At 40.2% G+C, this 61,782-nt stretch overlaps 1 protein-coding gene across 3 annotated transcripts; it reads right to left on the bottom strand.

Annotated features, from left to right (window-relative positions):
- Window positions 1-4,943: 4,943 nt before the first annotated feature.
- LOC139450149 (uncharacterized) lies at window positions 4,944-45,456 on the bottom strand. Of its 3 annotated transcripts, XM_071231815.1 has the most exons (13): window positions 45,157-45,456; window positions 20,101-20,244; window positions 19,230-19,318; window positions 18,021-18,132; window positions 17,239-17,361; window positions 15,883-16,332; window positions 14,981-15,010; window positions 13,524-13,659; window positions 12,420-12,556; window positions 11,321-11,464; window positions 10,418-10,435; window positions 7,855-7,980; window positions 4,944-6,850 (listed from the first exon to the last, which is right to left on the bottom strand). In XM_071231815.1, the coding sequence occupies exons 1-13, from the start codon at window positions 45,170-45,172 to the stop codon at window positions 6,126-6,128; spliced, it is 2,250 nt and encodes a 749-aa protein (XP_071087916.1). In that variant the 5' UTR covers window positions 45,173-45,456; the 3' UTR covers window positions 4,944-6,125. The 3 variants fall into 3 exon arrangements, with proteins under 3 accessions (XP_071087916.1, XP_071087917.1, XP_071087918.1); XM_071231816.1 differs by lacking the exon at window positions 10,418-10,435; XM_071231817.1 differs by lacking the exon at window positions 14,981-15,010.
- Between the last annotated feature and the right edge of the window lie 16,326 nt (window positions 45,457-61,782).

Here is a 61,782-nt window from a genome sequence, read left to right as displayed (position 1 = left end):
TTCGTGTTTAATGTCACACTCAGCAATATTTCAGCTATATGACGAATAATCAAGTCTGGACCAGACAATTCAGTGATGGCATCATGAACATAGATCTAAGCAAATGGAATGCGATGACATGCATCAACGTTCACGACCCTGACCACCTGATCCCATTAGTCGGTTATATATCATGTGGCCGTGCCTGTACACGTTCCTATTTCACATTAAAAAACCCATCATATTTTACAATGTTGTTGAAGAATCGACTTCACCAATGTTCATTAACAACTATCCGTGTGATTATCATCTTAAGGGCTAATAAGAATTCACGCCGCAAATCGACCATTAACAGAGAAAATATATAAACGAAATTTTACACCCAGTTTGATGGTGGCTAAAAATGAAAGAAGAAAAAAATAGTTTTTCGATGGGGATATATTTGATACAGGCACAATAAACAGGGGAGCACAAGAAACTATACCTCTCAGTTGATTTTATCATAGGTTTGATTTTCTTAAACCAAGCGATATTATATCTAAAAAATGAACTGGACTCGTGTTTATTCAGGACTCAAAGAATCCTTCTACATGGTTATATTAAAAAAATATATAATAAGATTTAACAAAATTTAAAAGAATAAAACATTTCGCACTATACACAACTGTTGATGGGTAACTTAGACATCTTAGCTTTGAAAATCAATAAATTTGCTATTTCGGCCCAAATTGACAGCATTTCAATGGTTAGGGTCATGTGGTTGCAGATTCATTTTTTTACCCTCTTATTGAACCAATTTATTTTTACACAAAGTTACCCAGCCACACATTACTTTTTATAAACTGTTCCAGGAACGAGAGATGGTAATAGATATAATCAAATGTAACAACTGTTCTTTTTCAATTTTCAAGTACATTACAAATCAAATACTATATTTTGCTAGGCAGCTAATGATCATATGTAGACCATGGCAGTCGACGGTTTCACATACAACAGAAAAATTGTAACTCATTCTTAACCTCGAAATAATACAATGTTTCGATATATTATATAACAGCACACATTATGTGTTGATTGGGGACTTTGACTCACAGAGATACAATTAACTCTTGTTTATTTAATGAACGTGTGCGTGTGTATAAAGTCGCACTCCAATGATTGATATTTTGATCAATATCCCACGCTGTTGGGACGCGATATGGTGCAATACCACCCACTTCATTGCTGAAAGTCGCCTCTCATGGCAAACAATGGTTACTGGGGACCTGCTCTAACCCGGAATCCGTTCGGGTAGATCCGGAAGTAATGTTACTGCAGAAAATATCTTTCCCGGCGAAGTTAAATGTCAAGACACAGACGTACATTGTATTTAAAGACCCTGTGCTGAAACACCCAATAAGGATACTTGTATGCGCGATGGAAGCTTTACACGTGTGCGCGTACATGTATCCTTCCAATCAGTCTCTCCTACAGACCCTGAACAAATGTATCCGAAGTCTCTAAGCAAGTCTACAATACTTTGGCAAGTCTAGATTTTGTAAGTATCAGGATAATGAATAGATTCTATGGACTCCTTTCTATTACATACTAGTATATGTAAAGACAATTTAACAGTACAAAATCTTAACATATTTTCATTGCAGAGACTAAGCGCAAGTCTACCTCCCCATAATCAGGAGAAGGCCTCCGGGTTGTCCGGCTGCGCCAGTCATGGTTTATACTCCCTCCCTGCAGTGTTTTATTGCATGATGGACAACTCCAACTCGTCGTTTATTTCTTAAATATGAAAAGCATATAAATGGAAAATCGAATTTAAATAGTGGATTTTCTGAAGACATTAGTCTTACAGGACAATTCCTATCGTAAGCGTGCAAGAAATTAACAGTCGTTATTATTGCTCGAATCATTATAGGGTTCACACACAAGTAGGATATGAAAATAATCTCCCAACAGTCACTCGTCTTACGCCCGTGGGGATTACGCGTGAAAATAGGCACCCAGCAATCTAAGCTGGTCGTAATAGGCGACCAAATGGACTTGATTGTTTGTTATTGTACCCTGACAGCGTGGGTCGTTGCTCGTAATATCGATAACTGGCTTGTCTGGTCCAGACTCGATTATATTTACAAGCCGCCGTCGTATATACCCCGAAAATTGTTAAATGTGGCGTTTAACAAGCAAACAAACCAACACTCATCTTATCAACACATAAGCCATGGTGCGCTATTGTACATTATCACATTATCACATACGGGTCAATACAATAATAGGTTTCTCCACGGCGATTGCCTCGAAAAACAAACATGATATTGACATGAATGTGATACAGTTTGTATTCATTGAACCGTATTGTACACAAATAGAAAAATAGAGTTCGATACAAACGCAGGTGCGGTAACAGCTGTTTGGAAAATCAGGGGCGCATTCAACACACAACAGGCTAGATGAATGTAAAGAAATCGAGAAACAACCCTGTTGAAAACATATCACCAATTAAAACCTTTAGATATTCTTTAAAATTTTATAATACCTTTAATATTAATAATGGCAAAAAATATGCGGTAATGTATGCTTACAAAAGCGGATGGGGATGAGAGCGGAATGTGTATATAACCATGGTAACGTGGATGTAGAAAAGAAAGTCGGGATGAAGTGATACCATGTGACTTCGCCAGCACGTCACATTGAATGAGTCCTTCGTTAGATTGGCTCTTGTTTGTAGTCAAGACTTCTTTGGTCCACAGCCAGTTGAACAACATTTCAATCGTTGAATCTAACGTAGCCTAGTGGTTAAAGGCCCGGGTTCGATTCCCCACATGGCTTAAATATGTGAAGCCCATTTCTGGTGTGATATTGCTTAAAGCGGCGTGAAACAATACCAACTCACTGATTCTAACCAGAAATAGTTATTGCTCGAACTATTCCAGTGATGTTCTAACACTGCGCGGCTCACACTGCTTTGACCTAGCTTTCACAGACCTGACTTGAAAACCTGTGCCTATTTGTTGGATAATCCTGTTATCATTGAGCTTAAACCTTGGCGTTGGCCAAACTATTAACTTGGTTTTGATATATGATGTATGTTATATGGGACACAGACCTTGTTTGTTTTGATATTCGACACGACATCAAGCGCAGCAAGTAACAATCAGCCTACTAACGTATAGAAATATGATTTACGAGAGCCGGCGACAAGAACGTTTAAAGCACTTGATGTATGAGCCACCGTGTGTCAGTGCTTGCTGCAATGCGGTGGAATGTTCAAAGTGTGTGTGCATGCTCGGATATAAGCTGATCAAGTATGTGCATGATCGCTCTGGTGTTTCGCTATACCTCGCTGGCTAACATATATTTATCGATAACAAATACAGCGGTTCCGCTTTTTGTTGAGCTCATTCATCATCAATATGAAGCATGTATCGAACAGTTCATATCAGAGGTCATTCATATAATCCCGACATATTACGTTCTAAACCGCCCATGAACACGGTGAAGTAAACTGCCGGGTAAACGAAATGCATCCATGTTTGACGGTGGCTAAAATGGAGCAAACAATGAATGTTTTTTCGATGGTGACGTATTTGATACGGGTATCAAAGTTGTATTTTGGATCTTAAGTTTGCAGTGTTTTCAACCAAGTGACGTTTTGATAACGTTTTGGATTATTTTGTCGGACACAATTTTCAAGTGTATACTTTCTTTTTATAGAACTCAACTTGCCTCTATGTTATGTATTTTACAAGCAAATGATAGGGTGGGGTGAGGTTAAATGTTTTGGTAAGATTGACGCCTCTTCCGCGTCAACTTGAGAGTCCAACGCCGTAGATTTTGAATGTATGACAAAGGCGATTCAAAGTCGATTTGTATTCCGAGTCGAATGTGACAAGAACATGTGTTTATATCTTATATAGTGGGGTCTCATGAATTGGATTAGCCGTGTATGGCAACTGGTTGTTGATAGTGTAAGTTCAATTTGGACAGGACAAAGCTGTACCGTAGATTTGTCATCAGCTGATCTTTCACTATTACAAATAATATGACAGTGTCGCCCCAAAATACCTAGCTCATTGCAGAGGATACGGGGTATGTATAATATATATATTACGTGCGCTTCAACGACTTCATCGTCTTGATTATATCATATGAGCTGGGTAAAAAGCGGTCCGTAACGGCGTGTCAGTTATACCACGGAGTGTTAATGAAAGGAAATCCTAAAGTGACGTAGATCGTAGACATATAATACTTTAATGAAACCCACGAAGACACAAAGTTCTTACAAACATTCAATCATTACGATTTGAAAAAAAATCTATAGTGAAATTTTAGTTTATGTATAAACGTAAAGTAAGAGATTTCTACATTTCGACGAATTAAGTTTAGTATAAATCGACAACCTGGTACTAACCTCGACATCTTATTCACGGTATCGACCAATACTTTGTGGGCACTGGAAGCCAGTGGAATTGCCTGAATCCCTGTACCCTCTACCCTTTACACACAAACATTTCCAGCTTGCAGTCTCTGGCATGGGCCAGTATCCGTTCAACGGGGCGGTCGGGTAGCCTAGTGGTTAAAGCGTTCGCTCGTCACGCCGAAGACCCGGGTTCGATTCCCGACATGGGTAAAATGTGTGAAGCCCATTTCTGGCGTCCCCCGCCATGATATTGCTGGAATATTGCTAAAAGCGGCGTAAAACATACTCACTCACCCAGTATCCGTTCAACATAAAATCATTGTTGACTTCTCATCATGGAAATGAAAAAACAATCCAAACCTACTCTGCCGTGTGAGATGCTTATTGCGAGTATTGTCCTGTGATCAGCTTTGGATTGGCTCACAAATCACCCGGTTTTCTTTGATTGGACTGTTGCTCATCAACTCCCGGCAGGTGCGTGAAACAGCTCCATAACTGATCTCTCTGCTGGCATCACAGATAACTGACACATCATCTTAAAGTGTGAATATATTTTATTATAGAACAACTCAACTGACTCGTTGAGTTTGTTAAAAGCACCAAGAAATTCAAGTGAAAGGCCATTTGAGCCCAGATAGCGACCCTTGACCTTACATTGTGGGGGGAATGCACATGTAGTAAGTATAATAAGTAATATGCATGCACAATCAAAGGAAGATAATAATCACTTAAAGTATAAAGTCGATGTTAGACAATGCCAACCTCACAATGAAGAATGTGGTGTAAGCAAGTGGTAGTAAAGCATTGTCTTAGTTTAGGTCGATTTAGAAAAGTTTTAAGATCACGAGGAGGAGAATATGTTACTGCCTTATGTACTCCTATCAAACAGAGCATTTAATACATGGCAAGAGATTCACCATGACAATATTACCAGAATAGAATATATATATTTACATCATTTCGTATTGGAAAATATATACCATATACATTTTAATAATACGGACAACAGATTGATTTATAATGTTCATTATTGCACAAGCTGAAAGATGTTCTAAATTCAATGCACGGAGAAGAAATTTGTAAATATAATGTATTGTTTCATAAGTAGCAAGTAGAAATTCTAGCAAAACTAACAAAAGTATGATGATGAAACGTTATATATAGCCTACCTATTTAAGGCTAACATAAACACAATAGACATGACGACCAGGAGGTCCTTATAATCCGTCGTCGATAACCCCTAAAGGCATTACATATAAATTATGAAAACATATTTTCACACGCTGTAAAACGATTGAATAGCCCTAAACTTTGAAGCATTCTTATATGAAACCATGAACTTTCTAACACCTTTGTACGGATGGTATAAGCTTAATCATCTCAACATGTATAGAAGACATCCTGACACCAAATGCGGAAAAGAAAGAACATTGTCGAAAGACATTTACCATAAAATGTACGAAAATATGCTGATGTAATTTGATTGTACTCATGTCAATAACATCATTTTAGCATCAACTCTGTAAAATAAACTATACGAATATGTAAATATGCGAAAAAAACATCGTGACATGGAACCCAAGTGTATCTTTCTGGCAACTGTAAATTATTAACAATTCGTCAACCTGCAACTGTATAATTATTTTTATTATTCCCCATTTTGGACAGAGTGGACTGATTTGGAAATGGAACGACTTCGCATGTAGAGTTCACTGGTTCACTATTAGCATGTTTACAAGTTCATAATCACCGCTTTCATGTATGCCGCCGCCGTCAATGACGCGTATGGCTGCCATTCCTTCTTTTGACCGTCGACGTAGTCGCACATACCTCTGATGATGAGAAAGCTGTCACAACGGTTACCTTCAAGGGACTCCAACACGGAGTCATACTCTGCATCAAATGCCTTAACATTGTTCATTTGGGAGAAATCCTGCCTCAGGTCTTCAGCCCTTGCCACAATCCTGCCTGACCCGATGACGCCATACCGGACGTTCATCTGCCCTTCCCGATACCCACTTCCGTACATGCTCCGTGGGCGTGGATGGTCGTACCGAAGAACAGTGCCGTCCCGGTTGGTTGCGTACAGCTTATCGGTCGTTATGTTTGGCCTATGGAAGTTGGATTCCTCTCCTTTGAGTTTATCTTTCCCCTCTTCCACATACAGCTCCCACGGTTTTGGCTCGTGGGATCTTATTTCAGAAGTTCTACGTAAGTCTTTGACAGCTGTTTGAAGAGTTTGGTCCCGCGCGTCCCATGCACGTGTCATATAGCTGTACCCATGTGACCCCTGCAGTCTCTCCACCTTCTGACAGTATACGTACATAGCTCCACTGCTGTCGACTGGCATCGACACGACGACATCACCGAGACGGACGTGTTTGGTGTAGTCGGTATAGTGGGGAACGGCACCGCCACAGCCCACAATGAACACGTGGTCAATTCTGCTGAAAGTTCCTGAAACACATTCGATAATCATGTAGTACTGTGATGCAGTTGGGTTTACCGATGCTATGAGCAGTATTTCAGTTAAAATGATGTGTGACAAAGGCACCAAAATGATGCAAGTCATGGACATTTACCACTTTGGTGAAACACAGGAGCACGGGTATGGTGCTGACATATCAAAGATTGAGTGAGTATGGCTTTACGCCACTTTTAGCAATATTCCATCAATATCACGGCGGGGACACCAGAAGTGGGCTTCACACATTTTACCCATGTGGGGAATGGAACCCTGGCGTGACTAGCGAACGCTGTAACCACTAGACTACCCCACCGCCTCCCATACCAACGATCATAATCGGGGGGAATCTTGGAATCGAACCCGCTCTGCCCCCAAAATATAGTGTTGAATAGTTTTGTTTGTTTGTTTGTTTGTTTGTTTGTTTGTTGTTTAACGCCCGCACTCAGCAATATTCCAGCTATATGACGGCGGTCTGTAAATAATCGAGTCTAGACCAGACAATCCAGTGATTAATATCATGAGCATCGATCCACGCAATTCGGATTGATGAGATGCATCAACCAAGTCAGCGAGCCTGACCACCCGATCCCGTTAGTCGCCTTTTACGACAAGCATAGTCACCTTGCATGGGTTGCTGAAGACCTATTCTACCCCAGAATCTTCACGGGTCGTGTGGACCAGTAGTTACTTCAAAGACTAGACAAATTTCATGTATAATATCTATAGCTCCGACTCTTAGTTCTTATATATGACATGTCCATAACGATAATACATCTCGTGGGGTACAAAAGATGAATATCGTCATCCCCAAACAATGATAATCGTTTCAAATTTTCATCTTTTGAGAGTACTGTTCGCAAATATGTTTTGCATAAAGAGTAAACCGCATGTGTCCCTTTCTTTGAACTGATCGCTGTATATGACATCACGAATTCAACCATAAATTTGGCTTAAATAGTTTTGGGTTTTATCACTGTACAGAAGTCACACTTACCCAGCAGCCTCGTGACGGTGTTCTCTGCGGCGATCATAGCGCCTTGTCCACCCTGTAACCTCGACAGCTTGGTGGACACGACGATGTTCTTGCCGATACGCCCACACGTGTACACCTGGGACTCACCTGCAACACACACGACAGCGGATCAGAACGGTGGTTTTAATGCTAGTTAGAACCATCATTAACATACAACCTGTGTTAACTGCTCATAATGCCATTTGCTCTTTGCGCCAAATTTAATCTGTTTCCGTGGATAATCAAGACTGTTTTTCTCTTGCGTTGACGTTTTAAAATTATTAACATTTGCATGCCTAATTTGGACTATTTGGACGTGTCTGTCACCGTCATTTCAATGTCCAGCTCCGATATATTAAATCCGGTCTATATACAGATATGCGTATGGCTTCGCTGACTTGTCTGAAGCATGTCATCGATCCCAATTGCGTGGATCGATGCTCATGGCATCAATCACTGGATTGTCTGGTCCAGACACGCCGTCATATAGCTGGAATATTGCTGAGTGCGGCGTTAAACAACAAATGCTATCAATCATGTTTCGCGCCGCATTATGGGGATATTCAAGACGTATCACGGCGGGTGTACCAGATATAGGGTTCTTATATACCCTGGAATAGGAATGCAACCAGGGCCCCGTCCCTCAAAGTGATCTTAGCGCTAAGGTGATCGTAAGTCCCATATTTAAACATAGGCTTACGATCATCGTAGCGCTAAGAGCGTTTTGAGGAACGGGGCCCTGGGCCTTAAGCGTGGTGAGCGAACGCTTCATAACCACTTGGCTTCCCACACTGACCTGCAGGTGCTATGATCGTCCACTACACATATGTACATGGGCGGTCGGGTAGCCTAGTGGTTAAAGCGTTAGCTCGTCACGCCGAAGACCCGGGTTCGATTCCCGACATGGGTACAATGTGTGAAGCCCATTTCTGGTGTCCCCCGCCGTGATATTGCTGGAATATTGCTAAAAGCGGCGTAAAACCATACTCACTCACTCACATATGTACACTCAAGCATGTATTTTGTTTTTTGTTGTGATTTTGGTTGTTTAACGAGAGCTCAACAATATTCCAGCTATATGACGGCGAGTCTGGACCAGACAATCCACCGATTGACATCATGAGTATCGGTCCACACAATTTGGATACGATGACATGCCTCAACCAAGTCAGCGAGCCGGACCACCCGATCCCGCCAGTCGCCTCTTACAACAAGCATAGTCGCCTTTGCGGCTATCAAGGATTGCTGAAGACCTTTACAAACTCGGATCTTCACGGGTAGTCAAGCATGTATGGCATGGGGAGTTAACAAGTGCATGATAGGTAGTGAGCGTATATAAGTCTGCATGACACCCCTTGACAGAATTTTCAAAACAAGATGTACAAAAAGCCTCATTGTTGACGTTAAATGAACCTTTCCTTTCTGTGGTGACATTGGAGAACACGAATAAAGCACAAAGACATTAATCTGTTACATTTCAGGTCTATAACTACCATATTTCCTCTATTTGACGCCAGCTATCCAATACACGCCACCTGTAATTGACGCCGGGTCATACACACTGTCCAAAAATAGAAGACGAGCCAAGACCCCGGATAAATTATAATGCCGTGTCCTGCAAATGTACCCTTTGTATGAGTGGAGAATTTTGGATTCGGTTAGGTAGTGTGCTGCCACTGAGCTAGCATTTAACAGAACAGACACCGGGCCTCATAACAGACGCCCGGTCGAAGGCTTGCGCGAAATTAAGTGACGTCCGGGCGTCTAATAGAGGAAATAAAGTAGATGGCTTCAATGCATTAGTGGTATGATTTAAGTGGAAAAACATGGATGTTTTATAAACATGCAGATAAGCTTTTCTGTGTGTCCTCAGAGACGATACACAGATATATGTGTATAAGTCTTCTGTTGTTGTGGGCTTGTGTTTTTATCACATGCACGTTCTACAATAAAACCCTTCATGTGTCAAAATATGCTCTCAACGATCGCATTACTTTTTTCTAGTTAGGAGAAGCTTGCCAGCAGGGAGAAGTGAATTTCGAGATAATCGAAATGTGTGTTTTGCAGGTCAGTACACAACATGCCCCCATTCTCGCCGACATCCGGGACGCTTCGCTGCGTCCAAATTCACTGACAGGCTGAATATAATCTCAATATTGAAATTGAAACAGGTGCATAACAGATGCTCCTGGCGTATAAACACGGCAGAAACGTGGACTAGAAGGAAAGTTGATTCAGATAAGAAAAGACAATATTTAGATAAAAACATGCAAAACATTATTAGAATATCAGGAACAGGAACAATGATTGACTGATCTATGAACGGGCGTACATAAAATAGGAACTCAAAACACGGCGATTCTAAGGTAAAACTACAAGAAAACTACAGCGACATTCGCAACCAAAACTTTCCAGTTGGTAAATGATGTCTGCCTAAAAAATACAAAAAAAATCAAAATATCAGCGTGAACGAAAAACGATTACTGACAAAATTTAATCAATTTACAAAAATAAACCAAGTCTTTAAAAAACACGACTAACTCACCAATGGTGGTCCCAGACCCTAGATGCATATACATACAGATATAGGTACATGTGCATTTGTCAAACATTGTGTGCATTAATTAGTGCTTGTAGGTAGATACGACAAATTTATTGTTGCATTATTTTGGTTAGAAGAGCACAATTAAGCAGTTAATATCTTATATGAAATTCTATCTAGGTGGTTAGAAGTAATGCAGTTCATATCTATCCGAGTGTGTATTTCGCGATGTGTATCACCGGTGCCCCTGTAATGACATTGGCAGTCCTTTTTAATTATGTATGAGTGAGTGAGTATGGTTTTACGCCGCTTTTAGCAATATTCCAGCAATATCACGGCGGGGGACACCAGAAATGGGCTTCACACATTGTACCCATGTCGGGAATCGAACCCGGGTCTTCGGCGTGACGAGCGAACGCTTTAACCACTAGGCTACCCGACCTAATTATGTATGAGCCAGATGTCTAATAATCTTAAGTATAAGTATGTAATTTTACCTTCAGTAATGTTTGTTAGTAAGTTAGTTTGTTTGTTGTTTAACGCCGCACTCAGAATATTCCGTCTGTATAACGGCGGACGGTAAATAATCGAGTCTGGTCCAGATAATCCGGCGCTTGACACCATGAACGTCAATGACATGCATCAACCAAGTCAGCAAGCCTGACCACCCGATCCCGTTAGTCGCCTCTTACGACTAGCATAGTCGCCTCTTACTAAAAGCATGGGCTGCTGAAAAACCTATTCTAACCCGGATATAAACCGGTAACCTTCAGTAATTACCTCAAATGGGAGTTCCCATAATAAAGGTTAGTACTGTGACGCTAATAAATAATAATAACTTTCGTGGACCCGTCTAGACTGACGCTGTCGGAGTGGATGTAATCGCGGCCATGTTTTTGTACCCACCTTCAGTCTTGAACTTGACGTATGTGGTTTTTTCCTCCATCATGGCGTCCACGGCCAGCTTCTCACAGAACAGACCCGTGATGACGCCGATTGTCGGCTGCTCCTTCCCAGTCAGCGTCGGCATCTCCTTCACCAACTTGATTTCTGGCCGGAAACAGAATTCACGTGATCATCTGTTGTTCATATACATGTATAAGATACTTCTCGACTTGAAAGGGATATTTATATTATCGCACGACATATCAACTTTCTGTAGGGAAACACAGTTAATGTCAATGTCTGTTGTTAAGCCAAAGGGACACTATTCATATGACCCAGAATCGATCCCCCACATGAGTAAAATACAATGTATGCGACGCCCATTTCTGGTGTTCCCCCATTGTGATATTGTTGGAATATTGCTAAAGGGAGCAAAACCATACTCACTCACTCACTGTTAACATAACCATACTCACTCACTCACTCACTCACTCAACAAAGTATTAATCTTCCAACTTCCCCATCAAACTGGTTCGATGCTTTGGGATTGCCTCAAGTTCAGAGACCGGTTTTAGTGGTAGTTTATACCAAGGTATGGGAATTGCAGTAGTTGGCGGTAAGATCGATCTGTGGAAAGGCGCCCTAAATAACTGATATACCCGACAAAGGCAGGCTATACTTAACACTGATGCAGTACTGGGGTTAACGTGACTTAAGATCCACGTTCTATGTATACTACTCAAAAGAAGATAAAGAACACCCGATTTTTTTCATGAATTTTAACTAAAGTCATACGAAAAAACAGTTTACTTCTTTTGAGAGATATTTATGAACAGTTCAACAAGGTTCATGTTACCTTCTTATGAAAACTATACTACTCAACTTCTTACGGGGTTAATCGGATATGTCATTTTATTTAAATATACACTTGTCATATTATGAGAATTAGTGTTGTGTATCATGGAAAGACGAAGAACTATCCCTATCAAAAGTGTTGAAGTATATATACCTCTCCCAAACGCGTGTTCTTAACCTTCGCGAGTGATATCAGTGTTTAACTATCGACAGTGTCCGTCTTTCACAGAACGTCGTGATTAACAGGAAGATAAACAAGACGTACCATGTTTGGCGTTCTGCTCCCCGGACTGTACCCGCATCCAGATCTCCTTCTCCACCTCCTGTATCAACCCCTTCCTCTGCATCTCATTCAACATCACAACGGCGGCGATGCAGTCCGTGGACTTGATTTTACACTTCCTGAGAACAACAACCTCAACATGAAGACGTGTACTTGATCTTACACTTCCTGAGAACAACAACCTCAACATGAAGACGTGGACTTGATCTTACACTTCCTGAGAACAACAACCTCATCATGAAGACGTGGACTTGATCTTACACTGCCTGAGAACAACAACCTCAACATGAAGACGTGGACTTGATCGTACACTGCATGAGAACAATAACCTCAACATGAAGACGTGGACTTGACCTTACACTGCCTGTGAACAACAACTTCAACACGAAGACGTGAACATGATCTTACACTGCGTGAGAACAACAACTTCAACATGGACATGTTTGTATATTGAGAGGACGGGGCTGCCATACTGCCCAATGCACGAATATATACCATTCCACCATTTATCTTTCCATGATATACAAAAGGAATTCCCATAATACATTGCCGGGCAAAAGACACACTGGAAAATTGGATTTGACCCAGAAATTACAAACGGTACTAAGCTGAAAAGCGTTGCCTGTTGTAAAAGAAATAATTGATATTTGATGCTTGTGATTAAGCATATAATACTCGTACTGATAAAATATATCACCATCGAATAACAATTGAGTAGTATATTCCTTTCGGAATAAAAGTCAGACAGAACATTCAACAAGTTTTATGGAAGACATGTGAAGGATATTTGACGCAACAGTGACAAAAATGATGTCCGATGAAATTTCCTATTTTTACTCGTACCACATGTAACGTGTTTCTTTAGGTGAACACCTGACATGCCTTTGCATGTGTTTGTGACGGTTCCACCGGTGATGCAGGTTACGCTCACCTTTTCGCGAACACCTGGTGTCATCACTATTTGATAGTGATTAATAAATACACGATCATGATTAAGTAGGAATCGTACAATCGACTTTGTTAGTGGCAGATATTTCTTATGAATATGGAAAGGGTTGTGTCGCATTTATTTCCCAGGCAACGTACTGTAGTAGCTCAGCCACAGGGACTGGGTTTGGGTAGGCATCTTCCAGACAACTGAGCATGCGCTGTTTCTTTGCCAACCACAGCAGGCACATCCGGATCTTTTCCCTCTTGTCGGCGCGTTCCTTGTCGTAGTTTCCTGTGAAAATATAGTAGAACTGTTTATGTCCCTTGCAAAATACCAGCAGTCCAATCGGCTCCAGTGTTGCGGTGAACACGTGTGGGTGTATTGATGTAAACCTGCGATTAATCCATATGACCCAGCAGATTCGAGGACATACATATTTGATAGATCGACAGTGAAACAATCTTGACAACTTAATCATTACTTGTCATATGATGTTACATATTTGAACATATAATCAAGGCACACGACGACGATAAACATGTAACAATGTAATTCAATAGCTTTTGTCTTACCATATTAAAATGTAATACAACATATTATAAAAATCACACACGAACACCACTGTGAATATAATGATAGCACAAGTTACCAACGACGCAAACACTTCTAATGTTTGAATGGCACAAGGTATGTACGATCAACACATGCCACGACCTACTTCTATAACACGATCCACACAGAGGTTTGATTTAGAAAAGTAGGAAAAGCTAGAACGACACAAGACAAGACAACGAAAAATGTCAGCGAAAACTATAACACCATGTTCCGTGCATAACACAGAAGTTAATATAAACAATAACACTTCTAATCAGATTGAATAGACATTATGTTGATAACATGTTCAGTGAAGTAGATAGAATGGAATTTATTTGTGTATGTGGAGTCTCGTTCCCCCAGAAACTCACTATCCGGGCTTTACTGTTGAGAAATTCTACACACGCACGCACACAAAGTTTAAAGTAATGACAACATAGCAATAGGATGTCACTAAAAAGAAAACAAATACTTATAAAAAGGAAGTTAATTGTATATAAATTTAATTAGTATCAATGTAAATCGGAATAAATAAGCCTTTGTTAAACATTTAATAAATATTAATATATTATCAGCAAATAAAACAAAGAACGTCTAAGTCCAGCAATTAAAATCGTTTAGCATATCTAGGAACGGATATCAGAGGCAAGTCTGGAAAATAAACACGTTTATCCACAAAAACACACAAAACAGAGAAGTTCGACACTGAAAATACAACACTACTGACGGTTGTACTGAAAAACATAGACATACTCATGTGAGTATCGTAGAATTCCGAAGTATTTTTCGAGCGGTGTGACGTCATTACTTCTGTGACGTCATTAAATATTACGTCAACTATGATATTCACACTACGTATAAACTCTTTTATCCTGAATCACATGAGTAATATGTGAATATTAGCATGTACATTAATGTGGTTTGTGTAATGATTTTCAGTGTCGACCTCGATCACCTGTGAAGCACAGAGAAAGACATGAAGCGGGTACACCTCGAGGGAGATATGAGTGTTATCTACCTGTGTAGGTTCTCCATACCGGCAACTCGTCTGTGATTGAACAATACAGGTTGAAGAGAAATAGAACATAAACTAAATAAGCCATGCCCATAGAATTACCCATAAATCTTACCTGTGTAATATTCAATACAGTATAAACTATTTTGAAGATAAAGTAAACCTCGACGGATAGAGAATATTGTGATTATAATTACAACACATTGTACAGTCCAAGAATATATAGTTTGTAAAACATGTAGAATATATAAGAAATATACGTAAGACAAGATTGAAGATAGATATGACCAGGTTATTGAAACATCTGTACGTAAAAATTACGTCCTCATGTTACGGTATCTTTGCTTTTAAAGGCAGTGATCGTTTATCCGGGTAACTCATTTTGTCTATAAATATAGCACTAATGATACTTCATAGTCAACCATGCATCTATATACTAGTACTTCTACTCTAAAATCCGACTAATGCATAAATAGTCTTTTATCGCTCATAAAACCCTCTGCATATTCATCATCCTAATTCAGTTTTCATTTAGTGAACATAATTTCTATACTCTTACAATGAGCCAGTGAATGTTGTTTTGTGTCACAGCCAGCACCACCCCATCCTAAATCGCGACTGTCTGTAAATAACCTGTGTATAACTAGTGTAAGATACCGAGTCTCGGCCAGGTTATGCAGAGGTTGATAGCATGAACAAAGAATTTTGCGGGGTGTCCGGGCACGATGACACAAAATCAGCCAGGTGACCACAAGGCCCTCATTGGTCGACGTTTATGACAAGTATGGGATCTAGGTGTTTGTTTAGTCCTGAGTCACCACAAGGGACTTTCCTCATTATATGTGTTATATACCACACATGTGCATTAAGTAAATAACAGGAAGAGAAGAAAATCGTTTCCGTACCTAATATTTCTGCGAACTCCCACTGTCCCTTCGAAGCTCGCCCGGTCGACAGTGCCATACAGTTTATGTTGAACTGTTTGTTCTGCGGAAGTTTGTATTTCAAGAACGTATTTTTCCCATAGTAAGCTCCCCTGCCGACCTCGATCACGTGGTTCTTCCAACTGACCCAAAAGAACCGGAAGTCGTCTTCACTGAGAAGGTTGATTGTGGTTGCCTGTGCTCTGATGGCGCCCATAGACCCGTCACGAATGAAGGATTTAGTGTTGTCTTCCGCCCCCAACACGATTTCGTGCGTCTTTCTGTCGACGTCGCCATAGACAGCCGACAACGCGAGGTACGCGTCTCCCGCGGCCTTGATCTTGAATGTGAGGAAGTGCTTGTTGTTCACCTGGACTTCCGGTACAAACTGGTAGGCATATGTGCTCGGCGTGAACACAGAGGTGAAACTCTCTGTAAGCAAAACAGTCACATCAAAATCCATATATCTATAACATAGGCGGATCCAGAGGGGGCTGAAGTGGGGTGGGTCCCCGGAGAGAGGACTTTGATATTTTGGACCCCTCCCTTTTAAAAATGCTGAATCCGCCCTTGCACAATGAGCGACTCTTTGGAAAGTATATAAAAAAAATCCTACCACGGTTTAAAATTAGAATTTGGTGCCATCATGTGACTTTTGAAGTTTTTATTGATGTCCGTCTTTTATATTCAACACCTAATGATATGTGCGATTGCAAAAGAAAACTATTATCAGAAAAGAACAGAACTTGCTATTGCAATCAGGCCTATATGATGACTTACAGAATATATACACTATAATCAACAAATGTAATCGCAATCATAATATAATGATCAATAACATATCATTTATGTAGCTAGACAGCATTTACGGAGGAATTAAATGTTTCCATGATTTTTTAGTAAGATTTGGATAGTTTTCGTAAGGTACTATTATTGGTAATCTGAAATAATTTCAGAATTTAATAATATTTGGTTTACTGAAGTAAAATATATCTACATAATTACTTCTTTGCTATTTGAAATATTTACATGAGAATAGTAAATGGAATGTATCACCAATACAAGGTTACATTTTTGAAGGAGTATTGTTCCATGGCCAGACTTCTACAGAAAGACAGCGACTGGCAGTACGAGCTGTTATCTATGTGGCGTATGTGTGGTCGCAGACAACAGTACCCCGGGAGATTACACCTACTTTATTACTGCAAATTGCCAGGCGATTGGAATGTACTTCAGACACGGCCAATCAAATTCAGTGTCGCGGGAGTCATCAAATCGGTAAATGAGATTGGTTTAAGGCGGCCGTGTCAAAACTAAAATAAATCATCTGCTACTTACGAACTGGGGGAATGTCTTCATCTGGTTCTGTCTCTTCGTTCTGCTTGACCTCAAGCTCCACGCGTTTGATCAGTCGATAATTTTTCAACAGCACCAGGGCCCGCTTCACGAACCCAATGTAATCTGAAGCAGTCACACCAATTCAGTGATACATCTGTAACATGGTATAAATGCGCCCTTCATATACTGTATATTTAAACTGAGGTGTCATGATATAACGTAGCATACTATGAACTGTTTGATTGACATTTGAGAAGTTGGTAAGTAACAGTAAAGACGAGATATTTTAAGAATGACCACTTCTTTATTCTATAATGATGCGACGTTTCGGTATAGATCCGTATACCGTTGTCGAGCAAAGATTGAGTGAGTGGGTTTGTTGTTTAACGCCGCACTCATCAATAACCCAGCTATATGGCGGCGGTCTGTAAATAATCGAGACTGGACCAGACAATCCAGTGATCAATATCTTGAGCATCGATCCATGCAATTGGGATCGATGAGATGCATCAACCAGGTCAGAGGGCCTGACTACCCGATCCCGTTTGTCGCCTCTTACGACAGGTATAGGCATGATAAGATATCATATGTTTCATTGACCCTTGTATAACGTGAACCGTATTCTACAGGAATATTATATATACTTTAGGTAACTACGGTAAAAAACACATTTAGTACCTTACATACATTATTTTACGACTTTCACACCAGTGGGTTCCGATTATTGACATAAATACATCTCTTTTAGGAGCTATAGTGATAGAACAACCAATGGCACCAACTTTTGGAGAGACTCCCTGGTGCCACAAGTTCCTGGAAGTAGTCTGTGAATGTCTTCTTCTTCTGCACCCCATCAGCCGACCCCCGGAACCAGAACTGCAGCGTCCACAGATCCTGAAACGTGGATGAGTGAGAATGTTTTTATTTTTATTCCAGCCAAGAGTTCGTGGCATCACATAGAAAATCGTTCAAATTATTAAAAAAATCACACATGATTTGTCAACAAGAAGACAGAGTCATCAATATCCTTGCATTCTTACAATTGTAAATATATCATTCGAAATCGATCAACATATTGATCCCTTTATGATGTATGCAAAATGTTATTCTTGTATCCATAGTGGTTTCCGACAAGCCGTGTCCCCATTGAAGTTAAACGGAAGGACGAGGCCCAAACCTATGTCCCACGCGGCGGGGGATAATAAACGCCAACGTTAACACGGTCGGTTCCAAAGGGCATTGCCGTGCACCGAATACTCAATAACAACCGCCATTCTGAACGCTCTCATCCAATTTGTCAGATGCCCCTTGTGTCAGATACCTTAAAATAACAAATGTTTTTTCTCCTTATTTTTATCCATTGTAAAGTGAAGTATGTGTTGAGTAATCCATATCCAATACGGATTCAAAACGTGGGGGTATTAGGGGCATTCTTAATCGTATGTCACACGAAAGAAAACATCCAAAAAATGGGAGCGACATATGCATGCAGAGCGCTAAACTAAGTAACCATTTCCTGTTTTATTAATGACGTATCGTGAAGATGATAAAGCAAACATTTGCCCTATATATGGTGAAGCATCAGTGGCATATATCCACACATACGCAATAATCTCTTTCTCTTCTGGTGCGTCCTGAAATACGCTGATCAAAGGTTGTGCTGATGACGCATCTGATAGCAGGGGTCAACCTACCTGTACCAGTTCTCTATGACCCTCATTCTTGATGGGCCTTTGTCTGAAACACCCTGAGTGCAGGGTTAAGTTTACCTATTACGGTTATCTATGACCCTTGCTTTTGATAGGACATTGTCTGACACACCTGAGAACAGGCTTAAGCTTACCTGTACCGGTTCTCTATGACCCTCATTCTTAATATGACATTGTCTGACACACCTGAGAACAGGCTTAAGCTTACCTGTACAGGTTCTCTGTGACCCTCATTCTTAATAGGACATTGTCTGACACACCTGAGAACAGGCTTAAGCTTACCTGTACAGGTTCTCTGTGACCCTCATTCTTGACGAACAGGTACGCCATAAACTCGACCCTACCCTCGCTATGCTGGACGGATTCCAGTTCTGTGGAATTATAAAATATGTATTGAGGTGTTTGCAAAGGTTACTCACAGCGTGTACTGATTAATGTCATGTTCGATTACAAAGGACATATGAGTGAGTATGTATTATGGTATGCCGCGTTTGTAGCCTTTTAACTACACAATACGGAAACATGGCTTGGTCTGCTGTGTATGGTCAAGCTGTGTGGTCTGCTGTGTGGACTTACATGAGAATTAATTATTTATATATAAAGGTGATAGGGCAGTCGCAGTTGATTGGTTTTAATTTCTGTTATTACAATATGTATGTATCATGATCAAATCTTACTCAATATTTCGAATGATATTACTCACTACTACTACTACTACTACTACTACTACTACTACTACTACTACTACTACTACTACTTCTACTACTAGCCTGACTACTACTACTACTACTACTACTACTACTACTACTACTACTACTACTACTTCTACTACTAGCCTGACTGTGCCAGGATCACCCAAACCCTCTTTGCTGCATTTTTTATTTCAATCTGTACATCATTATATCTGCACGATACATGAAAAACAATAATTTCGAAAGGCAAGATGTTATTAACAATTTGCCAAAATATGACAGATATTTTACTCACACATATAGACATACATTCATGCTGGTATTGGCGACAGCTGTTATCCCAGAACGTTGGGATGACGCTATATGCATTTTGTGGCAAGTATATTTGTTAACTGAACATAGTATTTCTGAAATCAATATCAGACCTATATCGATCTGATGATGCCGGAAATTTAACCTACCATCAGCGGTCTTACTGACGAGTATGCCCTTGTAGGGACCCCCGGCTATGTGGTGAATGTTGTTGAAGTTAATATCTTCTTTCTTCTTCCTCTCCAGTCTCATCATGGCGCGGCCATTCTTCTTCATCGCCGTCATCACGATTTCTGAAACGTAAAAAAACCATCAGATATTAATAACAGTCGAATAACCGAATCACCGAAGCCACCGCAACACTACAAACTTAAGGGCCAAAATACAACTATAGTACCTTATCAGTATATCACCATGGAATAACCATATCTTGTTTGTTTCATTTTTATCCATCATCAAACATGGGTATATGCTTTCTTTTGCCCGGCAATCTTCTGCCCTGGATCCTCACAGTGCTATATTTAGCCTGTTGCATCTGAGTACAATTATATATTACAGAAAAGGATATTATCATTGACATCAAACTAATTTGTTTGGTATTCTTTGTTTGAGGAGTAGCCGTGAAAATTATTTAAATTAGTTTGTTGATTTAGAAGCTGGAATTATCTTAAAAAGATTAACCACATTGCCAATTTTATGGAAAAAATGACAATATAACCAGGGAATTGGAACGTTTGTTGTGAAGAATATTGGCATTGGCATTATAACCAGGGAATTATCTTTGCGGAACTCCGTTCTGGGATTATAGCCACGGTGGAATGATAAGCGGGGAGGACTGTACACCCAACCTACTAGTGCTACACCATCACGTAATCTTAGGGGGGGGGGGGGGGGGGGGGTGTGTGAAGCCGTGATATTGCTGGAATATTGCTAAAAGCGGCGTAAAACCACACTCACTCTCTCACGTTATCTAGGTCCTTCACGATATTGATATGATACTGATATACTGATACTGGATGTTGTCACTCATACTATCATACGTAAATGTAAATCTGAAATGTCATTTTTGACAGTGAAGACACTAAATTTTAATACAAAGAGCTTTCTAAATGAGCGCGTGTCCACACAATACTCTTTCAACAAAGTGTAGGATGCAAGAGCGAGTGAATTAAATATAGAAATGAATTCTGAAATGTCTCGCATCAAGAGTCAGTATGATGAACCACAGCTGGTGGTATAATTAGCTGGTGCAAAGAAATAGTGTAATCTAATCAACGTCTATGCTATGACGACTCCACGACTCTGAGAGGTTATCGCGTTCCATGGTTAAGCTGAATTTGTTTTTGAACAAGTGGAGACCTGTGATTTTATCGCTTTGCATGACACGTTGACATGCAAGTGCACTTTCATCTGCTGACAACCAGCACCATGTCGTGGTACATCCAGTCTGACATTTGCCAAGGGACCGAATGTTCAGAGGAAGGTCAAATGTTATCTTGCACTCCAGGGCTCCACATTACGCCCGACACTTGCCACGCCCATTTCCACCCACGTGGACTACGTTCCTTTGACATAATGTACACTTGCATTTAAATCCCCCTATTTAACGTCACAAAGATAAAGACTAGAATTAATACAGGCACCACGCACATTCTCGGTACTCCATGGTTTAAATTAAGTCAATACAAAGCTTTAATAAAAACAGACACAACCCAGTAACCCTCTTAGGTTGCTTTCATGATGTCGGATGACTTATGGGTATACCATAAGCTCAGTCATAATGCAAATAGTGATATGTCTCCCTGACCTGTGCCATATCCGAGGAAGGAACGCTTTTCCTCAGTATGTGTGTGGAATTTTAGGGCTTGCACTTTGGGGGCGTAACAGTTAACTGTTTGTGGTCCAAACAATGATGTACCTTTAGATCATATCAGTGTTTGCACTGAAAGCGTTCACTCGTCATGCCGAGAACATGTTGGATTCGCTATAAGGGATGTGTATATGACGTCAATTCCTGGCGTTTCCTACGGTATTGCTGAGAGCGGCGACAAACCTTATTCACATACTCGCTCTACTTCCTACTCCAGAAATATCCTGGGCGATCTTAAAGCGATCTTAGCGCTACAACTATCGTAAGCCAGTGTTAACGTATGGGAGTTACGATCACCTCAGCTCTAAGATGGCCTCGTGGAACCGGGCCCTGGACTTAACACAGTGGTACAATCATCTAGTGGTCTAGACAGTAGGCGCCATATGTCTAATGTCGTCAAGCAGCGTTTCATTCATGTGTATTGTCCGTCAAAAACGAAATGTATGGTTAAATAGAAATTGATTTGTAATAATATATTTTAGATTATAATAGGAAATAATGAACAGTGGTGTGAGTAGATTTGTCCATTGTGTGATCAACGGATATCACACCCACGAACAACCGGTGTGACAAAGCATGTACGTTAAGGCTTTATTCTTTATCGATTATTTTCTTCTTTAGAAGATTATTTAAATTGGTGATACGTCAACATGCATTGACATGATTGAATGTTTTGAGCTAAGTTCCATTTCTCCAACGCATGTAGTCTCTTGGATACGACACTAGAAAAGCACTATTCATATTCTGTATTTCGACAGGGCCTTAGTTAGTCATATAGTTAACCGCTGTTCATAGATCTGCGCAGTTTTGTGTGTAGAAAATATCATTATATATAATATAAAACGTCAACGCCAGTCATAACCAGTCTCGATTATCCTCCGAAAATTGATTCCACTGGGCGTAAAAGGCAAAATAGTGGTGAAAACTATATGAATGGATCATTGAAAATCAGTGATGACACCAGGTGTTCGTAGGAAATATCTGCTAAAAGCTGCGTTTATGGTACGATTCCCACCATTATCACAACCACGTGTTTTTGACTCACTATGACAGGTGTTCTCGGAAAGGTCAGCGTATCCTGCCCCACCTGGTCATTCTCAAGTCACATCACAAAATTTTGCTACACACTCAATCACAGTTAAAATTTTATTTGTTTTCAATTTTGAAATTTTCTAGATAACATTTAGTTAAAATATACCCCTATCTTATGTATACACCATGGTTCTTGTCATGTTGTAATTGTTTTCATTTTTGTACTTTTCTAGATAAAATTTAGTTACAATATACCCCTATCTTAAGTATGCAGCGTGATTCCTGTCATGCTTTACGTATTAAGGATTTCAAACTGGTGAACTATTTATGATGGAGGACTATTTCCGATGAATGTTTGAGTGTCATTCATAACTTCATCCGGGCCTGGTGTTGACTAACGATAGCGGAATGCAGACAATGACAGGGAGGTAATTAGTGTTGCCATTTATCTCCCACAGAAATAGTTCAACATGTAACAGTAGCGTCGCTCGATCAATTGTCACCGTACTTCAACATTGAAACCATAATAGCATATCGAATCTTTCGGTTGCGCCCTAACAAGAAGTCGCTCTAAAGCAAGGGGGTATTTAAGATTAAAAGAGTTAAATATAGTTATAAGCACGGTCCCCCAAAATAATGCACCAACGAACGCACGAGCGAGCGAACTGACGAACTGACGAACTAACAAACAAAACACAACAAAATGCATAATGTCGCTTGAGCAAAGAAAGAGAAGTATTGTAGCAGGTTTAGTAAATGTATGGAAAGTAGTTTATTTATTGTACCTGAAATATATTTCTTTATATTGGGATGTATCACACTATCAACACAACATTGTGTCATTAGAGGAACTTAAGCGGTTTTATCAGAGTAATGAAGTATTAGAGATCTGAAGGAGTTGTACTTAATCCTGTGAATCTATGGACCGATCTGACAAATCTGAATACAAAATTAATTCATAAATATATAAATTACTAAAAAACAATAATAAATAAATGAATGATAAAATAGAAAATCATGATCCGTATGAGGAGATACAGAAGAACCAAGACATCGGGTTTTCATGTTGGAAGGTATCGAAACGTGTGTACAGTTTGCTGACTCAGCATAAAGTAAACGTATCCCTCATGAAGGTCAACTGCTATCAGCACAGCCAAACAAGTTGCGCGTCATGAACCATATGGCCAATATATCGCATATCTACAGTGAATGTGGACGCCGTGAATCATTATCTTTAGCTATAACATGTTTATAAAGTTTTTTTTGTTTTGTTTGTTGTTTAAGGCAATATTCCAGCTACATGACGGCGGTCTGTCCATAGCCGAATCTAGACCAGACAATCCAGTGATTGACATCATGAGCATCGATCTACGCAATTAGGATACGATGACATGCATCAACCAGGTCAGCGAGCCTGACCACCCGATCCCGTTAGTCGCCTCTTACGGCAAGGATGGGTTGCTGGAGACCCGAAATCTTAAGGGAACCATTCAAAAAAGTGTAACGTAGACACATTTTGAATATTTTACAACAGAGAAACCGGCATAACTTTGAAAAGGAGCATGAAGCTATCCCTACCCGTGAGAAATGTCAGGAATGTAAATAAGTAAACGGTCGATAAAACTACATGCACATAAACTGTGCTATAGTATACACATATTGAACCATAAGGAACAATCCATACTTCCATATTTATTTGGTGTACGCATTTTCTTCTGGTAAATATGTTAGATAGGTTTAGTTAATTTCAATAATTATTTTTTTAAAAATATTGATTTAAATCATAATAAGTATAAATATGAGTGAGCACGTTGCATGAGTGGACACGGAGACAGGTGGGACAGTCGGTGCTTGGTGTGTGACCCTGGCAATCCAATACATCGTGCTGAAACATGTCCCAGACTGCACGCACCTGCTACAAGTCATATTCTATAGTCATCCACACCAGCAGCAGCCACTGCCAACCGCATCATCATCGCCGATGACTCATGACGTTATGTTATACATAAATGTGATCATACTGCATCTGGATAACTGTAGTGGGTCAAGGTCCCTCGCGATCTGGGTACCTTTATTAAGGTGCCTCGCGATCTGGGTACCTTTATTAAGGTGCCTCACGATCTGGGTACCTTTATTAAGGTGCCTCGCGATCTGGGTACCTTTATTAAGGTGCCTCGAGATCTGGGTACCTTTGTTAAGGTGCCTCGAGATCTGGGTACATTTATTAAGGTGCCTCGAGATCTGGGTACCTTTGTTAAGATGCCTCGAGATCTGGGTACCTTTGTTAAGGTGCCTCGAGATCTGGGTACCTTTGTTAAGGTGCCGCGAGATCTGGGTACCTTTGTTAAGGTGCCGCGAGATCTGGGTACCTTTGTTAAGGTCCCTCGAGATCTGGGTACCTTTGTTAAGGTGCCTCGATTCGAGATCTGGGTACCTTTGTTAAGGTACCTCGAGATCTGGGTACCTTTATTAAGATGCCTCGAGATCCGGGTATCTTTATTAAGGTACCTCGAGATCTGGGTAATTTTACAAATGCCACTGTCACCTGGTAACTAAAAAATCACCGACATTTGATTATTATCCGTTCCAAGGCTTCGAACGGTCCAATTTTGAGAATCATGTGATCCTTAGAGAGTAAAGAGACGGAGGGCTCCAGTTGTACATGTATTGGTAATCTCCACCAAGACAACCAGAATGCATGGTCCAAACAATTTGCAGCTCCCCCATACGCCACATACAAACATCTCTTATGTTTCAGAGGACACCATCTACATCAGCAAACTGTGGCGCTTTGGACGACTGTTCCTCACTTCCACCTTTGACAGTTTGATTCGCAATGAAACACATAAAGTCTATCAAATAGCAATTTGTGGCTTTCGTTCACTTTTTGGAACCATGACAACAACATGGGTTATAGTCTGCACTGTCTCCAATGTAACACAGTAGATCTTTTCATGGACTGGTATCCACACGATAACAATTTATTTAGAAGCAACAGAAGACGTTTATCACACAGAATGTGGGTTGGCTTGCTTTAACGTCGCTTTGAACCGCTTTTAAAACATTGTTTCGCGAACACCTGGTGTCATCACAGTGATCCATTCATATAATTTTCACTGCTATTTTGCCTTTTATTTCCATTGGAATCTGTTACGACAGACACTCGAGACTGACTATCATCTGGCGTTGATTTTATTTATCTAAATTTTTCCGTTATAAAATTTTATGTGTCAGCTTAATGTGGGAGGAAAGTCCAAAGTGACACAGCACGTAAGCGATTTGGCACCGCAAAATTTCGACGGCTTGGTGATGTGTTCAATGCATGGCTCCTTCACAGGAGACATGTGCTCGTTTTGAAAGTAACAATCTATAAACAACTAACGCCGATGGAACGACACATTGATTAAAGGAACTATGTGGGTGAGTGAGTATGTTTGTACGGCTCAGTTAGCAATAGTGAAGCAATATCAACGTGTAGCTTGTACTAGTCCAGACATAAGCCTGTTTTATAGTCGCAGCCCACTGAGATACTATGACGCTGTTTTACATGGATTCCACACTCATAGACACTATACGACCCAGAGCCAACCAGTCCTTATTAAGTCCTCTTAATTCCAAACATCAGACAGGGTAACAACAAGTACCATCTTTTTGCATGAAGCGGTCAGGGGATCGAACCACAGACCTTCCGCTCTCCGGGCAGACGCTCTATCTACTAGGCCACCGAGGCGATGTATTTTTGGAGAGCAGTGACCTCAGATAGCATTAACATAACTCGACCTATAGCTGAACCCTGTATGACCTTACCATAAGTACAGGAAGCGTTCGTAGACAGCTTGACTAAACCGATCTACAGTTCAATAAACAGTTTTTATGGCGAGTGCACAGCAGGGATGGGTCTGTTATAACCACTGAACATTGTGTATGGGTTGAATAAATGAGATGGAAATAACATGGCATTTTGATATGCATCCCAAAGGGAAATAGTCTGGCGATATATTAAATCTTAAATATGATATGTATCCGCTGTTTATGATTGGTATTTTCGCACTGAACCTTCTTGCACTGTACTATATGGAGTCCCTGTGACATTTGCTATGTACCTACCTCAATCGGTACACAATCAGTTGTCCATCGGTCTCTCGGTTGACATGGGTTGATGTGTCCCCTATGTTAGTTTATGTTCCCCGATCTTATTAAATACCTTTACCTAATTTTACAGGATACACGCATATACATGAATACGTTGGTCCGAAGAATACCACAGTTAGGCACTGCGTTCATTTTTCACAATCATCAAAAAATAGCAGACGACAGAAAACAAACTTAGCGTTATTCCCCTGAAATCTATTTCATTCGGAAAATATCGTAAATATCCGGAAAATTGCGTCTTACATAATTAATTCGAGATACAAAATTGCGGTTGCACTGTTGCAAATGTGATGCCAACAGCTCGGCAATTCAAGAGGGGAACATAAGAAATGTACCTCACATGTAAATCGTGAAGATCCGGGTTAGAATAGGTCTTCAGCAACCCATGCTTGCCGTAAAAGGCGACTATGCTTGTCGTAAGAGGCGACTAACGGGATTGGGTGGTCAGGCTCGCAGACTTGGTTGATTCATGTCATCGTATCCCAGTTGTGTGAATCGATGATCATGATAAACAACAAACAGACCAACCTTACATGTTAGGAGGTACATTGAAAATAATAGAACGGACCTCGACTTATCAGAATCCGACATGCATGTGTTAGGTAAGATAAAGGACTGCTTAAGAATGCAGGCAGCCACTTAATCGGAGACGCACCTTTCTTGAAATGACAAGGAAATTTATTGCTCTTGCGAAGAGTCTGTTTAAACAAACTACAATTTGGAGTTCGTTATTTCCGTTAGGTAAATGACCTGTGCCAATATGATATAGTACGCTTAGAAACAAGCAATGAAGAAATTAGTGAAACAAGGAATTGAGAACAGTTTGGTAACACAAGGGCGTCTTTCGTTCGTTTCACTGTTTGTCAGCACCCTTACCAATGATCATCGGTTTCATAAAAGTGTTTAACGTTCACTTCGGGCCTTGCTACCACTTTCAACTGACAGACTTTAACAGAAATTCTCTTAAAAACGGCGTTAAAACTGACTCTCACTCATCATCGCATGCTTTATTGGACACTATTTATAAAATATATTGTTTCGTCCAGAAAACGCCACCCCTTATCTAAGGGATTAAGTTACAGTTGTTTAATACCCTGCCAAACAGGAATAACGTGTGTTTAAAACGAGTCGCTATTCTTATCTGGATCAGGATGTCCGGAGCAACAGCAGGTTAAATAACACATACATTACTACAGACACATAGAATCACAATGAACACGACACAGGAGCATTCTCAGGGTGTTTGATGTGCATGTAGTAGGTAAACAAAGATAGTTTATCAATAGCGTCCACTGCAGGTATAATCAGCGATAGAAACTAACAGTTTTAGTCTACTAGTCCTTATCGTGATAACATATAGCAAGACCCTTAGAATTGCAAATGTCTACCAGTCCTTATGACACCTTAACTGTTGGGCAGTTTGGCAAGGACTATAGGACGGACTAGGGCTAATTCCTAACGCTGGGTATATACAGGTGTACAGAACACCGGGCATTAAGTGCCTGTGCTTCACAAGCGGGAAGGAGGCGTCGGTAAACATGAACCACTTTGCTCTCATAATCTGTGTCAGGACTTTATGAGAGTGTTACGGGACAATGGTATAAATTTGAAATAATTCCTGACATATTTTATAACAATAAATGAATTCTGCATTTTACAACAGTTCTTGTGAATATAAGCAAGTATATTTAATTCTTGGTTCATCGTTTTGTCTTTAAATTTCGTGATATTTGTATGGTGTTGTTTAAAACGTATCGATCAACATTGAGCTAGAGTGACCTAATCAGTTGTACTTGTGTGCACATGACAGCGAGATAAGAGTTTATCCGACTGGGTCAATAACGAACAAGGTAAACCATCTCAACAGTTACCTCAGGAAGACAGGGGGCATGGGTGGCCCAGTCGTCTAGGGCGCCGCAGTTCGTGCAGGGTTGCGTCCCTTGGATTGACCAGAAAACTGTAACCGTTGGATCGAATCCTGGTTCGACCCGATTATGTTTCTGGGTTTTGTCAGCACCATACCCGTGCTCGTGAGTTTCACCAAAGTGGTAAACGTCTGAGACCTGCATCACTTCGGGCTTTTCGTGAATATATATATCTCAAAGCGGTTTTAACCCAACTCATTCACTCACACAAGTTGGGAGCCATGGGAACAACGAGGAGCTTAAACAAGTAAACCTGAAGATTTCGTCTGGAGTATATACAAGTCTGAATGCTGGCAGAAGATTGTTCATTGATAAACACTAAAGATTCTGCCCAATTTCAAAACCATATGTTGTGTTTCACGCCGCGTTGAAAGGGTTTAAGTTACACTTCGGGTTGCCAGTTGATGGTGGAATGGAAGGTGAGGGGAGGGAAAATGGGTTTAACATCGTGTCCAAGATTATTGCATTAATATAGCGACGGGCATGCACGTATGTGTGTGTGGTTGCTTGTACTAGTCCGGACTGGAGACACCATGCCGCAGTTTAACATGAATACCCTACTCAGACACAGTATACTGACTCCGAGCCGACCTGTCCCTGCTTATCCCCTTAATACCGAGCACCAGACAGCGTAACAACAAGTACAAACTTTTAACGTCTTTTGGTATGGGGGATCGAGCCCCGGATCTTCCGCTCTCCGGGCGGTCGCTCTACCACTAGGCCACGGAGGCGGTCTGGGAAGGAAGCCATAAGTGATGCAGGTCCTAGACGTTTACCACCTTGAGACCAACGGGCACGGACATGATGCTGGCAAACCAGTGACCATCACCAGGGAAAACTGTAGTTCGTATACACGATCATTGGATGCTTGCACGCTCAAGGGACGCAACTCGGTCCCTTAAATCCATATAAACTATATAACGGGTATTGTCAAAGCTTGCCTAAAGATCTTGATAATTGGTATATTTGCATTCTCTTTCTAGAACAGGTGCCCCACTATGTCTTAAGTTTTCTATAGAAGATTTACAAGGGCAATATCAATATTTAGCCTCCTCGAGGTGTACTTGGTTTGAATGAGCTGATTATGGGCCACACAGTGAAGGATTATGATGTATAGTTGTGTATAGACCGGGCGGGGTCCATGTGGATTACATTAGGAAATTAGACGTTAAGTAGAAGAGAGCTGCGTCGGTTGGTTGATGTAAAATGAAATATGATATTATAGATATCATGTCAGTAGTGTTTTTCATAAAACGCAAACATCGCCATATCATGCACTTTAGTGTCGCTATAACTTGGTATGTAAAACCATGTTGAAACCGCAGCTTATTAAGCTGAATAAGACAATGTCAGATAACGCGGGTGGTACCTCACGAAGGACGTCATCGCGTCTTTTCTATACAGTACGTGGTCCTTGCAGAACATTCGTCAATTTATATCCCCCTTGGTAATACTTGACCTGCATTTCTTCTTTGTAACTCCACCGCTCCCTTGTCAGGTTATTTAATATATATGAGGCACTACCAATACGAGTATTTACGAAACGAACTGTCCCTCGGTTGTATTTAAAGGTTATTAAGACATATTACACATGATTTCAGAAAAGTTACAACCTGTAACATTCAAACTCTGACCATGCAGATATCCAAAACTGTCACCTCCGTATCGAAAGCTTAACTTCACATGTTGATATATGCGGGTAAAGAAGTCTTCAACGGAATTTAGTTTTCCGGAACATTTGATACAAGGACACACGGGCCAACCTCAGTAAATGCTGGGGTGAAATGGACGAAATGCTAGGTAATATGAATGTTATACCACGTTTTTTTAGAGGTCTCATGTTTACAGCCATTTAGTACAGCCCTTGCTAGATAGGTGCTAACGATTTTCTGATTAACATTGAGTTCTGGTGTCCCCCGCCGTGATATTGCTTGAATATTGCTAAAAGCGGCGTAAAACCATACTCACTCACTCACTCACTCTAAGACCTGCATCACTTCCTGCTTTCCCTCCACATCAAACTGACATGCCGTGATTTACCTGAAATGGTGTTCGGCGTTAAACCCAACTCACCCACTCACTCTGATGTTTCCTGTAAACTTTTACACCAAGCAGTATTCAGGTCCCGCATATCTGCCATCAGAAGATGAATGCACTCATTGTGTGGACGTTTCTCGTTTCTCCTACTTATGCTGTATCATCGACATGCCAGGTTCTCATTAGCGACTCTGCCTAACATCTTCAGCAAGTAAACCTTGACTTTCAGCTCATATCATATATTCATACGCAGGTCACGGTCAAGGTCGACTGCATGTTGACACACGGGTGCTGAATTGACTCGTGTAAAGAATAAATAGAAATAACCTGTGTTTCATATTTTTATCGTTTCGAAAATACAAATTAAAAAAAGGCTTGAGTCATACATGTAATGCGAAACCACAAACATGAGCAACATCCTTTGTCCACGAAACCTGCTTCAAGGAGCACACAATGAATTTCTGTATTTTAAGCATGGTAGTCGTCGAGTCGCATATACAAGCTTGGCTCACCTTTCCCCGTGATTATAGTCTAGTGTATCGGGCTGCGGGGAGCCTTATAAACAGACCTATGCATAAATGTGTTTTCTGGTGAACCGGCGGGGGGAGTGGAATGGTATTGTACAGGTTCATTGTCAATCTAGGATCCTGGACTCGATCTGGGCAGTGGGGTTGTAAACAAGGGGTTAGATGGGGTATATAAAATACATGAGCATGTGAATGCACGGCAATAGAATACGATACAAATACAATGTTATACACTTGAAATGTCGTATTTACCCTCGAGTGGCTCTACAGCCATTATTGTGCAGTGGAAGTTTAACGCCTTTTTAATAGTGTAGGCGGTCATTGTGTAGATGCCAAAACACGGATCGTCGATGTTTGAATGTGACTTAAGGACAATATGGGGCTGACAAAACAAGAGTCATGACCGAATCTAATCTGGAGCCGGTTCTCCAAAGCGGCGTTAGTTCAACCAGCAGAGTTACACTATGTTGAGCCGGTGAGTGAGAGATTACTGTTCAGTGCTGTAGCTGATATTTTCGAACTATTTAACGACGCTCTGTAAATGTGGACCACACAAACAAGTGATTGATATTATGAGCAAGGTCCCATGCCACTCTGGATACGATGCCATGCAATCAACCAGGTCACAAGGCCAAACAACCCGATCCATTTAGTCGTCTCGTACGACTGGATTAGGTTACTGGGGATCTATTCTAAACCGGAATCACCATGGCCGCACCTCTATGTTAAAGTTACGATGAGAGTTGCTATAAATGTAGCACTAACCACGCTTTGTGTAATGAAACATAGGGATTCGAACCAGCAATCATTTGTCAGCCATGGGACACAACTACGCTCTGTGGACCTCTGGGCCACCCGTTCGTACGAACACTAACAACCACGACACTGTGATCCAATGATGATTGGACAAAGGCGAAGAGTATCAGAAAAAGACGTCTTAAATCGCTCTAGAACCGTATTCAATAAGGTAATCTCTGAATTACCACCTCCCAGCGTAATTGCACTTGATCCTTGTTCCCTCCAATACTGCCCCAGTTCATTAAGCCATGCTTGCCTGTACTGACGTCCGACCTACAGCTCAGACGAGAGACGTTGTATTTTCAAATAATGTCAATAGAGCCAGTAAGTACATGCAGCCGCCCCGTGAAGATCCGGGGCAAAAGACGACTATGCTTGTCGTAAAAGGCGACTAACGGGATCGGGTGGTCAGGCTCGCTGACTTGGTTGATGCATGTCATCGATCACAATTACGTGGATCGATGCTCATGATATCAATCACTGGATTGTCTGGTCCAGACTTGATTATTTACAGACCACCGTCATATAGCTGGAATATTGCTGAGTGCGGCGTTAAACAACAAACAAACCAACATACATGCAGAGGCTGCACCATGCAATAACATAGCATGCTGTGATGACTTAACGATGATGAGAAGTATCACTACTCAACATGATCTATCTTCAAAACAAACGCCATAACAATGTCTAATTGTTATCAGTGTGCACTATCACAAACATTATCCCAATATTGATCATTTTTGTCTGTTGCAGAATAGTTGAAATTAACAGATGATATAGAGTAATGGGAACTACATAATTCAACTCAGCGGTTGTGCCGCAGCTGAAGCTGTTATTGTTCCTTGCCTGACCGGCAACAATGGACCAAGTTCTCCCTCTCAGTCCATATCAGCATTTCTTCGTTTCCTTCTACAAATCAATGTCAGAGCGCCCTGAACAGTGCTCCCGTTCGATTTGAAAAAGCCTGGACGACCCAGGTGAACCCGTGTTAACCGAAGCTATCCCTGGTTGTATACTGGCTCGTGTTAGCTGATCTACTTCATACTTGGGTTGACCTAAGTAGCCCATGCCTACTGAGCCCCGGGGCTGCGGTACTCTGGTTTCATTTATTGATTCAAACATGAATAAAAACGTTTCAATGAATATATTAAACTAGATATTGGCTGTGTATGTGTATTCTTATATGCTACAGGGAAATTTAACTTTCGATTGTTAAAATAAATACTTTAGAAAAAACCATGCAACTTTGGTTATGATTTAGCATCTAGTTTCATGTAATGAACGCTATTTTGAACATTTTGGTGTTGTTTTGTAATGCATTAAATACAATAGTATCTTTTTCAGTCAATGAAACGCTTGTTAACTCCTCATAGTTGTTCGTTGTATTGATACACACCGCTAATGTGTTTCCCCTTCCCCTGGTAGTAATTTTGTATTGTATCCATAGGTTGCATTTTATTTCGGGTACTGCACTGAGTTCTCCTTGATTAACACTGGTCTAGTCAAACCAGATTGCCTGTAATGTGGTAACCTCCGTTGAATCACGTCACTCAAATTTTAAAAATCGAACGCACCAAGTATTTCAGTTTCTGTCGCTGCGCGTCAGCTTAATGTGGATGGGAAACCGGAAGTGGTGCAGGTCTTAGGCGTTTCAACTTTGGTGAAAACCATCAGCTCATGAGGCGTTGGAGTTGAAGGGCTGATCAAGCTCAGGCCTAAAGGCAGACCTGTCACGTTTGATTCAAGTCGTTCGGAATGCCCTTTTTTGTGTATGATCGATCCATTTATTAATATGTATAACAACCCAGCCTTTATCTCACACATGGAAATAGTGAGTGAGTGATCGAGTATTGTTTTACGCCGCTTTTAGCAATATTCCAGCAATATCACGGCGGGAGACACCAGGAATGGGCTTCAGACATTGTGCTCATGTGGGGAATCAAACCCGGGTCTTCTGCACGTGACGAACGAACGCTTTAACCACTAGACTATCCCACCGCCCCTAAACAATGGAATTAATGAAGTCTAGACGTGAGATGGTCAACAGGTCGTCATAGATAGTTCCTCTTCAATCCATCTGCAGTATTTCTGCCGTACATTCCCCTGTTTCAGCACATGAAGACACCGGCCAACGCAACATAAATGGATTCACATAAAACACACAGACGCTGTGATGAACTAGTCTAGTCTATTTTCAAGGAGGCGTGTTTGCATTGTATTTCTGAGATGTTTTTTTTTGTATTTTTCACAGACGGCATTAGTGAGAAAACAATCCAAGTACTGTTGAAATAAATGATAGAGAAGACATGACACCCCGTCAAGATTTCCGATGAGAATAAAAGCAACAGAACCATTTCCATAATCTTACGAAATCTCTGCTCAAATCAGAGTCACTTGTGCGAATCAGACTATATCATACACATGTGTTTATGAATGACTATCAGTAAGTGAGTCTGGTTTTACGCCATTTTTAGGGATATTCCAGCAATATCACGGTGGAGGTACCAGAAAGAGGCTTCATACATTGTACCCATGTGGGTCATCGGCGTGACGAGCGGACGCTTTAACCACAAGGCTGTCCCATCGAACCTGAACCACTATGGAATAGTGGTGTTACCAGATCATACCACAGTGTTATCGCGGACTAGAAACTGAAAGTAGAAAATTCTTAGATGTGTGATTGATGTGTGCCATTTACCATCTAGTAAGATGCCTGCCATCATAAGGTAGGCTATGTCTGGAATCATTATACTTGCAGTGATTCGTATGATAATTAGCTTCCATGCGTTGTAGCTCTAGTAACTGGCGTTCAAAACCGTTAAGAGGGCGGGGCGGGGGTGGCCCAATCGTCTCCGAGTTGCACACCAGAAACATACGAGCGTGGGTTCGCCCCCATTATGCTTTTAGTTTGTCAACATCATACCCGTGCTCGTCGGTTTCACCAAAGTGATAAATGTCTAAGACCTGCATTACTTAAGGTTTTCCTCCAACATTAAGCTGGAACACCGTGATTTTACTGGAATAATGTTCAAAAGCGGCGTTAAACCAAACTCACTCCCTAAAACCGTTGCAATAGTTACGTCGCTAAGATCTCGTTGTTCATGCAGACAAAGATGTTGTTGTCGTCATTAAGAATGCACCTGCTGCAGTAAACACGGCGTCCATTGATTACCCGACCGTGATCAGCAGTGCAAATCTATGCATGGTCACAGCAGTAGGTGGACAGGTCAATCGTGTAGGCCCATCGATTAACCTCCGCCCGACACTAACGCTGGCAAAGCAGACGGATTATAAGAGGTGACGAAACCCTTTCCGTATTCATTTAGCAATATGCCAACAATATGACGGTGGGACACCAGAAATGGGTTTCACACATAGCGCCATGTTGGGAATCGAACCCGGGGCTTGACGAGTCAGCGCTTTTACAACTGGCTATGTAGGTCATCCCGACCGCCTACCGAGCAGCAATGACAATATCATGATGGCTTGACGTATAGAGAACTGAAAACACTATCGTTTCTGCTGAATCAACAAATCAACATTCCTTTGCGTTACTGATACAAGTCCGGATCGAGGAATTTAGAAAATAAAGGGGGGGGGGGGGGGGGGGGGGGGATCCGGACCCTTGGCGCACCCCTGATTGCCGTTGTCGCGGGGAATATCTTTACCATATAGCAACGAGATTGTCTTAATGTTTTGTATACATCTGTTACATATGTCAGGACATACTAGTAAATATATGAAAGGAATAGTAACACTTAGTGTTCGAAGGTAAAATACGTGAGCTATTCAAAACAATTAATCATGCATGAAGGATATGAACAACAATATGATGGATGTCGTCAATGGCCTGTCAAAACCACATCCTGTTTCAGTCAGATGAAGACGCGTCCTCTTACATAATATCATTTACAACAATTAACAATAAATGTATGTGTTCATTTGCGTTTTTATTTCACTTCTTACTCTGAATATCCGCCTAACTTTTCCTGTAAGGACACAGACGTGGGATTGTTGTTTACAGGTATACATAAAACGCACCCACGCAGAAAGTAATGTTCACAGCAGCAAGTCGTACGCTCCAAGCTGGCAACAAAATATGTATCTTCCTGCTTTGTGTGAATATAGGACATGCTCCGCGCACCCTCGATGATGTCCACGTGGTGTTGATAGCACGGATGAACATCCAGGTGAGAATGACATGAGCGACACTACGGCTTGAACAATGTCACGTTTTGAAGATTGCTTCGTTGAAAGCTATAGGTGCAATCCAAATGTGAGGGCGGGTGGGGGCTGGGGGCTGGGGGCGGGGGCTAGGGGTGGTGTCTGAAAGAAAATGACTTCTGTTTTTTTCAAAGAAATAAGTTATATTTTTGAACAATACTTAAAGAATGGTCATATATTGTAGGGACCTGGCGACATTTCTTTTTTTTGGGGGGGGGGGGGATGTGATACATAAAAAATAATGGGGTGTCAGCAAATATGATACCTAACACCACTGAATTTTCTGAATAGTCCTGAGAGCGGCGTTAACACCAGACAAACAAAGACACTTTGTATGGATTTTAATAATTATATACCGGTATACTAACTACAATAATCTCGATGTTTATGATAACTATAAAAGTGATAAATATTAATAAATATTAAAGTGATATTAATAAAAAGTTATCTTTGACAGATTTAATGAGATATTTGGAATTCACGATTTGCTATACATGGACTGTGTATATTGTTCCGGTATTCAGTGCAATATATGAGATGCGCACCTGCTGTGGGCATTTTTCCATAATACATGTTGGCCATTATACTTGCTGGTGGGAAATGAGTCATCTAATCAAAGTGTACACGAATATAATGCCACTGTAGTACTAATAGATATAATAAGTAGTACATCAGATGGAATCACAGTCCTTAACGGGACCGAAGCCATATCCTAAGTTTATTTGACTGTTGTTTAACGCCACACTGGGCAATATTCCAATAGACCCCTGGCGCACCCCTGATTGCCGTTGTCACAGGGAATATTTTTACCATATAGCAACGGCGTATTTAACCATATCTAGACGGCGCCGTTGACAGTGTACCAGTTTGTGATGACGTCATCCCTGCCCAGGAATATACTCCGAATCATGCGTCATTGGGTACACGTGCATGTGTAGTATTTGAAATATAGCTGGTCTGCTTAAATACATTCTGATATAAATATACTAGTATTCGCCGTGTGGATTAAACGCAGAGGCTAGCATGTAGAACTGCGATTGTCGTTTAACGCCGCATTCAGAAATATTACAGTTAAATTAGGGAGGTTAGTAAATAATCGAATCTGGACTTGCCAATCCAGTAATTGACATCATGAGCATCGTCTGGGTACGATGACGCGCAACAACCAAGACCACCCGATCGATTGTGTCTGCTCTTTGGGTTGATGGGAACCTATTGTCAATTGAAATCCCCGCGGATTGAAATGATAAAATAATTTGCTTAGGATATCACAAATCCTCTGTTAGTATTGAAACATTACGGAAACACACGACCTATTAATTCCAAAGTATGTATTCTTCATACACAACGTCACCGTTTATCATTCGCCTGAAAAAATAACTTCCTAACGTTGAGTATGATTTGTCTCTTTGTTGTTTAACGCCGTACTCAGCAATATTCCAGCTATATGACGGCGGTCTGTAAATAATCGAGTCTGGGTCAGACAATCCAGCTATTGACATCATGATCATCGATCTACGTAATTGGGATACGATGACATGCACCAGCCAAGTCAGCGAGACTGACCACCCCATCCCGTTAGTCGCATCTAAAGACAAGCATGGGTTGTTTAAGGCCTATTCTAACCAGGATCTTCACGGGTCTTGTGTACATAGAATACAGAATTCACTTCGTGCCTCTATAACAGCTGATTTCTAAATGCCTATCAGTGGTTTCATGGATTAGTTAGTGTAGAATTGTGAAAATATATTTTAATTCAGACATGAAAGAGAAATAAAACTCTGATCGAGCTGATTTCAACAGTTACGTACGGGCATTAAACAACAGCTTCTAAGGTGCCTGACACATTTGACGCCTCCAACTGTGACCAAGGCTTGCGCAATACGTGTGCATGTATATAAATATGAATTCCTGCAAGGGTTCTGTCCAACATTTGCATAGGTTCACCATCACTTCTTTTGTTGATTGGTTGATGAAACTGAATGTATAGTGGTCTGTTTAAAATGTAGAGTGAGTGAGTGATTTGGGTCTCACGCAGCTTTCAGCAATATCACGTCGGGGGATCACCACAAATGGGATTCACACATTGTACCCATATGGATAATCGAACCCAGCCCTTCGACGTAACAAGCGAACACTTTAACCACTCGTCTACCCCACTGCTTCGAGGTAAATGTAGAAACACATTAATTGTATTAAATATTAAAAAGTACATTATATATCAAAACGTAGGGGTAGGCTAGGTCCAGAGTAATGTTTGTAAAAGACGATAAAATACTCTGTAGTTCTTGATATTAATGATAAAACACGCAGTTCTGGGATAAGTATCAACTTCAATACATGAAATACTATTTACCGTTACACCGCCTGGCTACTGTGCACGACACAGTGACAGATGGAACCTATTGTCATATACATTCCATCGTGAGTTTTTTATATATATTTACCACTGTCAAGTGCAAATCGATAATAATGATCGATTTTCTATTGGAGCATTTGTGTCATTATCGAAATTTAACTCCGATATTGTAAACTGAGGCTTCCCGGTCTATTTGAAGTAATAGGTACTTCCCCGTTATAACAAGGGCGGTAACAGCTTGTTGGGCGGAGTAACACATGCCGATGTCATGTTTATTCTATAGAACACTTTAGCATTCGGGCGTCTATATCACACAGTCACAGTCTAGTTCTAGTGACACACTAAAGATTAGTGATATCGAACAGCCATGAACATGTGGAATCGGCCTTTCTCTATTTAACCGTTGAATCCTAAATTCGATATTTCTAAATAATGAAAAAAATATATTTGCGGCAAGTAACTTCCAATGGGAATGTGGTCCCGAGATAAGACAAGCGCCGGGCATAAGTCTAGGAGTGGTTAGTAAACATGGATGTAATGTTCATGGAACTGGAAATAATTCTGGAAGGTGCAATGTTTTTTATGTGCTTTGATCTTCCATCTTGGAACGCCATATACCAGTAGCGTCAGCGAATGTGTGACTATGTGGATGGTTTGTTGAGTGAGTGAGTGAGTGAGTGGAGGTTTGAGTGCGTGAGTGGATGTTTGAGTGAGCGAGTGGATGTTTGAGTAAGTGGTTGGTTGGTTGAGCGAGTGAGTGAGTGAGCGAGTGGATGTTTGAGTGGTTAAGTGCGTGAGTGAGTGAGTGTAAACACTGCACCATGTAGGGAATCGAACCCGGATAGTTGGCGTGAAAAGCGCACACATAACGCACTGCCATCTTTAGTATTAGTGATGCCATATAGTAACTCGTAGAGGCCAATTGATATGTGTAACATATGCAAAACCGTTCGTGCCAAGATATCTTACTTCACCACAAAGGACATGTACATTATATATATTGCAGCACTAACTATACAGCCGCTGAACAGCGTCATTGTGCATCTGAGCACTGTTCGACATCACACGTCCTGACCAAGCCAAGCACGGAAGGATCAATGTAACCAGATCCAGTACTTCCTATACGTTATCGGTTCATCAACATCGTAAACCAAATCGCAGAAAAGCCATAGAATTAGTGTATGAATGTGGCATTATCTCTCTACCACCTGCCTTTGTGCATTAACAGCTCATATATACCTATTGACTAACGTCCAATGATTCATAACTAGATGACTCAGTGTCCGATTTCTAGTACATGTTCGAGGCCCATATTCTAGTACATGTATATTATCCAGCGACGTGGACACCTATCAAATATTTAGTGTGAAATTGAAATTTTCTATTTCGGGCAAGGGAATTGCTACCCAATCTGGAGATTGAATAATTCTACTTTATTGCAATGCATCATTGGGGAAATGTAAGAAAATATCACTCAGGATGGAATTTGGGCATGATTTTCTCTTAGTAAATTGCCGCAGGGAGAACCATGGATCTCCTTACACCTTCACAGAACCTTGCCTATGATCCTGGACATGCACAAGGAAGCCATTAGGCCCGACTACCTCCTCCCGTGGTAAGACGTCGTGTAAAGGGTAATATATGCAGACAGCTCCGGGTTCAAGGCTGTCAGGGCCGGTGGGATAGTCTGTAAAGCGGTCGTTCGGCACGCCGAAGACTTGGTTCGATTCACATATTCCTTTTATTCAAGAAACTCAAATCTGATTACCTATAACCTGGATCTTAATTATCGAAATAATTTCCATATCTTATGATCACCAACGTGTACAGTAAGTAGATGCAATGGACCATAATAAACGAGTATTAGTCGCCATGGCAACCTAACACATAAGTTCAATGAAGTCCTTTCAAAAACTGAAGGTATTTTGATCACAATATTTCCTGTACACATTTCCCAGAATGCAATAGTATTAAACACATAGAATTTCACAAGTATAGAACATTTTCTCTGGAATCCGATATGTTTCTTCTTTTTTGTCAAAACACAGGCATATAAACCTGTCTAATATAGCATTTCTTGGTATACAATGTACACACGGGGGAGAACCGTTTCCCCATCTACCAGCTGGAGTACATTGATTTCATTCATGTAATGTTCCAAACCCACAAGCCTGATTAAAGGGTATAGTTGATTAATCAGAGCAAACAGCAGAGATGACCCTTTCGGGTGTCCGCAAATATCACAGTAAAAAGATAATGATTGAGAGATGGTCCAAAACCCATGGCCGATATGTTGTGTTAGGTAATTACAGATCGGGAGGGTCAACAACGGCGGACTAAAAGGTCGTAAAATCTACTTTAGCGATTACAGAAACCAATAATCGCCTTTGAGTTGGTCTAAAAGTGCAGACTATTAATATCTTGTTTGCGTTTGCATCAGGTAGAGTGACGTCGTACGTGGCTTAATTAACCTGTTTGTTTCCCTGTCCTGAAGCGATTGGAAACGTATTGGATTTGTATGTGAATGAGTATAGTTTTACACCGCTGTTAGCAATATTCCAGCAATATCACGGAGGGGGACGCCAGAAATGGGCTTCACACGTTGTACCCATGTCGGGAATCAAACCCGGGTCTTCGGCGTGACGAGCGAAGGCTTTAACCACTTGGCTACCCGACCGCCCCAGGAAATGTATGTACCGTGAATTATGTTGTTAACCTCTTTTTCCATATGTATATTCTTACTACTTAAATTGTATTGGACTGATAACACTGAACTCGTTTGGCGATAGGGAACGGTAGTTTGATGGCCGTTTGACTTATAGAAGAATCCCCTTCCGGCAATTTAATGTTAGATATTTGTTCTGACACGACGATAAATTGTTCCTACGAAGGATCAAAAGTCGACGCGAATAATATAACATAATCACCGCCTATTAAGTGTATACCATGAATGAATGAAGTAACGAGGTTTCCTTTCACGAGTAAATATCATTGGGGTAATGTGTTTTAAGTCTGATCCATGGCGGCCTGGTGAAACGTATATGCCTAATACGCACGAATGTGTTTTGTTCAAAACATGCAGATCTAAGTATCTAAGAACAAACAATCTTAGCAAGGGCAGATATACTTCTTAAAACCTGCAAATAGTTTCCTCTCACGTCCATGTGCATTCTTAAAGGATTCTTTTAAGTCTCTGGTAGATTTAACAGTTGTCTTCTCTCACGTCCGCGCGCACTCCTTCGTGGCCAATGCATAACATTATTCAAGACTGTCTTCTACGTTATCCAGAAGTTTCAAAAGAAATTCAGCGCTTATTATTTTGTGGCACAGATTTATATACTTTTATATGAAATTCAAGTGGAAAAGCTCTAAACTTTGTTCTCGTAAATGCAGACCGCATTAACCATTCACTAAAACACGTAGTCGTTGCTTGCGGCTTTAGCAGCCAATAATTCGATGTCGCCAGTGGGAAAATAGAAAAACTCGCCAAGGTGGGACTGAATGGAATGTTCCAAATGACATAGAGCAACAAACGTGTAGCTCACGGCGATAAATAGATCATGGCGATATGTCACTCAAACGTGTGGTGATGAGACTGTGATCAAGAGAAATAAAACATTGATAGGTCAACTTTGAGTGAAGATTGTATGGAGATGCCTTAGTTGTACTTGACAATTTGACAGTAGGCCGTTATTTCTGTATAATCATTTACCAGACTGTTTAACAGCGATGTCACGTCATGATGAACGAGGGAGACTCAATCTGTACACCTCGAATATGATTTAATTATTTGTCGGGGATATTCATAAAATGTAAACGTTTTACTTTCAATGAAGTACAGATGAGGATACATATCGAAAGGGCAAATATATGGCATTTTATCCGATCATTAAGTTTGAAGTCATAAATATAATTATATCCTTCATTGAATGCATTGTGATAAATATTGTAGCATGTTTTATTGTATATTATATACAAGAATCTCTGTATAATTATTTACCAGACTGTTTAACAGCGATGTCACTTCATGATAAATGAGGAAGACTGAATCTATACACTATAAGTCGGGGGTATTCATAAAATGTCGTATACGTTTTAGTTTTAATGAAACCTAAGGATGAACATCGAAAGGGCAAATATGTGACATATTATCCGATCATTAACTTTTGAGATAATCCATATAATTATATCACTGATTATCAATGAATGCATTGTGATATATATTGCAGCATATTATATAGCACATTTAATACAAGAATCACTATAATATCATTCTCACCCCTTTTCAACTATAGCATCCCATTCTCCACCACTTTTCAGTTCTAGGATCCCATTTTCAACCTCTTCTCGGCTCTAGCACCCCCAGCATCCCCTTTTCAGTTCTAGATCCCATTTTCAACCTCTTCTCAGCTCTAGCACCCCTTTTCAGCTCTAGCATCCCATTCCCATCCCCTCATCACCTCTAGTATCCCATTCTCATTCCCTTATCAGCTCTAGCATCCCATTCCCATCCCCTTATAAGCTCTAGCATCCCATTCCCATCCCCTCATCAGCTCTAGCATCCCATTCCCATCCCCTTTTCAGCTCTAGCATCCCATTCTCATCCCCTTTTCAGCTCTAGCATCCCATTCCCATCCCCTCATCAGCTCTAGCATCCCATTCCCATCCCCTTATCAGCTCTAGCATCCCATTCCCATCCCCTCATCAGCTCTAGCATCCCATTCCCATCCCCTTTTCAGCTCTAGCATCCCATTCCCATCCCCTCATCAGCTCTAGCATCCCATTCCCATCCCCTTATCAGCTCTAGCAACCCATTCCCATCCCCTCATCAGCTCTAGTATCCCATTCCCATCCCCTCATCAGCTCTAGCATCCCATTCCTATCCCCTTTTCAGCTCTAGCATCCCATTCCCTCCCCTTTTCAGTTCTAGCATCCCATTCCCATCCCCTCATCAGCTCTAGCATCCCATTCCCATCCCCTTTTCAGCTCTAGCATCCCATTCTCATCCCCGTTTCAGCTCTAGCATCCCACTCCAGCCCTCTTCTAAGCTTTAGCACCCCTTCGAATTTCTTCTTAGCTCTAGCATCCCATTCTCATATCATTTTCAGCTCTAGGGTGAAGAAAATCGAGGGTTCTTTACAGAATTATAAAACGAATCCCGTATACACAACTTTATTTCGGGGACAATATATCATCCCAGTTCTTCCCATACAGAGGAGATACGCATGAGGGGTATGCAGCTTCACATGACCTACTTTTATTCTAATCGTAGTATTTTTAAAATGTGATCAAACCCAGACTGCGGATAATTGTGTCATGCCTCGCAAAGGCGCCATAGGCGAACTTTATGACTTCATCCGCTCCTTTTAGCAATGTCCACTTCCAAATATTCGTCCACGGACCACAGTGAATATTCTACTTAATACAACACTGCATGCATGTCAAATACAGGTCAATTGAGGTAGTCAATATCCGGCTCGAACACATACTAGGTTTTCTGAAATATTAATTCAAATTGGATAAATCTTGATGGGCACCGAGCCAAACCAGACAATCAACGCTTAGTCATCCCATCTTCTGAGACCCGTAGAACAAAGAACGGTTCCTATTTCGTCTGTCAATGTCTATACTGTTGGACCAGACTTCACGCCGAGGTACAAAACATCAAAGTTTAATATTGATATCATAGAAGCTAGAAACCCCGAGGGACCGCTTTTTCCAGGTGCACACTCACGCGTATTTTACAACTCGCGGTAATGTCAATGTGCTTGGTTGACTGGTCGTTCTTCCAACCATGCACGTGCCACTTTGGCTCCTCACTGGACATGGCTGACCACAGATGGCTGATCAGGTACACATAGCACCGTTTGACAAGTCATCAGCTGATGTTTGCACTATTGATTGATTTCATGTCACAGCGATCGCTTACTTCTGGATATCTGTATCAGAAGTCAGCTCCATCAAGCATATATGTACTTTGCTCCATTAACACCGCGAGACGATTATTTTTTTTATACCGTAATACGATTGCATACTATAAGTTCCACTGCTATATCCCAATAAAGTGTTATGAACGTTCGTCAGTGAAAAAAATTTATCCAGATAATCTTTGTGAGATAAACTGTCTGTATCCCACACGAAGTTGTGCAAACGAAGACAGCTTGCCCCGATAAAAATTTCAATATATTCTGTATACATCAAGAGGTATATAATAAAACCATATGTATACACTGACATGCTGTAGTGTAATACAAGGTACACATTGCACAAAGCTAACTTACCTTCCTTTTCCCCCATTCTGTCTGATACAAAGCCTGTACCGGTACTCCAATGAAAGAAAATTATTCACAAGTCAGTCCACTCGAAAATCCTACAGAATGTAACCCCGAGCCGAGTGTTCAGTCTGACTGGTCGTCTGCTATACTGTACGCTCGCGCCAGGTAGAAGCAGACGATCTCACGTTCCCGGTCTCGTCTGCTCAGCTTGTACCGGTTGGGTCAAATGGGGCAGGGACAATGACGAATGAGGTTTGTTACAGCGTCACCGCTTCCCGTGTGCAGCTAACAGCGCCTGCACCCAAAATACACCCACCAAGAGCGGGAAAGTCGCCTTCGAGCGCTCTTACGATTATTGATCACATCTGATGAATATTCATGAGATATATACCGCCCGTTTAGTATAGAAAGTTGGCCTGTCATACAGAACAGAGGAATGCGGAGGTGTGAAGATTGCATTCAGCTTTGTAAGGAATAAATTTGCTGGTATGGCTTATACAAAGCGTGTAAGACCTTTCTCAGCGACTGTTCAAATATGCTAGACATTGTAGGACTTGCGTAGGTGTGACTGGGTAGATTTAAGAGTCACATATTTCCAGCTCTAAGCTAGTTTTTCGACCTGTCTCTTTAAATCATGCCCAGCCGCCGCGTTTTAGTTCAATTCCCGCGTTGCCAGGAGGGAAGGTCAAGGTCGAGTGATCGATAAACAATACATTCACTTTGATTCCACCGAGGAGAAACTCCATTGTGCATATTCAATAATGGATACAGTCTTCAAAGCTGAATATATCAATAGTTTCCTCCATGGATTATAATGAATGGAAATGATAGACCAAGCGTGTGTATCCGTTGAGGTACAACGCGTTTGCAGTTTGCTACTAATTAACAAAATGGGATTTGAAAATTTAATATAAAGGACAGTTTAATCGAATTTCGGTGTATTGATATGAGAAACGTTCTGTTTCTCCATTGTCATTTATAACCCACGAAAATGGGACTTGTCGTTAAAGGCAACTAAATGCATTGGGTGTTGAGGCTTGGTGAGTTGGCTGATTTGCATGTCATCGTTCCCCAATTGCGTGGATTATGCTCATGCTGTCAATCACAGGTTGTCTGGTCCAAACTCGATTATTATTATTATTATTTTGTTTGTTTGCTGTTTAACGCTGCACCCAGCAATATTCTATAGATAGCTATATGACGGCGGTCTGTAAGTAATTGAATCTGGACCAGACAATCTAGTGATTGACATCCTGAGCATCGATCCACGAAATTGGGATACATACTTCAACCAAGTCAGCGAGCCTGACCACCCGATCCCGTTATTCGCCTCTTACGACAAGCATAGTCGCTTTTTACGGCAAGCATGGGTTGCTGAAGACCAATTCTACTCCGGATCTCCAAGGGGTAAGATTCGATTGTTAACAGACCGCCGTCCCTTTACTAAATATTGCTGAGTGCGGCGTTAAACAACAAACAAATTTGTACATGCTAGTCTCGCCGTTTATTCTATTCGGTGAGTATATATATCAGAATGTATATAAGTTGACCAAGCTAAATTGCAAATACTAAACATACACGTGTACCCATGATTCGGATTATATTCCCCGGCAGGGATGACGTCATCATGATATACTGTCAACAGCGCCGCCCAGATATGTCTGTTTTAAATGTTCTGTTTGCGTAGTGGGGTGTTTATCAATACCTCCCCTGTATTGGACCTGTAGCCCCCAATCTGTTCACAGACACAACAGTGCAACCATAAACACACAGAATGTAAATCATCCGTGTCGACCTAGCAAAATTTTTCGTCACCTGACACATAAAAGACCACATACACTTCGTGTCAAAAGAAAGTGTACAGTACTGTACCTCCATGTTTTATTGTGGCTAAATGAAACACAAAAGAAATGGTTATTCAAAGGGGATGTATTCAATCTTGACTCGAGTATCATAGTTGTGTTTTGAACCTTACGTTTACAGTGTTTCGGAGGGCCTGGTAACTTCTTGATAACCTAGTAACCTTCGAGAGCCTGGTAACATTTCGATAACGTTTTTTTTTCTTTGTGATATCCAATTTTCAGGTGTATACATACAAAAAAAAGACTCCAGATATGTGGGCTTGTCAAAACCCCTTTTATGCACACAAGATCTTTCGCCGCTCAAAGGGTCTTCAGGTATTTTCCTGTTTTGTTTGAATCAAGTGTGTGTATTTTATGTTTCAGGTTGTACAGCTAGTCAAATCTCCGGATTTACTAATTTTACAAAGGCATTAACAGTAATATGAAAAGAAAAAGATAAAGATAAGGTTTCTCTAAAATGAAAAGAATTATGTTATGAGAAACAGAGGATCTCTTCTGTGGCTCCTTTTATGTAAAAGAATCAATTTCCTCCGTAGGAAGCCCCGACAGACATAAATGGTGGAGTTGTTCACCTGCCAGTTTCAAAACCTGGTGAAGATTTATATAATAAAGTTTGTTTTAGGTCATAATAGAGCTGTAGGTCATAATTCATCAACATTTTATCCTGTTTGTCGGACTTTAAATGTTTCGTTATATCTCTTAAAACGCTAGATACCTTATTCCTTCTGAAAAACAAAGTTTATAAAAAATTCATTGGGTATTGTAGTCAAGGTGTTGATTGATTTAATTTTTGCAACTGCCAACTGACCTGGTTGGTCGCCCAGGTGTGACGCGTGGCGTTATGAAACCATACACTGTGCATGTTTCCTTTGTTAGAAAATGGACGCGGTTTATGCTGCATACACACAGACGCATAGCTTGTTTCAGCTACACAGATTGGGAAAAGTAAGCGACGGCATGGACATTATTTAATTGTTTACATCATGGAAATGATTACTGATTCCCCCCCCCCCCCCCTCCCCGGAATCAAATTGAGCCGGATTTGTTTGATAGATATCTTATGCAAAAAGCTGATGTCAGGATTACTCACATATCGTTCTTTTTACTGTTACAATTAGAAAACCAGGACAATGATACCTGTTATACACTTCTCATGTCGTTGTATCAGACTTCAACGGAAGTCACATGCATTTATTTTGCAAACCAGTACCTGTCTGAAACCGTACCCCTACATATTCTCTTGCTTGCCAATACCACATTAAATATAATTTGATATGAAGAGTCATTTCCAGAGGAATAGGGCTTTTTTTACTTCATAATTTCGGTCTCTCGTTTCATAAAACGCAGCTCCAAACTCATTTTTCTCCAAGCTATTTCCTAAGCTTGTGCATGGGGATTAATCAGACACTTCGGTGAATTTCGCTTTTAGTATCAGTGACATTTATAGTCTTGAAACAGTGGAGCAAAGTATTGATAAATTAAACCGACAGTCCAGCGGCCCCACAAACTGTGTCCGATGTTAGTCGCACACGTCCTGTTAATGTGCACCGTGGGCATTGTGGGTTTTAAGAGTTCGGATCTTATCGGATTTCGCGGCCCTTGAATCTTAATGTCGGATCTTATTGGAAGTCGTTACAACTCCATTCATAATAACCATATTACCAGTTCGGATTGTATTTTGTCTCATTTCCCAGTAAACTTCCAGGGCGAACTGAACTTCGTGATGACGGCAATCGCGTAACATAAAATGTTTGCAAGAGCCGATTGCCTTGGGTAATTAGATCCGAAACTAGGAACATCCGAACAATTACTCACGGGTCTTTTAAATTTTGTTCCAATACTATACACAGATAGAAAATAGCGGCAGGGTGTCATAAGAGATTTGTCGACGAGGTTTACGGCGACATTGTAGCAAGAGATCCGACATAAATATTTGATCCGCAATAAAAGGGAAGTCTCTAATCGAGTGTGCACAGACACAAACTCACCTGATACTACACAACCTAATACGTCAGCGACTAGGATTTACTAACTATTAAAATACATAACCAGATACTTCCATTGTTAAGCCATATCGAATATATCCTATAAACGATCAGCTAGCTGTCAGTAACAGCTTCGTCTAGTTTCGGATCAACAGGGACCTGGTTGTGCCTCCAAAACCTAGCATGGCATCTCACAGAGCATTTGCCACTGTGATAGTATGGTGTACGGGTCGTTTAGCAATACCACAGCAGAGGACACCAGAAGTGGGCTTCACACATTGTACCAATGTGGGGAATCGAACCCATTCGGCGTGAAGAGAGAACCTATCCACTGCAAGGTCTACTCCACCACTCCTCGTTTGCGAGAAGGGAACAATGCAAGGTCCAGACAATCAGTCAAGCACAATGACCACCCCTGGTCAGTTACAACAAATCGCTGGACGGACAGTCATGCTTGGTCACACAGAATGGAATCACCAGCCTGTTCCGGACATGATGGAGGCCCAGTCCAGTTGCCAGGATACAGATCATGCATTACACATTTTCACCTGTATATTTTTTACCTTCCGGAATCTGTTTCCGAGACAGGTTAATTGAAAGTGTTACCGGGCGGTGCTACAGGTAGAGCAGCACATGCTTACCCTTTCCGCGAGATTTTCTGTGATTTTTCAGTGATTTTCTCCATGACATGACTGAGGCCTAGCCAGTTTCCAGAATACAGATCATGCGTTACACATTGTACATGTCGACAGACAGCACGATAGGTAACATTAATTTTTAAAGCAGTACTAATGACAAACCACAGATAATTCTCCAGACCGTGCTACAGGGATTATTACTGGCAATAACGAAGATGATATCAGTATGCGGGATACTCCAGTGAAAAATCATGTATGTGTTTTGTTAATAGAAAGTGTTACCGTTGAGTGCTCCCAATAGAGCACACCGTGCTTTCCCTTTTCGCGAACGCCTAGTGTCATCACTGATTTTCAGTGATCCATTCATATAATTTTCACCAGCATTTTTGCCTTCTGGAATCTGTTTACGAGACTGGTTTATAGAAGGTGTTACTGGACGGTACTATCGGTAGAGCAGCACATGCTTACCTTTTTCGCGAACACCTGGTGTTAACACGGATTTTCAGTGATTTTCATCACTTTCTTGCCTGCTGGAATCGGTAGAGAATCGAGACTGATTATTCTTTTTGGCGTTGATGTTTATATTTATATATATGTGGGATATTTGAAAGATCTCCCCGAAAGTGTTTTGATATGAAATATATCAGGCTCGAGTCAATCATCGTAGAAGTAATAAACATCTCTAGCCATGACAAGGATTTTAAATTTACTCTTATTTACTGACATGGGTGCCGTTGTACAAAACAACCTTAGCACTACGACTGTCGTAAATCTGTGTTAAGGTATGGGAGTTACAGTTACGGTTACCTCAGCGCTGAGATCACTTTGTACACCGGCAGTCTGATCCTACTTGCCATTCAATATCAGAGTATTTATATTTAATCAAAATTATTATAGGAAAATTATATTTTTGAGATACATTTGGTATCTTTTAGAGTATTCTGAAAAACTGTAAAAATTCAGATTCTCTTTCAAAGTAATTCAAACAAATAAATATATTTCTATCGAAAACTGTTCCTCCATTAACACAAATACTCCACTTATCTGAAATTGATTTTACAGCTCATTTACTGCAAAAGTTTGATGATGTAAACAGTATTTCTTGTGATAGAAGCCCGAACGACCAATCGACTTAATTCATGTCATAAGGACAGTCTTGCTGTTGATTATTATATAGTAATTTGTGTCGACACTACCCAAAAGTTCGGATCCCAGTCGTGACGCGGACGACCAGTTCGTAATGTCGGATCCTCGAGAACATCCCAAAGTTGATATATATAGTGTTGGTATTCTACAGATTAATCTTTGAAAGCAGTCAGTGGTCGTCAATTACCTGCCATTCTGGTAACGTGAACTAAATGTATATATATATTGTATGTATGGCATGAGGAAGAAGTTGGACGAATGTTTCCCCCAAACCACTGAACAGATTGCCTTCGTCAATACATGGATCCGAAACGGTTGTAACTTCACAAAACTTCGTCATGTGTGGACGTGACAGATCAGACGAAAATTAATTGTCACACTTTATCCACAAATCGTTTGCTATGAGGGCAGAATTTAAAAAAGTACCTGCAAATCAAACACAGAGCCATAAAGTAACTTAAAACCGAGCATTGGTGAAATGAACGATGTAAATGTTGTGTTGATCTATTGATTCCACATCACATTCTAATTTCCTGTGCAGCATGGTCTGATACATGGCTGCTACGGCGCCCAAATCAGAAAGTATTGAATATATACACACCAACGTGTAAACCCGTGGGGAATCCGGGTAAGAATATAGGTACCCAGCAATATATGCTTGTCCTAAGATAGGACTATGTGCATCGGGTGGTCAGGCCTGGTGACTCGGTGCATGGCATGTCATCGTATCCCAACTGCGTGGGTCGATGCTCATAATGTCAATCACTTAGTGTACCCACTGAGGCATGACTCGCGGTTTATTCCCGGGCAGGGATGACGTCATCATAAACTGACACACTGTCAACAGCGCCGTCTACATGAACTTACGGGGAAAAGACAGTGCACAGTAAAAAATGGGTTTAGATACTAAACACAAACCTTAACACGTTCCTTGTACTATAATTTTGACGCAGTCCAAACATGTTTACATGTTCAGATGTGTTTAACAGCTAAACGTGTTTAGAGTCGTAATGTGGGAAAGATCCGTCTTCAACCCATTCCTATTTCTCCAAGGCGCCATGTGCACATAAGCTGTTGTGAGATACTCATTGATATGATGGAATCATTGATGCATGTTATGTCGCTTATGTTATTTCCTATAATTACCAGTATCATACATCACTATCGAATAATCGTTTCTTGTTTGTTTCCTTTTATACACCATCAGACATGGGTGTATACTTTCTTCTGCCCGACAGTAAACTGTTAATGTTCGTTTTAGTATCAGTGGTTGCATTGTGCAGCGGTTTTCAATAACCTCTGTGTTGTAAATGTTCTTATGAGTGAGTGAGTGAGTGCGTGAGTTGGGTTGAACGCCGCTTTTAACAGTATTCCAGTTATATCACGGCGTGTCAGCTTAATGTGGGAGGAAAGCCCGAAGTGATGCAGGTCTCAGACGTTTACTACTTCAGTGAACCCCACAAGCACGGGTATGGTGCTGACAAACCTAGAAACATAATTGGGGCGAACCGGGATTCGAACCCACAATCATAGGTTTCTGACGTGCCCAAGGGACGCAACTCTGCACAGCGCATCGCGGCGCCTTAGACGACTGGGCCACCCGTGCCCCCAAATGTTCTTATGACACAGTCGGTCCAAATGCACTATATGTACAACACTAAACATAGAATGTAAATAATCCCTGTCGACCTGGCAACGCATTTGTGCAAATGATACATGAGAGCACATTTACATATATATGTACATGTTCTCTAAGGTAAGTTGTATCTACACATTTTCAAGAGATTATTTTGAGTTTCGTTTTTTTACAGTTTGTCATTTCTCCAAATTTAGTAATTCAACGTCGACACTGAAAGTAAGATATAAAGAAACAGATAGAACTAAGCTTTCAGAACAGAATGTTTTTATAAAATTAGGAGAAACAGAGGATATCTGCTTTGGGGCCTAGTATTGAATAGAACCCATTTCATCGGTATGAAGCCATGTGGGTGACAAAAATGGTACCCAGACTTTCTGGTGTCCACTTCCCAGTTTGAAAACCTGGCAAAGACTGATTGACTCGTGTTTTCGTTTGTTTTAACAGCTGTAGATCTTAATTCATCAATATTTTATCAGACATTAAATGTCACCTTATAGCTCCACGTTTATACAATGTTTGTCCTTCTGAAAAGCAAAGAAATAATTAACTGTGTATTTTAGTCTCAAGGTGTTGATTTATTCCATTTTTGCAACTTCCAGTTGATCTGTTTGGTCAGAAGATGTGACGCATGCTGTTATATGTTTATTGAATAAACAGATAAATTGTTCTTTACAGTTACAATAACAAACAGGACAATGTTACTTAGGCAAGTTACAAACTTCTCATGTCACTGTATCAGTATATCACCGAATACCACGCGTATTTATTGCAGACCAGCACCTGTTCGATAAATGTACACCATTCTACATGTGTATGCTCTTGCTTGCCATTACTGCATTTCCAGGGGCATACGATCTCTCGAACATTATTTTTCCTCTGAACTCTTTCCAAAGCTTCATTAGGGGGTATTGTATTTGATAAGAAAAAAACATGTATTGTCCCCGAAAACTCTTGACAAGAAATTAATTATGCTAACCCTGTAAACTATACAGAAGTTGCCTGCCACACATATTACATCGTTGCAAGGTGTTCTTTAAAAATGAAATACAGGCTCAAAGTTTTAAATAAAGATTTATCTGGTTTTGTAGCTGTTGCTAAAAACATAAAAATTTCGGAGGAAAAAATATTTTTTTAGACAAGTTCTTGATAAATTGGACTGCAACAAGCGTCCAGACAAGAAAGTGTGTGATATTAGTTTCACACTTGATGTTCTCCGTGGACATTGAATTATGAGTTTAAGTGTTCGGATCATATCGATTTAGCGGCCTATGAATGATAACGTTGGATCTTACTGGAAGTTATTACAAGCCATACATAATAACCATATTGTCATTTCTCGGATTTTATTTTGTGCAATTTCCAGTTCCAACAGATCAAAATTAACCTCGTGGTGACGTCAATCGCGTACCATTTAACCAATTGTAAGAGCCGATTGGCTTGGATCTTTAGATCCGAAACTAGGAACATCCGAACAATTACTCACAGTCATTGTTAGTTTCCTCGCAATAGTATACATAGATGGAACATATCGACAAGGGATGAACAGAGATCCTGTTAATTAGGTTTGATAAGCCTTGTATGACATAGTAGTAAAAGATCCGAAACACATATTTAATCTGCAATTGAAGTCCTCAACAATGACCTGGTAAATACACACAATCCAATACGTTCCCGACATAAGGTTTGCGAACGTTGAAAATAACTAGATACACACACATGGTTAAGCCATATCAGACTTATTCTGTAAAGGAGTATCGGTGGGTAATAATTAGGACCAATTTCGGATCTGCAGCATTCCTGGGGCTGGATAGTTGGACAAGGATACCAAGCAAAGAGCCTACACATATTGTACCTTGTCGGTTTTTGTTAATTACATATATGCCTGTCAAAGGATTTGACTGTCACTTAAAAACTCACTCACAACATTTTACTGTCAGTTAAAATGGCACATGGCGTGCTTCTAAAACCTATGGTATGGTAAATATACATTTAATAACCTTTGGTCTCGAGTGCGTCACTCAGAGCATTCGCCACAGTCTGTGAAGAGTATGTTGTACGGGTCGTTTATCAATTCCAGGAATACCACGGCAGGGGACACTAGAAGTTGGCTTCACACATTGCACCCATGTGGGGAATCGAACCCATTCGACTTGAAGAAAGAACATGGGCTACCCCACCGCCCCTTGTTTGCGAGAAGGGAACACAATTCAAGGTCCAGACGGTCAGGCAGTTCCGGACATGAGTGAGTGAGGGAGTGAGGTTTTACGCCGCTTCTAGCAATATTCCAGCAATATCATGGCGGGGGACACCAGAAATGGGCTTCACACATTGTACCCATGTCGGGAATCGAAACCGGGTCTTCGGCGTGACGAGCTAACGCTTTAACCACTAGGCTACCCGACCGCCCCGTTCCGGACATGATGAAAGCCCAGTCCAGTTGCCAGGATACAGATCATGCATTGCATATTTATCATCAGTATATTGCCTTCTGGAATCTGTTTCCGAGAGTTTTTTTGTTGTTGTTTTTAAAAAAAAAATTATTATTCCATTCCATATATATTGTTACAAGTGTAGGTATTAACATGTACATATAAGACAGAATTAACACAAGTTATAGTTTTCATAGGTGAGGACAGGCAGGTTGTGTTGGATGTATCGTTTTCTCAAACTGAGAGGGAGATTATAAATATTTGTATACAAGAAATAAATGATTACTAATTAACAAGAAGTATGATTCACTGCTTCGTTAGATTATGAATTGTAAGGTTTGCCATTTCTGAGCATACTGGTTTAATTGATTATTTTTTTTAGCGATAAAACTTTCCAAACAAATTGTGTCTTTTAGTAGTGAAAGAAATTGCTCGAAAGATAAATCTTGTTGTTTTATGTTTGATATGTAGATGAATCTTTTTGCTAATATAATAATATGATTTGTTACATGGTTTTGAGTGGAAACACCAAAAAAGATATTAACTTTCGAAAGGATAAAATTTGTTTGCAAGTTGTTATTTAGGAAGTTTTCAACTTTAAGCCAAAATTGTTGAACAGATTGGCAATCAAAATATACATGAGACATATCTTCAGAAGCAGTTTTACAGAAAGTACAAATATCTTCATCGACAAGTTTCATCTTGAATAATTCTTTCTTAGTGTAAATTATTCTGTTTATAAATCGATATTGAAAATCTAAAAGTTTACAGTCGCGCGTGCATTTTCTATAACATAGAAGTATTGGATATTTTTCCAATCCAAACCTTGAGGAAAAACCATATTCCAGTATTCTAATGATTTCGGTATGGTATCCTTCCTAATCAGTTCATCATAAAAAGTCCTTGATTTTTTAACGTTATTAAAGAAGTGTTTACATACATTGTTCAGCTGAACTACATTAACATCAAGGGTTTTGTCTCTGATTTGAAATCTCCAACTCTTTGGAATATTGTTCAGTAATTTTTGAAAGTCTAGAAAAGTTCCCTGGATCTTATATTTTTGTTTGAAATTTTCAAAACTAAGAAAACCGTTGTTGTCGCAAAGGTCTCTAACACTCTGAACACCTCGATTAAACCAGTTTTTTATAATATAAGATGAATTAAAAAAATGGTTCAGCCAGAGTGGTTGATTCAGAATGTGGTCTAAATCATATTCATACAAACTCATTTTTTGGTAAAATATCTTCCAAGCAGACAATACATCTCTCCAAAAAGGGTTGTCATGTTTAGATAAACATTCTACAGCATTAGAACCAAGTTTGAAAAGATGTTTTAGAGGGAAGATTGTTATAGAATCTTCATACTTTTTTATATACTTTTGTAATGAAGATAGTTTGAGAGCATTGATAAAACATTCAATAACTATCATCCTTAGACCTCCATCTTCATAATTTCTGCTAATAGTTGATCTCTTAATTTTGTCGTCTTTGTTATTCCAAAGGAATCTAAAAATTAATGTGTTTAGGTCGGTAATAAAAGCTTTGGGTGGATTGGGTAGAGCAGAGAAGATGTGTACCAGAGTTGATATAGCAAGAGTTTTGATAACCGTAATTTTTCCAATAAGAGTTAAGGTTCTTCTGCGCCAATTAGCTAGTAGTCTATTAATATGTTCTATTCTTTTTCTAGTATTGATTACCCAGAGGTCGTTCAATGAAGCATTTAAAGTTATCCCTAAAATTTCAAAATCTCCCTTATACCAATCAAGTTTAAAGTCATGTGCTAAAACTAGATTACTTTCAGACAATGATCCTATCCAAATTGCTTTTGTTTTTTCTACATTTATTTTAAGTCCTGACATTTGATAGAATTTGTTGAGGGTATCCATTGAAGTATTAAGGCTTTTTTCAGATCCATCTAGAAATAATTGAGCATCGTCCGCATACTGACCTAGTTTACTTTCCTTATCGTTAATTGTTATACCCTTTATATCTGGATTTGTTCTTATCATAATACCTAGAATTTCTACAGCGATAATAAATAAATAGGGTGAAATTGGATCTCCTTGTCTACATCCCCTCTCAAGCCCAAAGAATGATGATAGATGTCCATTTTGAATAACAGATGCAGTGGTATTAGAAGTCAAAATACCTACCCATTTAATGATCCAAAACCAAATTTTGTCATTACTTGTATTATAAAAGATTTAGAAATTGTATCAAAAGCCTTTTCAAAATCTATTAGTAGGAGTAGGCCAGGTTTGTTAAGTCTTTTGGTTTCAAAGATGATATCATAGAGCTTCCTAGTGTTTTTGCTTATACATCTACCTGGAATAAATCCTGTTTGATTATGGTGTATGACTGTATTTAAGTTTTTTTTAATTCTATAAGCAATACATCTGTTTCCGAGAGTTGTTAATAGAAAGTGTTAGCGGGCGGTGCTACAGGTAGAGTAGCACAGGCTTATCCTTTACCCATGATTTTTCAGTGATTTTCACAACTATTTTGCCTTGTGGAATCTGTTTCGGTAGAGAATCGAGACTGGTTATTCTTGTTGGCATTGATGTTTTATAGTTATATGTGTGTGGGATATATATAAATGATCTTCTCCGAAAGTCTTTTGACATGAAATATATTCAGTTGAGTCAGTAGAAGTAATAATCGAAATCTCTAGCCATGACAAGGATTTTAAATTTAACTTATATTTCCGAGATTGACAATAAAATAATCTGATCCAACTCATCGCTCAATAAAGGACTATCTACAATAATTTTAACTTATAATGGACAAGTTAAAACTGTGAGAGATACATGTTGTATCTCTTGAAGCTTTCACAAAAAAATATATTAACATTCGAATGCTCTTCAAAAGTAATTAAAGAGCAAATAAATACAGTTCTTTTGAAAACTGTTTTCCATAAACAAAAATAAACCGTTTATCTTAAATTGATTTTATGCTTCATTGAGCTGTAAATTATTTCCTGTGATAGAAGCCTAAATGACCAAAGCAATTAACGTCGGGATGACAGACTTCCAGATAGTGTGTGTACGTTACACTAGAGTTCGGATCTCAGTTGTGTCATGGAAGACCAGTTGGTAATGTCGGATCCTCGAGAACATCCGAAGTAGATATATGTAGTGCGCGGTATTCTACAGATTAATCTTTGAAAGCACTCAGTGGACGTCAACTACCGGACATTCTGGTAACGTGAAGAGAACGTGTGTATTGCATGTAGGGACTAGCCTGATGTGAGCCAGGTCTTGTGTGAATGTTTCCCTCAATCTACTGAAGAGGTTGCCTTCGTATCGTCAATACGTGGATCCGAAACAGTTGCGCTGAACTGTTTGCAGCAATCAAAACAGACAAACGTAACCCGACATCAAGCTGGATTCGTACAAACGGCTGAAGGGGGTGGGGTGCACAGTGTATATGTTCTTTGTTTACTTGAACGTCAACATTATTGCATGTGTGTTATGAACAGATGTTAATCATAGTTTAGGGCCCATAGAACATACATTACAAATAATGCAACAATGTACATGTATAAATACCACAGAATATAAAATATCAGAATAGACCATTGCATATGTATTAATAAAGAAGGGATATATGTTTGATTTAATCACATTTTATTGTCTTGTCAATCTGGATTGGGGAAAAACACAGCTTGATATTTCAAGCTTATCGCTGAATAATATACTGTACAGGTGTCCCAGATTTCTGGTATGATCATATTCTAAAAAAGGCCAAAATATTATACACACATTTGACAAAATATTCTTGGAAGCACATACATGTACTTGAATTTTCTCATGGATGACACAATTTCCTAAATTTTCACTATAACATATTTACATGGTTGGACCATAACGAGTTATCCGTCAGAGTTACACCTAATATAGTTTGTCAGTCCCTCCTCCTATGACGAAGTCCTAATCAGAGACCTGGCCAAGGATGATATTCTCACCCTTGGATTTTCTCATCAGGAAATTATCTTTCCAATAAATAGTGGCCTTCACCACATGGTTATTGTAATTTCACAAACTTTATCATGTGTCTGTGTGAATACAGGGGTCACGGGTGGCCCAGTCGTCTATGTTGCGTCCCTTGGGCATGCCAGAAACTTATGATTGTGGGTTCGAATCCTGGCGGTTCGTTCCGATTATGTTTCTATGTTTGTCAGCACCATACCCTTGTTCGTGGGTTTCACCAAAGTGGTAAACATCTGAGACCTGCATCACTTCGGGCTTTTCTCCCACATTAAGCTGACACGCCATGATATAACTGGAATAATGTTAAAAGCGGCGTTAAACCCAATTCACTCACTGCATGATTGCATGAACCTTAATTGTCACACTTCATCCACGTCGTTTGTGATACGAATAGAGCAAAAAACACACAGAGTACCTGCACATCAAATACTTGTCCCTTGCGTCTTTTGCCATTTACCATGGAGTAATGGATACATTTACAAACGGGCTTTGGGGAAATAAAATGACATCACGTTTGTGTTAAATTATTGATTCCGAATCAAATTCTAAAATTTACGGAGCAAGGTCTGACACACGGTTGCTACGGTGCTTCCTCCCACGATTAGAACACCGCAGGAAGTATTAATATGTCCTCTATACTGAACAACTGATACAACACTACCGGTAAGTATATATACGAGGTTCTAAAAACATTAAGTGCATTTGCCACCGTGTAGACTCATTGGGATTCCGAGTAAGAACATAGGTCCGTTTATGTTATCCATCCAGTCAACATTGGCCTGCTCCACATAATACCCATATCATTTGCTAGTTATAGAAAACTATTGTTATTGAAATTTTGAAATAGGTTATTATTTGTCTGCGTGATCATATGAAGATAAATTGTCATACTTCATTCCCAAATCGTGTGCCATGAGAGTACAACATCAAATACTGTTCGTTGTGTTATTTGACGTTTGCTTAAAATAGAACAGAGCCATTAACTTGCAACTGAGCGTTTTTGGAAATAGAATGACATCCCGTTTGTTCTAGTATTTTGAATCCGAATCAAATTCTAATTTCCTACAGAGCATTGTCTGATACAACTTGGTTGCTACGCTGCTTTTGCCCACGATAAGCAGACCGATTCAGGAAGTATGGAATATATATACCAACTTGTAAACCCGTGGGGAATCCGGGTAAGAATATAGGTACCCAGCAACATATGCTTGTCCTAAGAGGCGACTAAGTGAAGTGCATCGGATGGTCATCGTATGCCAACTGCGTGGATTGATGCTCATCGTGTCAATCACTTCGTGTAATACCCACTGAGGCTTGACTCGCGGTTTATTCCCGGGCAGCAATGGCGTCATCATAAACTGACACTGTCGCAAACAGCAAGACAAAGAAAGTAATTCTGTCATCGTTTCTTGTACATATACATGTTATTATTCTTCAGTCTCTGCTTTTAAGTGTATGTTATTCCACGTTTACCTTTTATGTATAATTAGTGGTTTGGATAGTTTAAATGTCGTTCGTGTGTCCTTCCCGTTGTAAGCCTTTAAGCTGAACTGATTGGCCAAGCTAACCCTCGAAGTTAACCCTTTGTCTCACTGCATGTACTGCACACATTCTCTGCACAGACAAGCTGACAGAAAACCATCAAAATCAGATAGGTTTGGTATGTTTGTATCTATTTGTGATATATGGTATTGCATTCAAATGTTGCAGTATCTTAAACTTGTAATATTAGAGTTAACTACAATTGTTTAATGTTATTATATTATTAGGTATAATCTATTTACGTAATTGTGGTAAACTCGGCTTATACCGCGTACCTTTTGTAATTACTAATATACAATAAACTACGGTTATAACGAACTCAATGGGACTACTAATTTTAGTTCGTTATGACCGTAGTTCGTTATAAGCATATATACAGCATAACTACAGCAGATAGTCGGGACCAAAAAAGTAAGTTCGTTATAACCGTCAGTTCGTTATAAGCGTGTTCGTTATAAGCGTGGTTTACTGTACCACTTTTCTATCTCTTTATTCTTGTGTGGGTGAGAAAAGAGTGAATAGTCATTGTTTTAAAATGCTTTTGTGATTAGTTCTATGTAATATATTGTATGTAATATACGGGAGTGATATTTTAAAGTGTATGTAAATAGTATAGCTGTATTACTCTTTGGTAGAAAGATGTTTTATTCAGATATCCAGAATAATAAGTTGCGACAACCCAATCTCACCAACAGGGCAGGCATGCTTTTACATGCAAAGTCTGTTTTTATATAAGTGCCTCGCTACCTTGAGATCCTAAACAAAAACCTAAACACGTCCCTTGTCCCATGATTTTGACGCGTTTAGGGTCAATAAACGTTTAGTGTTTAACAGCTAACCGTGTTTAGGGTCTAAATGTGGGAAAGATTATGACACAGTCGGTTACATGCACTAGAGGACAACCATAAAAATAGAATGTTAATCATCCGTGTCGACCTAGCAACGCATTTGTGCAACAGATACATGAGTGAGTGAGTGAGTTGGGTTTAACGCTGCTTTTAACATTATTTCAGTTATATCACGGCGTGTCAGCTCAATGTGGGAGGAAAGCCCAAAGTGATGCAGGTCTCAGACGTTTACCACTTCGGTAAAACCCACGAGCACGGGTATGGCAGGACAAACCTAGAAACATAATCCGAGCGAACCGGAATTCGAACCCACAATCATCGGTTTCTGTCGTGCCCAAGGGACGCAACTCTGCACAGCGAATCACGGAGCCTTAGACGACTGGGTCACGCGTGCCCCCAACTGATACATGAGACCACATATACATATATCTGTAATGTTCTCTAAGGTTAGTTGTACATATTGATTTTAATGAGATTTTGTATCTGCCTTGAGGCCTGTTATTGCACAAAACCCACTTCCTCAGTATGAAGCCCTGTCTGTTGTTCATGTGCCAG

This window comes from Haliotis cracherodii, unplaced genomic scaffold (assembly GCF_022045235.1).
Source record: "Haliotis cracherodii isolate W230 unplaced genomic scaffold, xgHalCrac1.p SCAF_8, whole genome shotgun sequence".
NCBI lineage: Eukaryota > Metazoa > Mollusca > Gastropoda > Lepetellida > Haliotidae > Haliotis > Haliotis cracherodii.
The sequence above is the reverse complement of the archived record's forward strand: the minus strand, read 5'-3'. Positions and strand labels throughout refer to the sequence as shown.

Coding starts and splice junctions, on each gene's coding strand:
- LOC139450149 (XM_071231815.1), bottom strand. Junction 18,133..19,229: donor GTCACAGAGAACCTGTACAG/GTAAGCTTAAGC, acceptor TCCACGTTTCAG/GATCTGTGGACGCTGCAGTT. Junction 13,660..14,980: donor GGTATGGAGAACCTACACAG/GTAGATAACACT, acceptor ATATTTTCACAG/GAAACTACGACAAGGAACGC.